This window comes from Manacus candei, unplaced genomic scaffold (assembly GCF_025592945.1).
Source record: "Manacus candei isolate 608988 ecotype Guabito, Panama unplaced genomic scaffold, ASM2559294v1 h1tg000017l, whole genome shotgun sequence".
Taxonomy (NCBI): Eukaryota; Metazoa; Chordata; class Aves; order Passeriformes; family Pipridae; genus Manacus; species Manacus candei.
Window position 1 is genome coordinate 31063756 of NW_026138065.1, and position 72089 is coordinate 31135844.

Genomic DNA, 72089 nt, shown 5'->3' on the forward strand with positions numbered 1-72089 from the left:
TTCAACTCCAGGGTATAACCCTGCCTGTGTCAGAGTTAACAGGAGTTTTTCTACTCCCATTTGTAGCAAAGGTAGGATTTCCCCCCCTGAAACTCTGCCTGTTTCTGTTTATGGCCCTTACAGGCCAAATACTGAGTTAGTAAATATACTTAGTGAAACACCTATTGATTTCCAAGCTGAATTTCAAAACCTCAGGATTCCATGCTATTCCTCTTAACTCTGTTAAAATTGGAAACGTATTAGCTATCAAATGTACTAATGACCCAGCAGATGACAAAATTAAATTGAAGAAGTGTAGCTTACTGAAAGCATATACATTTCTGGATCTTTTTTTCTGCATTTTTAATGAAGATGTTTTGGCTGCCTTGAAAAATTCTCATGCCCACTTCCCCAGCACTTGTTTTACCCTCTTTACACACAGCACATAGTATACCTCCTGATTTTACAAAAAAAAAGAAAGTAGTGTTCTGCTCTTCAACTTGCAACCTTCTGTACCACATAAATTGGAGCAAAAAACGTCTGTCTAATCGATCCTTATTTAATAAACAGTGTTATCAATGCCTTTGAGGCAGCTGTACACTGTATGACATGGGGACATCAGGACATTTGCTGGCTTGTGTTAATTGGCATGGCAACATTGTTTTTTGGCCTGGCACACCAGATCGAAAATTGAATTTACAAAATCAAACTGTAGTTATCTACATTCCTTGATGTCCTCCCAGGTGAGCTACTGGGCTTCATGCTAATAACTTCTAAAGCAAGCAAACTTTAGCTAATTATGTGCTAGTTTATTCTCCCTTGCTAAATTTTGGCAGGTTGCTTCTGTAAATTATGAAAAATAAATGTGAAATATGCAGATGTCTTTTGTTTGAAGCAGATGTTTGGTCCGCCTTGCCAGAATCTAATCAGCTGTTTCCCCAGAGTTGGTTTTTTTTTTCTCCCCCCTCCCCCAAAATTGTCCAAGAGCTTTATAAAAACATGAAGGGTTGGGGGAGTGTAAAACAATAGGACACTGCTTTATTTTCCGGCTACCAGACGTCAAGGTAACTCAAAGTAGATTTTTAGGCTCTTGCCTTCTCTGGCTAAAGCCACAGCAGATGCTGGCAGAGAGCCCATAAGGCACAATATTGTCTGAGGACAGGCAGAATTTGAATGCAACCTTGCCTGTCATGGGGGAGGTGGTGGCAAGTTGGGAAGGAGCCAGGGAAAGCTCTCTTTGAAGTCCTGATGGTGCTGTGTGGCCAAGGCCAGCAAACTTGAGTGCTTCCCCTACAGGGAGCCCCACAGATGGGGAAACTAAAGATCTCCAGGAGCACAGTGCAGCTGTGCTAAAGGCAAAGTGGGTGGCAGGAGCTGCTTCCTTCCTTGTTGCCCCAAATTACCCCTCTCTGTGCCCTGTTGCCTACAGCCTGGCCTCGAAGGAGGATGAATTGGCTGGTATTGCACCCTGGGCTGGATGGAGGCTGGCAGGGGTGTCACGGTACTCTGTTGGTATCTCATCCAGCACTGCCATGCAGCACAGGGGCTAAATCTACCCTTAAGGGTACTGACTGCTTGCTGTAGTCTCCTGGTTATCAGAGCTTCTGGAAGTGAAGCCCTCTCCAGAAGAGTCTGATCCACACTGTACCTCCCACTTTGCTCCTGGCTTGCTGTGCAGGATGAACTTCCAATGCATGGCTGTGCTGACGTAGCAGCTGTGCCTCCCCTGCTGTGGCACTGCACCCTCCCAAGAAGCATTTCTGTCTCGATAGCAGCATTTACTACAGTTAGACACCAACATAAAGTGCAGGTGAAGATCCCTCAAACCTCAAGGCTAACCCTGCTATTACAGCTCCAGCAGGCTCATCAGAAGTTCAGTGTAAGAATACTAATTATTTTTTTAGTGTGGTGCTGAACACCTGCTTTGCACTTTCTGTTCAAGGCTTTCACAGCATTTGGCTGTGCATGGATTTAAACTTCCAGTACTCCTAAAGGTTAAGTATCAATATCCACACTTTGCTTACAGGAAAACAGACACAGAAATAGGCAAAGTGGTTTTTTCCTCAAAAGGAGAAAAGATGAGTTTTAAAAGACTTTACTGGGAGATGGTCATGTTAGTCCATGCCACAGTTTCCTACTGGATGTATTTTTCCAGCTACTGTCAGGGCTCCTCTTGTGGGTCAGCAGAGAGGCTCTGTGTTCAGAGCACTTCATGTTTGTGTGGATCTGCTGATCACTTCCAAAACCTGTGCTTTTTCCTTAGGTGCTTGAAGCCGAATGGCTGCCTGAATTGATAACCACTGAGCATCTCTGGGAGCCAAGAGGTACAGAGCAGGAGGCAACTTCTGAGCGATAAGTACTTCAGTACTATGGTACTACTTATTTTTTATCATGGCTGAAGCACAAATCAAGAGTCTGTAGTGATAGGTGCTTTGGAAGCAATTAAAATGAATAGTCCTTTCCCCAGGGACAGAGGTCTTGAGATTGTGGCAAGATGCTCTTTACTTGTAAATAGATTGCTGGAGGGAAGGATAATTCAGCAGTCTAAGACTGCTAGGGAATTTTTTTTACAGTAAAACTGAAGCAGAGAAAAAAACATTGCCAATTTTTTTAGCTTCTTTAGATTTAGTATTGAAAGACTCTGGATTTGATCCTTACAAAAGCATTTGTTTAATCTAACTGTATCATCAAGGAGTATTTTTTTCTAAAAATGAATTCTCATAAGGCAGTATGAATACATAGACCTTTGATTATTCAAAAAACTTATACAAATCAAAATAAATTTGCCTGAGCTATTTAAAATAATTAACCTTTGACAAACCTCCCTCTCTGGTAATGGAATAGTAACTATATGAATAAAAGATAAGTCGTGACATTCAATGAATTACAATATTCATCCCATAAATTACAGGATAAGATAGCAGTATAATCTACATTTTTATAACTGTAAAAATGTCCTGAACAGTAGCCCCTGTACTCTTCAGGTTATTTTTTTCTGTTTCTTTGACGTACGCAATGCCTCTTGTATGGAAAGCTTCCCAAGTGATGTTAAGTTTCTGCAGTGCTCACAGAGGCTGTGACCCAGGCCTTCCTTCTCTGCTCTGAAAGGGAGTCTGAGCCTTAACAGGAAACCCATGCTACAAAGGGATTCTCCTGCACCGTAACAGTAAGTGCAAATTATGATCCTGGGAGTCTCCTGCTATATAACCAAGTACAATGCCAATAAACCAGGGGTGTAAACCACATGAGCATATGGACAAAATATGGTCTGAATGGCATGATTATGTTTCTCAGGCCATAATGAATTCATCCCAAGGTGCAACTGTACATCTGTTGTTATAGTGTTCACGATAGCAAACACTACAGTTAAGGTTGCAGTTTAACTCAAATTATAGCCACCTGTTTCCATTCACTAACAACTTTCTTAAAAATTATTCCTTCTGGACTGATTCACATCAGTTCTAAAATGGTCATTCATTTATATACTTATTTGGCGGAAAATATGTTTGATTTGTAGAGTAGGTAGGCTGAAAGGCACCCTCTTTCTTCCCCCTGCTCCTGCCTAATCCTGGTGATTCTTACCAATGCATTTCCTTAAAAATAAATCAAACCCTGGGGCTTTCAAGGGGCTGATCCAACTCACATTGATTTTTTTGGTGAATATTGTATTGGGTTTTCTGTGACTCACTTTGTGGCTGCTGGCATAGAGTTAATACTGTGTAGAAACAGATCCGGTTACTGTGTATGAAGCTTTAGGTGCTTAGAAGTCTTGTCAAGACTAGTTTTCTACTATTTCTTCTCATTGTGTAGTCAATAAGTGTTGTTTATATGTCATCCCATCTTTTTTTAGCTGGAATGAATCTAAACCACTGTCTTTATAGACTGGAGCAAACAGGTAGGATGCTTCATTTTTGACAATAGATACCAAGGAAGATGAATTTCTTTAAAGAAAGTTTGCCACCAAATGCCAGATACCAAAGAGACTAATAGCTGTTATCAAAACTTTAAAAATGGCAAAAGAGGAGAATCTCATTTTGTGTCCACACATTCTCTTTCAGTATGTGACTTAAAAATTCTTAATGCACAAGTCAACTTTGCAAATGTTTTCCGAGTAAAGGTATACAAATGTTAAAGAAGGGTCTGCAACTCATCCTGAAACAGAGACAAACATCAGTGGTGCATATAACATTTTGAAGTGCAAATGACCCTGAACGTAATAGATTCCCAACAAATTAATATTTGTGGAGCAGCATCATTTCTTAGCAAGCGTCCATAGTGCATGTCTTATTGAATGTTCTCCATTGTGCTGTCTTCTGAGGGGAGTAAACACGTGACCGTGATTTCAGGTTTAGTTTGATACAGCAGTACAGGGAGTTTTTGAGCTGTTTGGTGCACCGTTGTGTTGGGTTTCACTGCAAGCCCCCTCCTGACAGCTGTGCAAGTGCAGGAGGGAGATTACACGGTTCTTCTTGAAAAGCTAACTCGCCAAGTCATGGTCAGCTCTTTAGAGGGGCAAATGCTGATCCCAGCATGGAGCCTGAAAGGCCAAGTTAGATAATCCACAAGGGTTAGTAAGGAAAAAAAAAAATCCTTCCCTTGAGACTTCACAGCATTATTACTCCTTTTCTCTGCCTGTGTGTTGCTTGCTGCTACCCTGGAAATGAATGCAAAGTACATTAGGGTGCACAAAAGTCACAAAGGAGAGTTTCTCTGTCCCTTTCATTTCTGTTATATAAGTGGTCCCACTCACAGGGGATGGGGAAGTTCTCCAGTGCACATAGAGTGCCTCTTGCTTTAAGTAAGCTTTTATAGATATGAAATCCAAAACATAGCTTGCAAAGTGTACTCATGCCCTTATGCTTTTTCAGTAAAGGGGAAGCTGAGAAGAGATTTGTCTACGGCCCTGCAGCAAGGCAAGGGCACACTCAGAATTGGAACCGAGGTCCCAACCCTGTGCTAACCCCTGAGGCTCTCCTTCCTCTCCTTACTGGCCCTGCTGCCTTCAAGGCTCTCTGTGCCTGTGAAGGTGAGAGCATTAATGGGGTGTAGTGAGACAGCTCTGCAAAACCTCTGCCAAGTGCACAAAAAGGATTCCATTTGGCAAAGTGACTCCACTGTCATGCGTTCGTTGCTACAAGCAGGGACAGCAAGTTGTGGTAGAAATTGTTGGAAACAGTAGCAAGAGACTGTTTTGTTTGAGGTTTAAGAAAAAAAATTCTAAAGTTGATGCTTGAAATTGGGACTTGCACAGCCTTTTTGTTCATTTGCTCTGCTGTCAGCATATTTTCTACGAAACTCTTGTTCTCTTGGGTGGGACAGAGGAAGATGCTGGCAAGATGGGCAGATGGATGGCAAGCTGCCACTCAGCCTGGAGCTTGCAGTCCACATCTACTTAGACCCAGAGGGCTACACGTGGCATGATTTGAAGCCTAAAAGAGGAAATGAACTTTCACTGACTCATTTTGAATAACTCTTTTCCTTACCTTTTTTGAAAGGTGCCTTAGTGAAAGCTTGTGCTATCACAATTATAAAGGGGCGTTGATATAATTATGTAGTAATTGCAGTAAATTATCAAGATGAAATCATTAAGGCAGCTTTTTCTATTATTGCTGCTTAAGGTAGATATTGTATATATTTGGAAGAGAAGAAAAGAAGAATTCTCTTGCAGCTTTAGTATTACTAAAAATAAAGGAAGATTGTGCTCTTCTGCTGCTTCTTACTGACACTGTCAAGAATAATGTGAGTGACATGGAACCAAAGCAAAGTGTGTTCTTCCCTGAGCTCTGAGTAGCATTTTAGCTCATTTTATCAGGCTTTCAATCATGAAGTTGTCTTTTTTTCTTGAACTTACAGGCAGAGGAAACAACTTCACAGAATAAGGATATCTTTATGCTTATGAGTTAGCCATTTGCAGAGAAAATGTTATTTACATTGATGAATTCATAGCAAAGAACATTAAATCAACCATTCTCTTTTCTTTCCTTATGGAAACCTTGTGTGGATATTCTTGTTTTCTGTTAGGGTTGTAGGAGGAAAAAAGGGAGGAATATTGCTTCGGTCTGTTCCTCTTAATAGGCTTTTTAAATGGGCATAGAGTCCAGAAAATCTGCTGGTGGCAACAATATATCTGGTTTCCAAGATTTGATGTATAGCAAGATATTAACTATGATGCAACATTTGTATTACTTCATTCTTGTTTATTCCTTTGTGTATATATATCTGTGTTTTCAAGGCAAAACTTTAGTAGTGTTTCACTCAGGGGATTGGTAATTGGATATTCACCTCTAGGTCAGCAGTTCAGATTTGTTACAGGTCAGTTCTGCCTGGGAGTTGCTGCCATGTGACAGCTGCTCGGTGGCCCTTTATGAAATGAGTTGGTGGTCCCAGTTCACTGCTTTGAGAGCAGGTGTCTTCAAGATCAAACTTGAGGGCACCGGTGCAAAACCCATTGTTGGTAGCAAAGAGGAATTGCACTTGGGTATAGTGCTCATAGTTTGCATGAACTTAAAAAAAAAAAAAGAGTCAAGAGAGCAAATAGACATGTCCAGATCCTCAGCTGGTGTAGATTTGGCATAGATCCATTAAGTGTAGCTGCAGTGATTATCGCCAGCTTATTAAAATAGTTCACTGTGAATGGGCTGTTCCAGCAATCTAAAGGTTACTGACACTTCTGTAATATTTTAATTAAGTAAAGACTAAAATTTTCAATCCAAGTACCTTAGAATTGAAATCACATTTAAAAGAAGGCTTCCTGAAATTTGGAATAAAACTAATTCTTCCATCTAGCGATGCCCTGAGATAACCATAGAATTATGGATAATGGATTTTACTGTTTGTTGTCCCAAAGGAGATGAGATTGGATTTCAAAGACACATTAGTTTCCAACTTTTAATGACTCTCTGCTTTTAATGGCTTTGCCTGTGCTTCTGCCGAAATTTCCAGGGCAACAAACCCAGGTAAGCAATTCTGAACTGTTGAAGTGTAGTAATGGAAGTGGAGTCTTCCACCAAGGAAGCTCCTAACACTAGAGGAGCATAAATGTCTCACAGCACTTACTTTAAAAAAAAACTTTTAACAGTTGAGAAGTAGCTCAGTTATCTCTGATATCACTGAAGTCTTGTTTAAGAGGAGTCTCAGTTTTATCTGACAGTATGCAAGAGAAGGGTAAGAGAACAATTTGCTCTAGAAAAAAGTATTTCTGTTACGCTCAGATTTTGCTGCAGTATTTCAAATCTGAGTTACTCTAGTACAAATTTCAACTGGGACAATAAAAAGGCACAGGGTGTCTTAATTTTGTCATCAAAATGAGCTTGAAGTGAAATATTTATAAATTCGTACAAGTCATTCTGTACTTTAAAGAGCAAATACTCTGTTTGTAGAGGGTTCATCATGGAAAGAAGTTGAACTTCTTTGAAATGCAGACTTCAACCTTAATTACAGAACAGTGACTAGCACTTCCATTGCTTTAGGCTTAAAAATGATGGAGACAGATGAGTAGCCTCTTCTCAGTAATTGCTTTTCTTCATAATGTATAACTTATGTTCTCTTTCTTGAAATTCACTATTCCCATGGCTGGTATAATTTAGGGAGCAGGCTAGTGCACTGGTTGTTGCTTTTCCTTACCTTAGAGCTACCAGATGATGGGACAAAAAGGCAAGCAAGTAAAAAGGAGACAGGGTTGAAATTACAGAATGGGTGGTGAAATGGCATTTTAGTCTTATTTTCTGTGGACCCTTGGCTGGCTGATGATTATGGAGAAGAACTGGAAGACTTGCTAGGTATCTTAGAGAAAAAAATAAATTATCAACTTGTTCTAATCCTGTTTAGTGTCAGATTCCTTCATGAACTTGTGCGTTGTGTCATTCATAGCTCAGTAACTCTGTATATTATTTGTTTCTCTAAGTCTGACCTTACCTACTGTCTAGAAACAACATGATGATACAAATACAGTATCCAAGGATGTTTGCTTCAAAAGGATCAGTTTCAATATTTACAAAACTGAAGGTGGTGGGATTCAGCTACAGATTAGTCCAGCCATTAGAAAAGAAGGCAAACATTGCTTGTGCAAATACTTCTGCTACATCTAAATTGAATAAACTAAGGCTTTGGAAGAAGGAAGGGTAAGAATTCCAGCTGCCTCCTTTCTTTCTAGCTGAAACTTGGAGGTACAAGGGCATATTTAAGTGTACCTTATTCAGTCACCCAGAAAAAGACACCATTTGAATGCACTCTCTGAATAGAAGGCACAATGATAATAGCAACGTCACACAACAGAATGGCTACTGCCAAATCGCTTTAGCCTTTCTGCATGATCATCAGGGCCAGCAATCTGTTAACCAGCCCATTCTCTATTTTCTTGCTGTAGCACTATGCTTTAATTTGAGATTACTGTTCTGCCTAACAAGAAACAAACAGTTCTTGAGAGATGTTTTAAAAAGATTAAAAAGGAAAAAAAAAATCAACAAAAGAAATCTCGCAATCCTGAAGAGCCAAATATTGGAAGGTGAAGGGAAGATTAAGAAGAAATTACCTGTTACAGAACTTCATTAAAACCATTTATTAGCTTTGTAATGCCTAACAGTCCGCTGGCTCCAGAATTTTTTCATATAGGGGGGCGGATAAGGGAGCGTTTCACTTTCATTTGCATTCTTGATCCCTGCTGCTCTGTTTATGGCATTGATGCTATTCATACAGTCTTTGCAATATTAATTTTTAATTTATGATGCTCATTAGGAGACACTTAAAACAGAACAATTATCATTTATCTTGATATATTATTTACTAAGACTTGCTGTCATGGTTAGGGACCTGTGATTAGTGGGAGGGGAATAGAAAACAGCTCCGAAAGGTGCTTGGCTGAAGGGACTGAATCTGAGGAAACAGTTGTCACCACCAAAGGCCTGAAGTTCTGATGTCTAAGCAAAAGACTTGCAGCACCTAATCAAAACTCAGGAGGAACCTTCGAAGATGAGTCTGGGACAGTGGTTAATGAACCTGCAGGATAATATTAATGAAACTCTCTTGTAAACCACCAGCTCATCAATTATTCATCCTGCTATCATCCTGGTACTTTACTGTCTTCTTTTTTTGTCTCAACATGATTACCTTTTTTTTTTTTTTTTTTATTCTCTCTATCCTCATTTTCCTTTTGTGGATTTGCTGACATGTACCCCTGGTAGGGCTTTTTCCCTGGGAAATTGCGTTTCTCGAGGCAACTGTGCAGTATCCACAGGAACAAGATGGGTAAATTCTGCTCTTTGAGGCATTTGGATAAAAGTGCTGCATTTATTAGGACTTAATAAACCAGATCACTGATATGACAGCCCTGGAGAACCTGATTTGTTAAAGGCTACCGTATTAGAAACTCATCATCATCTATACATTTCTTAATTTGTAGTATTTAGCAAATTGTTGTGACACTATCTATGTAGAAGTCTATATGGCAAAACAGAATTTCAAATAGTAGTGACCTACTAGGAATACACAGACATGCTTTTCCCTTCTCCCCTCCACAACTGTCCCTCATACAGGACTTCTGGGAATCCCTGCCTTCAGTCTGAGTTCCCAGGTTGTTTATAATGTATGGTTGTGCAGGAGAGAAGGCAAATTGGATGTTTTGGAGCCTGATAATTGCAGCTCTGCATCTGAAACCAATTGTGGTATTTTTAACTCTGTTTTATTTAGTTATTTTTAGACTTCCTGAAAGGGGTTTTATTTCTGTTTGTTTTCTGTTTGACATCAAAGCAGGAACAACAAATTACTAATTTTGTAACCTATTCCCTGGACACTTGGCTTTCAATTTTTTGAACCATTGCACAGCAGCAGCAGAACTGCAGAAAACCTCAAGGACTGATACCATCAAACACCTTTGAGTCACACACACTGTTCCCTGCCTCTGTTCTGTTGAAAATCTTGACAGTAATCTCAAAGGCAACCACTGTATTGATAAACTATATTTTCTGGGGGAAAGGATAGAGAAGGAGTTATAAATTCTGTGGTTCAGCAATTCTGGCACTTCCCTACACCAACACCCCCCCCTCACCCCCCTGGATTTTGCAAGCTTGTATTTAAAATGTATTTATACCAGAAGGGGAAAACAAAAAAGTCCTCTACCTGGTGTTATGGGAAAGCTGATGCAATAGTCAATGATGACTCTTTCAAAGTAGCGTAATGAAGACAGCTCACGAAGCTACAGCCAGTATTTATGCTATGTAGCCCGTTTCATCTCCAAGCCAGTTTAAAACCTTAGCAGATTGATCTCTGCAGCACCCCTGTGAGCGAGGTATGTAGGCATTGTTAGCCTCTTTGTTATATTGTATCAGAACTTTGGTAGGCCCTGGGATGCAAATGCAAAAGGTATGGGAGGAAGTATTCAGCACACAAATCAATTGCTTACATTATTTTGCTCCCTGTTGTAGATTTAGATTGTTTTGTAAAGAAAACACTGCAGAATGGTGATTTCTGCCCCTTCCCCAGAAAGACCAGCTCTGACTACTGCTGTAAATAATTGCTGGTATTTAGAGCTACTCATATGCTAAACCCAAGCAAATTTATCTGACAATATTTTCTCCTCATTAACTGACAAAATATTCCCACAGAATTTCCCTAATTGTTACACCACACGATCTCATTTGGGTAGGATTTCAAAAACCACGAGCATGATTTGGAGGTGTAAATGCTGTGCTCTGATGTGACACGAGCACTCAGAGCTGCAGCCTGACCCACATCTGAGCGAGGTGACACATCCACATGTCAAAATGCAACCCCACACAGGAACTAGCTTGTCTCCTGGAAACCTTATAGCTGTGTTAGTGTGGCATGTTCCTGGTCTTACTGTGAAGGAGCGGGGAGATGAGGAGACATGCAGAGTTACACTCGTACAGTGATAAATAGAGGTTTCCTCGTGGCCCTGTGCTCCCTGTGTAAGCAGGCACCAGAATTTGGACAGACCTTCTTGAAAATGAGTGCTGGATTCAAACCATCAAGACGCTCCAGACTTTTCTACCCATTCCAGCTGGTTATAGGAGGTTTCATTCATCACCTCTAAAGAATGTTTTTTGGATTAGTCTTACATCTTTCCAACCAAATCCAACCTTTGCTGCTCTGGTAATTTAATGTTGGAATCGCAATTTACTATAAACCTTCTTAGCAGGCAGGTAATCAACTTAACAGAGTTTATTGCACAAGCAGCTGTTCAGCAATCTAATATTATTATTTTTTTTACCTGTTATTTGCAGCTGCAGAACAGGATAAATCCACATTAGTTCCAGTCTCTGCCTGACAAACAATCTCATCTCTGCCATGTTCTAATTTTCGATAACTTTCAAGATCTGGGTTCTGCAAACTATGAAGAACATAAATTGAACAAAATAACTTTGAATGAAGCAAGCCTGCTTAGTTTCTCTGTTGTGTTACATGCTGAAGGCTTAGCATTTATTTGGCATGTTCATGACTTCTTTTTGTTTGGTTGGTTCTGGCTTCTGCTTTTTTTGTTTGTTTGTTTTCAAAAAGGGTTCACCTCCTTTTGTTGCTGGTTAGCAGAGTTGCTAATGTTTCTAACATGATAAGAAGAATAATAACCCCAGGTGTTTATAGCATTTGAAACAAGGCATGGCAACAAGCTGAGATGAATAGGTGTGTTCTTTCTAAAGATGGTGTGTGTTGTATGCTCTTGCAGGAGCAATGTCAGGGCTTTTAAACAACAATCCTATTTCCCTAAAGCTTTCTTCGGCTTTCTCAGCTTTCATTGCAGCTGGCAAGGGGGGAAATCTGGTAGTGTGTGTGTTGCAGAGTAGCATGGTGTAGCTCTTTTAATGCTGGCTCTTTATAATCTTTGTAAGGTCATGTAACTTTTCTGATTATTGCCCAGGGATAACTTTTCCCTTATTTTAACATATTTCCTTTTGTCTGGTTTGGCCAGTAATTGACTTTGTCCTTTTTTCATTTATTTCTCTGCCTCCTGGTTGTAGCATCTTCTCCCTGGAGTCTCAGGTTAGAAGTTTTCCCTTTTGTGAAACCATGACAGGTGCCTAATTGAATGATGAATGTCCCTTTATTACTCTGTAATTGAACTGCCAGCTTTTTGATTGGTTTGTAGAGATGCTCCACTCCTCATCAAGCACTGCGGGGGGCTCCAGGGCTGGCAGGCTGGGCCTACCCTCCATCTGTCTAATCGCATCTCTCCCCTACTTGGGTTTTGGGTGGGGAGGGGGCTCGGGGGGAGGAAAGTCATAATAAATTATGCTAATTCGGCGTCGCTGTGACAATAAGAATATCGCATTGTTACGTGCGTGGTGGCGGCAAATGCGAGAAGACGTTTTGTCGTCGTGGCTGCCTGGCCTGACAGGCCCTCGATGAAGATTAATGGCCCTCACCTGAGTGACAGAGCGGGGGATTGTGGGGCAGAGAGGGTCATTCATCATACTCTGACAGGTGTCATTCACTCCGACAGCCGCACCACTGTCGCCTGGCTGGCGGTTCCATTTTTCTGCCAGTTAAGCAAGGAGTTTAATAACATCCCCAGAATTAAAACTCATTCTTTGTAGCAGGTCTGACAGCTGAAAATAAGAAAATCAATTCTTCACATGTTATAGCCCAGTTAACTGACTAGGGTTTTGACTTTAATTTAGTCTTTGGGCTGAATTTCAAGTAGGCTGCTTTTGTAAGACATCATCTATTAAAATATACCAATAGCATTAACTTCACTGTTATTATTGTGGCTGGATTAAAATGCAGCCTTTAATAGTGGATGTCATCTTCATTTGGTGCAAGCTCAAGTTCTTGCAGCTCTGGTGGGGGATATTCCACTTCATCCTCATTAGTGATGTTTATAGCTTCTCTCTTCATTAATATTGATTCCTTAAACTACAGAGAAAAACAAGACAGACACTAATTCGAACAATTTTGTATCATTAAACTCTTTGAATTTCTTGGTTTCAGTCATTCTGGCAAACTGAATAAAATATTTCAGAAATAAAAGAAGAAAAGAAGAGACAGCACAAACTTCTGTCAGTCTTTTGCTGCTCTTGGTGGGAAGAGCCAGGTGAGCCTTATAGCCCTGTGTTTCTGAGGTTCATCTGCTTCTGAATGGGACTGGCTAATCCTGGGGAAGGCTTGGAAGTAGCCCCTGAGAAAACAGACCTAAAATAACAACCTTAATATATGTTTAATATCTCAGCTAGTGAAACCAGGACAAAAATATTTGTTGCCTGTTTCATTTAAGTCATTAAGACTGTTGTGGCCCAGAGGCAGGCATGACTAGCTGGAAGCTCTGCTGTGGAAACACGCATGGAGAAGACAGATTGATGTCTGTTTGTCTAACTTAGGAGGTTTGTGAATCATCAGTGTGACACCACTATGAAAAACGCAACCACGATGCAAAGAAGTGTGAGACTGAGTATTTCCTGTGGACCTAGAAGTTTTATTGCTGCTGTATAAGAACAGAATCAGGCTGTATCTGCAGCAGTGTGTGCATTTTGGGTCAATGTAATCGTGAAGGATTAATTCAATTGGAATAAGTGCCAAGAAAAGGCTACTAGGATGATCAGAAAAATGCAGAGCTGTCTTACAAAGAGGGAACAAAGGACTCCGGCTTGTTTGGACTAGAAAAATGAGGGCTGAGAAGTACTGTGGCTGCTCTCTACAAATACTTCAGGGCAGGTAAACATAGGGAGTTGAAGAGAGCGGAGTCTTCATGGGATAGCCCAGGGCATTGCTTCCAGTCCTGTGTTCCTATAAAAGCAACAGTAATTTGTCTCCATGTAGATAATAAATCAAGAACTGTGAGAGAAATTGCATGTGTACCTCTCGCTCTCACAGAGGGGTTGTGGGGAAGGAAAGGTTTTGTTTAGGGGTGGTGGGGGAGGACATGAATTTATCGCACTTTAGGAAATTTATTTCTGTCTCTGTTGCAAGTTGAGAGGGAGTGTAGGACAGCCAGGCTCCTCCACAGACACCTCATTCGGGTGTCTGGAATTATATGGGAAAAGTTTGTACACCTCAGTTGAATATGAATAAGGAGTTCTGCCCTTATTTTGTTTTACAGAGAGGATGTTATAGCATACTTTAAATTCTTGTAAATTTTTCCCTCTTCTCAATGTAAAATGTTAAATTTTGTCCTGTGGATGTCACAATGCTTTGAAAGGAAAAATTTACTTCTCTCTTTGTTGTTAGAGATCTGTGTTATGCTAGTGTTATGAATGACCTGCATTTAAACAAACAGTGTAGAAGTAAACAGGGGCATAGTGTAGAACAGCAGTTTGACTATGCAAAGTAATAGATAAGAACATTTTACAAGTCTCTACTTGGTCTTAAGTGATTGTGTTAGTTCGATATTTGATATTAGGTTCTTCTTTCCAGTGCAAAGAAGAGTCAAGAAGTTATTCTCTCATTTTTATTTTTTTTTCTGAAATCATTAACAAATGAAGTTCTTTCTCGTTCCTTCAGGTTATTGCAGTTTTTTGCATGTGAGGCATTAAATAATAAAATAATACTGGGCAGACTCTGGAATATTGTATGGATGATGCCGTATGTGCATATCAGAGTGAAGGAATACCTCTGACCAAAAGTATAGTGGCATGTTAGAGACCTGTCTGACTCTTGAAAATTAAATGGCCCCTTGGGCTCTTTTTGGTTCCAGTTCAGAATGGATTGGAAGAGAAGGATCATCAATGTAGCTGAACTGATATAATAAATTGGTTGTAAGTTCGTTGTTATTATTTTTAACTGTAGTTCCAAACTCATGTTTATTCTGAATATTTTTAATGTGGAGCTACATGGTGTATGAGTGAAGCAAAAAATAGAGAAAAGGAAGGGTTTATGTGTTTTCTAGTAGAGCAGTTCTAGTCTTCAGTATTGCTCATGGAAATGAGAGCTGTTTTAACAGTATGTGAATCACTGGCTATTTGGAAAGCAAGTCTTTTCATTAAAGGCAGGTTCTTCATAAGGCAACTCTAAATAAAACAATACTTATGAACCTAAAGAAATATGCCCTATAATAATTTTTATTTCAGTTAATAAGAGAAACATAATTAAACCACTCCTGTTACCTGACTAATGCAAATGCCTCTCAGTTAAATTATTTTGATTTTTCCCTTCTCAATCTGGCTGGGTGGGTCTGCACTCCAGATAGAAAATTCAATGAGACTTACATATGCAAAAAATAGAAACTTCACAGTCAGAAATACCTGCTTATAGGAACAAATTAACACAAGTTTGTTGTTTTTTTTTTTTATAAGCTGCAACTATAGATTTATCACCTATCTGTCCTCATCATTGTCATTCCAATCTGTTGACAAACCGTTGCCCTAGAACTTCCATGTTTTTATACATTAGTGCAATTTATGTGTTCAGAGGCAGCCAGTGATCAGTCAGGAAGATACTGTAGAATGTTTTAGAAGTTTCTCCTCAGTATGAAAGGGACCATTTTGGTGCTTTCTGAGGTACTTTTCCGCAGAAGAAATTCTAAAAATGCATATTATGCTTGATAGTCTTAGTCAATCACAAGGAAGATATTTTTCTATTATCATTTATATGTAATATATGTGTATTACATATTTACAGTAATATTACCTTTGTAATATATGTATATTACATATATATGTAATATATGTCTATATGCTATTCAGTTGCTCCAAAAATTGTATCAACTAAAGAGCACTGGAAAGTTGTGGATATTTTATACTTGTAGCTGCCAAAGACAGGATGTGATATTAACAAGGGCAGGGTGGGAAAAGTGATACTGAAGGCCACAAAGTGAGTGGGTGACTATTAGTCTAACAGGTTTCTTTAAAATCTGACTGTTCTGCCTTAATTTAACAGCAAAAAGTAACCATGTATAGAACTTGCTATGCGACATCATCAATTAGGACAGGATGCGTAATTCCAGTTTAGGAAGTGCTGACACTGGTGAATTGTGAGGCAGAGATGAAATTAGCACCCTGTTCTGCGTTCCCTCAGACAAGCTGGCCTAGTTATTTTAAGATATAGGAAGGTATTAACCAGTGCAAATAAAAATAGCAAAAGGAGTGCTAAAGTAGCTTCTACTGAGCTGACTGTATTTCCTGTTCTAATTATTTTCACCAAGCCACTTCTTAAAGTACTGCTGATAGTTCACTCTCTCTCTTTTTTTTTTTTTCTTATTTTCCCCTTCACTGTGATTTCTGGCACCTGTATGTACATCATGGCTTTGTTCTGGGGAACAACATCTGTATGGAAATCTTCAACGATGTTTTAGGTTTTTGAGTGGATTCTTATTACGTTACTTAATGAAATGTGTTTCTAGGGCATGGACAGGTGCCTGGCTGAGGATGGAGGTTTCAATGACTATAGAGAGCCTTGTTGACTAGAGTAAATTAACTGTCTTGGGCATTTGGGGTGAATTTCCCAGCCATCCAGAAGGAATCTCTTAACTACCCATGCCTAGAAGCCACAATGGAAAATCTTGAAAACTACAGACCCTTTGGCTATATATTGTACTGTGTCCACTCACTGCTCTGCCACACAAGAAGAATCCCCTGACCCAACTGAAGTCAACAAAGTCACCTAACTTAGCTGAATGGACTGCTTTTTAATTTTGCCATTAGGTATTGACCTACTGTGTCAGCTGTCTTGTGGTTGTAAAAAGTCATTCGATTCAATTTTTATGTAAGAGATGTTTTTATCCAAGATGGTTTCAGATGCATAGTCACTGATGAAAGCGTAAAGTATTGAAAGTTTGACATTAAGTCATGTTCTCATTGCTGTACACTTAAAGAGGAGGTTATGCAGGCAATACAATTCTAGCAGGCTCAATTAGAGTAGGATTTAATTTGATAGGGATCATAGACCTACACTGTAGCCAATTAGTAGGATGAAACTGGAGTACACACAACAAAAGGGCCTGATAATAAGCAAAGTGCTTAGGAATAGAAGCCAAACGAAAATGAAATAAAAGGCTGTGATCCAAAAATCTCTGGTCTTGAGAACATGAGACAGCCTCCAAATGGATGATTATGGCATTTATCACAAGGTACATTGGGTCAAAATACTCATTAAGGTTGGTACAGAAATTTCGTAAACAGGAAACTGCATAAAGAAAAAGGTGATTCGGAAAAGGAGAAACACGTTAATCTAATTTGCTATCAGTTCTCTTGGATCTAAAAAGATAGTATACATGCTTAGGTTCATTCTGCCTAACTTTCAGACCATAATTCCTCATCTGAGTAGGATCCTGTTTGCTTTAGCTTTGATGGCGGTACCGTGGCAGAGAGAGGTATTTCCAGAGGCTGGCCCGACCTGGGGTGGTGACTACACTTTAGAGGTGACCATTTTCTCTGACAGGCAGGGAGTTCAAGGTGCATCAGATCGGAACTTAAATTGTGGCACCTGCAGTATTACAGGGATCTGTCTGGCTGTAAGAGAACTAATGGAGGGGTGGACACAACCCCAAACACAGGCACTGCACGGTGACACCACAGGTAGATGCAGTTTCAAGGTGTTATGCCACAAAATAAGGTGTATGATTTTAGGTATAATGCTACAGCGTGACTTCAGCAAGCTGCAAATGTTACCAGAATCTAGAAGAGTTAGAATAATAGGGAAAGAGTTACAATAAGTAACATAAACTAGGTCGGTAATATGGACCAGATCCTTGTGGAAACTGGCCTAATGGCACAGGGGCACAGTGAGGTGATATACCATGGAAGCCTCTAGGAAAGCTGATACACCACTAAAGAGTAACCCTCCAGAAGTTTTGCTGCAGAAGGAATGAAAATGACACCGCAAGTAGAAATAGCAAGAGACAGACCCCACCACATCGGGATTAACAATTCTGAGGGTGTCCGAGGGAGCTTCATCAAAGGAAGAGCGCTTGAGATCATGCTGGGGTTCCATGTGCTGCACATTGGAACCACGCTAATAGTTTCATTTTAGGGCCTGAAAAGGCCGTTATGATTATCGCTTTTGTAACACAAACCAGAGCGCCTTATCTTTTAATTTTGCATTAAACTGCTAATGTTTATTATGTAAGCGCACCAGATGCTTACACCAAGAAGGCTGCTTTCTAGAAGGTTTCAAATTGTGAAGAATATACCATGTTTTCCTCCCTTAAAACGTTCCTTTTGTTAGTTATTAATTTTGTCTTTGTGGCTACCAACTATTTCATCGTGTTGCACATATTTCCTGCTGATTTAGAGATCAATGCATGGATATCTTTCTTTCATATTCAGAAATGGAAAGCTTTTCATCATGTGATATAATAATCAAATTTCTAACCTTCTTTTGGGCAACTCAGATACCTTACAGAAGTGTGTCAGTTAATGTTATTGCCTTTAACCAAAAAGTAATTTTATTACTGATTGTTTAGTTGATAAAACCTGTCTTTTTTCCCCATCATAAACTAATGAAGTAATTAGTATTAATTAGCATTAATTATAATCTTTCTTATTTTTAGACATATCTCATCCAATATCAGCCTTTTCATGACTTTTCATAAGGCCGATGTCAGGCTGTTCATCTTAGCGTTATCTTAATCATCGTATTTATGCTTTTTAAAATACTTTCCAGTCATTAGCTTTCTTCCAGACAGTGGAGGAAGCAAATCAAAGACATGGATGGAAAAATCTGTGGCATGCATGACACAATTATTGGTATATTTAAGAAATTTAGCTAAAGAACTCCTCTGCCATGTCTGGGAAATTATTCTGAATGTCTCTCCCATTACACAGGTCAACAGTGACCTGTTCCTCACAGCAAGAATGGAGAATCTCTGAATCTGCCATAAAAAGTTGAAAATATAGTCACTGTGTTATAGTGTGGCTGTGGATGTGCAGAGCCCTGTGGTTTCCATTTAGTTTTCACAGGGATTGTCTTTGGGCTTTAAAAGCTCTTTAAAAAATGAAGGTGCCTAACCTAGAAAGAAATTCTTGCAAGTAAAATTCATCTTAGTCTGAATTTTTGGGTTTGCTAATCAAGCACATATTGCTTAGAAAATTTTCCAGATTTTGCTGTGTTGAAAGCCTCCTGGGGACTGAGTTTGAGCTCGTGCCTATTGTGGGAAGGGATCTCCCAGTAAGGCTACAGTGGTCAGGCCGGTTGAAATCAGGCAGCAGTCTTCTAGCACGTGCTCCTCTTCCTCCTTAAACAAAGTCAGTAGTGGGAAGGTGCAGGGTCTGTTGATGCTGTTTTATGGCAGTACATCAAGTGATTGACACAAATCAGTTCAGAAAAATTTGCCTGGTATTTCTCAAGGTAAAAACTCTTATAACCCTTATTACTGGCTGGGCACAAGTTCAGTTTATAGCCCCCTGTTATATTTCCCAGAAAGAGGGCAGATGTTGCAATGCAGATACCTTCATTCATTGCAAAGAGGGAAAATGGTTTACCAATTTTTTTAGATTCATTTTGAGAATCTGCTTCAAAGGAAATGGTAGCGACAATATTTTTCCCAGTTTGTGTGGGTAACAGCGGATTTCAGATTATTTTGTTATTCTCCCCTGAAATTTCAACTGCAAGTTCATCTCTTGAAGGATTTGACACCTAAAAAATAATCAGCTTCAGATATAAAATATCAGTTTATCAGGTTGCAGTTTTCCGCAAGGATATATAAGAAAATACTGTACTGTTTAAAATATTCCTCTGAGTTTATGGATATCAGATAACAATCTGGAAATGTACGAACTCAGTCTGCAATACTACAGGAACCACTTCAAACATCACTGTCACTCTAATTCTAGAGGCATTAATGTTGATGATGAACACAAAAAAGAATGGTTTCAGTATGTCTAAAGAAGTATAATGTAGTGGCAGAAATGCAGAAAGTGCTAGTAATTCTTCATTATAGTAACTCTTCATGGTGAGCTACTGGATTATAAGTCCATCCCAACTGCTTTAAGCACTCAGCTGACTTATATGATTTCTATCCTTTCCTTCTTATTGATAGATCTGGGGTGTACATGAATCATGGTCTTTTTATACTGGGAATGACGTGTAGAACTGGATTCTTAAATTAGCCATCTCAGTTAAATGTCTGAAGCTCAGTGAGATGAGTCTCCAGGCTTAAAACTTCCTGACCTGGCGCCCCTGTTGGCAAAACAAAGGTGGCTGAGAGAAGAATTCCCTGATTCAACAAAGCTCAGGTGAGATTTTTCATCAGGTTAATAGAAATGTAGAATAATTTAGTTCAGAAAGCAACTGTAGAGGTCATCTGGAGCATCCTTACAGGCAACAGCTGATCATGGCTCCTAGTGCACAGCCTGGCTTTTAGTTACTATCTTGCTAAAGGTTAGGTCCTTGTACAGGCTGGGGGCAGGAGAAAGAAAAAAAAAGTCAAAATCCCATTAAATTGGTTGTAACTATGGTGGCTTATTCATAGAACTTGATAAAATAGCATCACGGTGTGATTAACAAATAAAACCAAGTGGGTTTACTTAAAGTTTTCCACATTCAGATAATTTATATAAGAAAAACAGCTGAGTTGATGTAATAGCTGATGTACTTCTGGAGGTGAGCAGTGTGGGACATAGTTAAAACTAATTAAAGAGATCAAAATTAGCACAGAGACAAAGTGTAAAAATAAATGTAGTCACAAGGGAAAAGTAATTCTAATTAAATTGTCAGAAAAATGTCAATTAAAAAACTTTGTATTTAAAACTGAGAAAAATATCTATGTAAAAGGCCTTGGGGAGGGTCATTAAAAAGTAACTAAATAAGCTAGGAAAGAACTTATCCACCTTTGCTGTCTGTCTGCAGTCCCAATTGCAGTGGGATCTGGTTAATCTGAAGTCTTTGGGATTCTACTGCTATGCAAATGAGTAAAAATTTGTGCAAACACAATGTATCAGTTCCTTCCATGCACATGCATTCCTCAGATGAACTTTTGTTTGCTTTCTCTGAATATGAGTGTTGTAGTATAGGAAAATAACCAAATAAGTGATTTTTAAACTAGTGCTTTAAAATATCGGAACTAGACCTGAACAGTCTCCAGTGTCTAATGCAGATTATTAGCAAAGCTGTCCAGTTGTATGTTGAAAATAATAATAAAACTGTACAATGCATGTGGTTGAAGTGCTGTAAATGGTGCTGCTTCCAGACTATGGTATGCCATCAGTAAATCCAGTGCTGTCATAACCCGTCAGAAACAGCAAACACGAGGCTACTGAGAGGTTGAAGGAATCAGGGGACTTTACACCCAAAACTTAAAAACACACGTCACCTGATGACACCGTTATTCTCTGGTCTTAGGACATTGTCTTCCACGTCTCAGACTTTTCCATTTGTGACACAGTGCATATTGGGTGTTACATTAACTGTTGTCTGGTGAAGCTGCACTTCATTGTCTGACGTGTCTGTCCCTTTTCTTATAATAATCCTTATGAGCTACTTGTTGCATTTCCTTTTTATAATATAACATAGGAGAGAATTTCTTGGCTCCCTTCCTGGACTGAGTCCAAGGTGTTTTAGGTAAAAGCTGACGTGCTTTTAAATGTTCTGTGCATGCCCAGTGCTAGAAAGTCGGCCTAAACCCTGAAAATATTAACTACCTGTTTAAGGCTTTAGATGAGCAGATCAACTGGCAAAAGCTTTTTTTAAAAAAGTTCCTATCATTCTTTTTCTTATTATTTTTAAAACCTGTCAGGCCTGGAGTTGTGGAGCCCCATCACTAGAGAGTGGCCCCAAGGGCAGCTGCAAGTGCTCCCCTGTGCCAGCTGGTGCATACAGCTGCAGAGATGTGGTAGCCCTCTCAGGGATTAGGTGCTTCTGCCACCCCAACCAATAACTATAAAAATTGGGAAAAGAATACAACAACCTGGGGCCCAGGTATTTTGCTTATCTAAAAGTGTTTTGCATTTTGCAGAGCACCTCTTGAAAATGAGGCTGGGACACTCCAGTTTCTCCAGCTGCTGGCATTGCATCAGTATTTAGAGCTGTTTCTTGTTCTCACTTTTATTAATTTGCCATAAGAAGTCACCTCTCTCTGATTTCCTTCCTTCCCACACTGCAATGTCCATGTCTGCTACAGATGTGGGAAGCAGTGGTTAAACCCTTCCCTCCCCCCCACTCCCCTTTTTGGTCTGTTTTCAAATAATGATGCCATTATCTTCTGACAGCAGGATTGGATAGCATTAGGTATCTCCATTCATTCGGTGCATCAGTCAAACCAGCCAAAGAATATATTAGATAGAATCACAACTTTATCTGCCCAATACATAATATACCAATGTAGCACAAGAAGGGCTGCTCAAATTGATTGAATTGGGTTTTCCTACAGTGCTGCTTTGTGTATAGTGGGAAATATACTGTATCAAACAATCTACAGGAACAGCAGCCATGGTGTGACTAATCTCAGCAATACTAATACTGAATAATCTCAGGAAACTTGAACAGGAGGATCAATGTTCCACTCACTTCATATAAATGGCCTATATTACAAGAGCCAGCAGATAAAGGTTAGATACTGCTACATTTAGAACCTAGCATATATGACATAGGTGGGGTGTATCAAATACAAACCCTGATCTCACAAGTGCTTGCAAGTGACCTTAGATCTAAATGACTAGAACCATCAATATAGGAGGCCAGCCACCTTAAAATAAATAAATTTTAAAAAACCTTCCTTCTGTTTCACAGTATTTCTGAAACAGTGATCTCCACATAAATTTTTCCATGCTGAACTTCTTGTGTTCAACCCTTCAAAGCAGTAAGTCAGTCACCTGGGCCAGCTGCAGAGGACAAAGTGTTTGAAGACTCCAGGGTGATGGGAGGTTGTCAACATTAGTCTGCAGAGGAAAAAAACCCCTAAAAATCCTAGAAATAATGCCCAGGGGAGTATGAAACAAGAACTTCTGCTAGGAAAAGCTTTCAGCTGAAGAAAGCTTATTTGAACTCCTCTTATGGTGTGGAATAAAGGGTTTGAACAATTTCCTTTTCCAGGTCCTACAAGGACAGAGCTGGTGGCTTTGATGCACCTTAGTTTAGGCAGGAGGGAAGATAAGCTCCAGGGATTTGCTTCCCTAAGGGAGATGTTGTTTGGCACAGTGAGAGAAGAGAACGAGGAGCAGTGACCTGAAGAACAGTAGTTCAGCTCCCAGCCAACACTGCATTTTTGGTGTGCTGTTCTTACTTGTGCTTCCTCTACAGTTTGAGCAGCTAGTGACAGGTCATTTCTATTCAGTGAGATCAGCTGTTTAGAAGGTTGTTTCTTTGGGGGGATTGATTGTTAGGTTTTGTTGTGTTGTTTGTTTTCTTTTTTTCTTTTACCCTTTAAGCTCTAAAAGCTAACTGCCAAATAATGCTAATTCCTCTTCTGTTCTAATTCTGAGCTGTTTCAGCCTTTTTGTGCTGGCTTCTCCCAACAGCTGTGCCAAGGCAGTGCTGCAGTGGAGTCTGTCTTTTACTGCTTTTTCCTCTTTTCCATCATGCTAAAAATCACACTGATAGAACTTTTTGATTTAGACCTTTGTTGTCTCAAAGAAAGAGGGAATTATTTATAATCAGAGGGGAACAGGTTTTCATCACTATAGATTGATGCATGTTTTAGAGCATTCACCTTTAAGGTATCCAGAATCCAATCTGCTTGATCCTCTGTGGATTGTAAATTTCTAGAGTTGGGCTTCTTTTTTTCTTTTTGTCTGCTGAGAAAAAGCTTTATGATCGCTATTACATTATCTTGTCTGTAGTACTGTGGAACTGGGACCCTTCTTCCTATCAGGAAGTCTTTTCTTTACTTTCATACCAATAACGTGATTCTTAGACCAGGGTTCAGCCCTAATAAGCAACTCGAGAATTGCACCTGAACTAAGAAATATTTTTCCCCTCTGTGTGCCCTGGGCTTCAGAATATCAAGGAGCCTACATGCTTTGAATCTAAGACAGAGCTTACAGTCTAACAGCTTTTTTATCACCTTCCATCAAGCAAAAAAGCCTCCAGGTGGATTAAGCTGTGTGTGTAAGAAGCTTACAAGGTAGCAGGTGTCAAGTCCCAGTAAAGGTCATTCCATTAGGGCTATTCTCTTCTCAGACACAGCTTTCCTTGTGGACTTCTGTAAAACTGCCACCGAGACATTGGTGCACTGCTTTACAGAGCAGGGATGTTCAACAAAATGCTGAAGCGTGCACAGCATATTTGCCCAGGGATTTTAGGCTGAAGTCTAGCTTTAGGAGTGTGGCCCAGATAAAACACAGAGGCACTGCTAGAGACTGGTAGCAGGGTAGGAAAAATGCTTTCCCATGTTTCCAGTCCAACCATCCGAAAAGGTCCAGACTAGATGGACAGGGTGTTGACAATATACCACAGAAGAAGTAGTAAGTTGTTAAAAAGAATTAAAAATCAAAATCCTTGTTGCATTATGATCGAGGGCCCGCAATGAACTTGAAACACACTTGATGCATCCCAGTGTCTATTGTTACTAGATCAAAGGAGAAAGACTTGCTGTAAAAATGAGTAAAAATCATGTGACAGCTCATTCTGCCAGACATTTCAAGGCATGAGCAGACAGCATTCAGTCAGCACTCTTGGATCATATTTCTGATTGTATCTTCACAAAAACAAGGATCAGAAACAGAATTTCCTTTTCTTCTTTTTTTTTTTTTTCCCCTCAATAGGAATGATGTAACATGAGAAGCTCTGGCCATACACATAAGCCTTTTTTGCCCAGACTGTGCCTGTAGGTTTGCCCCCAGCTCTAGGCTTATGGGGGTGAGCAGGAGGTGAAGGGTGGAAGAGGCCAGCAAGGCATGATGATACTTTCAATATTTGATAAAGCTGCTCTAAGTGACAACTTGGGAAGGAAAAGTTTGGAAAGCTTAGTCAAACTCGAGCTATTTCAAAGCATGCTGTATGAAATCTTGCATGCCTGCTTAAAAATTAAAGCTGAAGAAGTGACTTGCAGCAAACAATCACCCTTCAGGAAATGGAACTGGTCCTATAGAAACCAGACTATACTGGAGGAAAGAAATGGTGAGAAATCTGATCAAAGGAACACAAACAGAAATGATTTCAAGTGTATCTGTGAAGTAAAAAACCTACCAGAAAAGTATGTTAAGGACATTGCAGAGAAGTCAAATGATTTTGCTGCTTCTGTCTTCACTTCAAGTATCTTGAGCAAATACTGCCTTTCAGCTAGTAAAGATGAGCCATTCATTGATTGACATACCAATAAAAGAAATGTTATAACCAGATAATAAATCATGATGATAAATCATCTGAAAATATATACGTAAGAGTTGTGAGGGATCTTAAAATACAGAGGCTGAACCCACTGGGGAGAAAGTGCAGTCTTTGCTAAAGTAATCTATTATACCAGGAGACAAAGAATAGCACAGGTTTATCTATCATTTAAATAAACTTCAGTGGAGATTCAGGGATTTTCCTGATAGTAAGCATTGTTTTCGTACCTAAGAAATTGGTTAAACTAACATTAAAGACTGTGTTACAAAAAATATAGGTGGTCACAATGTTAGCTCTAGCTGGCATAGTTTCTGCAGATTTGATATGGTTCGAAAAGATCCACTTGCAAAGTTATTTGGATTTCAGAAAAATCTTTGATGAGTAAGAAGGTTTACTGCAAGTTTTGTAATGGGCTTCTCTGAAAGTGAGAAGCTCAGTGGTGTGAGTGTTAACAAGTTATTGAACATCAGCTGATCCAACAGCAATTGCCTGTGTACATGCCCTTAGCCTGCAGCAACAGTGAGGAACTTTGAATTGCCTATATCCTCTTTCACAGAAACAGTGAGGCTGTGCTTGTTTTTGTAGAATGGTATAAAAAAAGATGAGTTAAGCATTCCTGTTTACTGTTCTGCAAAAACATGAACCAAGAGTTATTTCAGAAAGGTAAAGGAGAGACAGCGAAAATGGGTTGAGAGAGAGATTTTGTAGGCAACAGATAAGTAACCTGGTGGAAATTGGTTGTATGAATCCTCATAGGCTTCATTTCTAGGTCAGGTTTAGACATCTCTGTGTAAAATGAAGGCTTGCACATTCACATTAGATGGAGATAAAAACAGCCCTGAGGGTAAACAGACCTTCAGGCTTGGGAACATAAACTGTGCTCTGAATAATAGGGTAAGGAGGAAACTTCTCAAAGATGGTGGGCTAGGCCCTACCTGCTTGCTGAAGGACTGCCTTAGCTTAACTGCTGTAGATTTTTGTATTGGCTTCCTGATAGAGAAGACTGATCCAATATGACAATTTCTGTGTTTTCTCCTAGTGTGATATATAATGACTATCAGTTGAATCATACATGATCATGGCACCATGGTGGACTTCTACTTTCAGTTACTGAACTTGGCATTTCAGCAGCTCCACTGGCTCCCAGACTTGCCTAATTTTGAAGTCCCTGTTGATTTCGTGGTGCAATTGTTCACGTTTCCTATAAGCACACTCTTCATGTTGATCCTGCTTGGCAAATGGTAGTAAGCTTGTGAGCTTTGAAGGCTGGCTTGAAAACTGCGAACTCTGAAGATCTTTTGCCTTTTTTTCGCTTTAAATATTTTATCTCCCAGCCTGGAATTATTCATTGGATTAACGTGTGAGCTGCTCCCATTGGAAAGAGACTGGCTGTGAGGACTTTCCCTGTGTTTCTTCTTGAAAGGAGACCGTTTATGTTCAGAGCCACTGTTCTTACAGCATGGCTGGCTTTGAGTGTTTTCTCCAGAGAGAGACTCTTTGGTTGGGAGCAGCTGCCGTTGGCAAGCCTGAGTGGAAAAGATCTTATCCCTGGTGGTTTGGGCTGAGTGGAGACCCTGTTGCAGGGAAGTGCTGCTGCTGGAGCAGGGCCAGAGCAGAGTGAGTGAGCACGGGAGACTCTCTAAGCAGGAATGGCTTCTCTCAGATCCTGTGACAGGCCGACAAAGAGCCCGCCCGTCTCCGATGTCCTTAACCAAGTAGGGCTCCATGGCTGGGAGTTGTGGGATACCAGTGCCGGTAGTGCATCCCTGGGGATGGATCTGATTGCTGGGCTTGCAAGAAAGGCTTTGTGCAGCTTTGTGCATGTTGAGTGTTTGTTTGCATTGCCTAACAATGATTTGTATCACGCTCAGAATATGTTTGATTTAGTTTCGCCGCTGTTACGGTGTTTAATATTTTAGTGTGTGTTTAATAAACACAACGAAACCTGCACAACTCTCCACCTCCATTAGGCATCCCCTGTCTTAGGGAACCACTTTAAGAGATCCCTTAGGTTTCTCCTGCAGTTTTATCTGACCTTTAGTAAAAGAGCCCTCAGTCAGGCTACTGATCTTTGCTGCTCCCTTGGGTGGGCTGCCTAAGACAGGTTTCAGTCTGCTTCACTAACAGTAATTTGTTTTTCCTATGTGTGAACGCGTGTCTGGCTGGTTTCTTCTTTTTCACTTCTGTTCTGGAGTTGACTTTTACTCAGGTGGTCCTGTTCTGTTCTGCGTTGGGTTACTCATCAGTAACAATATCTTTCAATTATTTCTTTTCGCTGATTTCTTTTGGGAGAAAGGGTATATCCTATGAACAATATGGCGTTAACTTATACACATACAAAAATATACACACGTGCACATTTTCTTTAGCACTTTTTGTGCCATTGCTAATTATTTCACCTCCTCTCTCCATTTCTTTCTGTTTTAGCTTTCAGTGAATGTTTCTTATTATTGTGGATTCTACATGTCTGGGACTTTAAAATCATTTTACTTCTAGCACAACCAACTCCTTTTGCGTTTGTAAGTACAAAAGCAGTACCTAGAAATTCAAACTTAGATTTTATGCTGCTAGCCACTCTATGTATGAATAGTAAAAGAATTCCTGGTACAGGCTACAAGTTATCTACACAGAAAGCAGTTAATATTCTCCTAATTAGACAGAAGAGAAAACCAAGGAACATGAAGTTACCTATTCAAAGCTAATTTTAGGCTTTCCTTTAGCAGTGCTGACATAGAGACACTGATGTACCTGTAAAGGGTCCTGGAGGGTGCATCAGCTTAAATAAGATGTTGCACCCTGTGTCAGAGAGCTCTAGGCCACAGCTGGAGTTCAGACTTCCAGTCACCTTCTTGAAAGACTGCTGAGATTCTGGAATTGGAGCAGAGTATTTCAGGCTACCACACCAAAGATCTGACTCTTAACTGTAAGTCTGTGCTCACTTTTTCTTTTTTTTTTTTTTCCTTCAGTAGAGTTGACCTGGATCCCTATTTTGTTTAATTTAGTTTTTAATTTACCCTTGATACCTGTTCTAGCCAGCTCAGCCTTTGTTGCTTGGAAGGCATCGGTCTTGTTTTCTCAGTGCAAACTAAGCAGAATTATTTTTTTTTCCTTTTTTTCCCCATGCATGGGTTTATTTGGTGGTATTGAAAAAGGTACAGCAGGAAACAAATTGTCAGCTATTTCACAATCTCTCTTTCAGTGGGGTTTAGTTAAGGGATTATTCAAGAGGCAGGAAAAATGTATCTTTAGCATGGTGATGGTATGAATTCTAAATAATCTATGATCACAGAATCCTAGAATGGTTTGGGTTGGAAAGAACCTTAAAGATTGTTCAGTTCCAACACCCCTGCCATGAGCAGGGACACCTTCCACTAGACCAGGTTTCTCAAAGCCCCCTCCAACCTGGCCTTGAACACTGCTGGGGATGGGGCAGCCACAACATCTCTGGGCAACCTGTGTCAGTTCTCAACACCGTGAGAATAAAGAATTTATCCTGAATATCTAATCTAAATCTACTCTTTCCATTTAAAGCCATTCCCCCTTGTCCTGTCACTACATGCCCTTGTCAAAAGTCCCTCTCTGGGGGCGAGGCTCTCTTGGAACCCCTTTAGGTACTGGCAGCCCACAATGACGTCTCTTTAGAGTCTTCTCTTCTCCAGGCTAAACAACCCCAGCGCTCTCAGCCTGTCTTCTTAGCAGAGGTACTCCAGGCCCCTGATCATCTCTGTGACCCTCTTCTGGACTCCTTCTAGCAGGTCCATGTCCTTCTTATTTTTGAGGCCCTGGAGCTGGATGTAGCGCTACAAGCGGGGTCCAAAGAGAATGGAACAGAGGGACAGAATCACCTCCCTGGACCTGCTGCCCACCCTGCTTTTGATACAGCCCAGGATACAGTTGGCTATTAACCAGAAACTGGGCTTTTGGGTAACTCCAGAAGTATAGGCATTGATGCAACAGGCTACAAGTATTCTTGAGCATCTGATGCTTGCTATGCTTTTTTTTTTTTTTTTAAAGAAAGGACAAAAAATCTTTAGCAATAACTTCTGTGAGTCACATTATAGCTGCAAAAGTGTTTTGTGCCAGCAAAGAAGGAAGCCAGGAGAGAATCTGAGCAGTGAACCAGCCTTGCTGGTTCTGCTTTGTCTGCAGAGGCTCTGCATAAGCACTTACCTGGTCCTCCCAATGGCAGGAGAAAAATGGGGCACAGGAAGGGGGAATTGGTTGTGATGTGCATATCTACATAAGAAGATGCAGGTATTTCCACATGAATGAAGCCATGGTGTTTCCTAGAGCTGTATGCACTGTCCCAGGCTAGATTAACAATGAGTTTGCATATATTTTCTGTCAGGATCATTTCATTTGGAAAAATAGGGCTTGAACATAGGAACAGTACACAAAATAATCCAATCCCTAAGGTTCATTCTCTCCTTTTTTTCTCCCATTGAAACCCTGTGAATCTCACCTGTAAATTTATAATCAAGGGCAGGTCTTTTTAGCTCACTGGAACTAGAGGTATAGAACCACTGTATCATTATTATTATTATTTGACTTCAATGTGTCATCTTGTGGTACCCAAATAAAAGGATGAGCTTGAAGTGCATCTTTGAAGGCCTCGATGTTCACTACATAAAGTGATAAAATTTACTCAGTTTTCATCCACTAAAAAAACCCCCAGAAACAGGCAAAAGGTATTTCTGTTTAATGACCAGCCACTGACCAGACTTGAGAGTAGGACTGACCTTGAGTAAATTCATGGTTCAGGTTATACCTTCTGCACATCTGTGATCCCAGGGCACAGCACACTGCATAAATTATTTCTGTTTAGCAAGAATGGGATGTTTAAAGAGGCTGTGTCTTGGGTAGGACATATGTGCATCATTTTGCATTCTTTACTACTTCCTCAGTGCCAGCTGAGATTATTTGGATATTATTTAAATCTAAATTCTTATATATTTTTGTTTTTATGCACAAACACATGGGTGCACATAAGGCACTTGGCTCGAGATTTTCAAAAGCCAGTCATGAATTTGGAGCCTAACTCAGTAAACTTTTGAAAGGCCTGATTTTTCAGGGCATGCTGTACATCTCATGATCCTCATTCTAAATGGCCGAAGTTCATCTCCTCAATGCTATTGTTTTCTTTTGACAGGACTCTAAATCCCACAAAAAAACCTGTGTTTTCCTCATAGAAATGAGGACCCAACTAAGTGTTTTGTCATGGTTGGCGACACCGATAAGAAAAAAAACCTGAAAAGCGTAATACACTATCAGAAATTACCTTATTTTTTCCCCCTCTAACACATGTTAAATTAGCCAATAAACCTTGAAGCTGTGCATACCTGATGATTAATTTATGTTATTTTGTGGGTTCATTTTTTTTTTAAAGGTTCTATCATGCTAGATTTACAGCATTGCAGAGTTTCACAATGTTGCAATGCTGTCTTCAATTCAGCCGCTTCATATTGAAATTTCACACACAATAATTGGCTGACCTTCACAGCTATGGCAGAAACTAATTAAAGCTGTAAGGCTTTGCTAGCTATGCTTTTGTGTGAAATGTGAAGTTTGGTGATAATGAAATATGGGGTGCAGATGTTATTGTCTCAGATAGTCTGTGTCCTTGGTTCACACTAATGAAGAACAGCAATTATTAAACAAAACGTATTGTCAACCATTAATTATTTGTGTTTTGATAGACTAAATGTCCCAGCAGCAGCTCCTTCTTCTTCTTCTTCACTTCTTCAAAAAGTCATTTAATGTAATTTTACAAGCTAATGGGAGAGTTCTCAGGATGCTGCATGAGACATTTACTGCATTTGGAGGGTTGGGTTTAGGCTCATTCTGTGGTGCATTGCATAAGACACTGCACTACAAATAAAGAATTTTTTTAAATGGGATGATGTTAAAAATTGGGGATTTCATTCCTCTAGACAGAATCTGAATAACACAATCATTATTCCTGTTAGATTCATAAAGCAGGCAGAAGGGGTACATGCAGTGGGCTTTTATTGGGTGGATGGAAAGGGGTTATATCCTGCATTCCATCTTTTTTTGTGCCTTTAAATGAGTCCTCTGTGATCTGACTTACTTAAGCAAAAGTCCATTTTTAGTTATGGTTGATTGCCAGAGCTGTTTGAGTGTCCCCTAAATCCTTAGAATGACTGTTGGGAGAATGGTGGGAAAAACAATTTTGGTTTTCCCCACTGAGTTGAAATGTGGACTGTGTGTACATATCTTCACCTTTCTCTGTGATGCTCGTGTGTTAGTACTATAGTTCCATGAATTTGGAACAGCACTAACTGTAATGGTTAAGGATCACTGTGATTTGCGTCTTCCATTGCTTTGTTTTTTGTTTTCTTCCCCTATACCTGTTGTCAGTCCTTCTCTGTGTCATTCTCCCCAGAGCTGTGTGAATTTCATGAATAGCCAGTTCTCCTTTTACCTGCTAAGCTGATCTGTTTATGTCAACATGGTGTGACACTGTTCCACTTGAAGGCTGCAGGGATAATTCCTATGGGATTTCTCAGAAACTGGATGACTCCTGTGAAAATCCAGCCTGGTCATTGAGCAGCAGAGGTCTTATATTAGAGTGGTGTTTTTCAAGGACAAATTACATGAATATGTGCTTGTTTGCTTCAATACTGTTGCTGTTCCCGTGTTCTTTGCATCTGAAACATCAACTCTTAAGTGATGAAATATATACAGTGATAATAAAAGATGAAACTGTTGTTAGGGACATATTGTTACATTTTTGTCCATGCTTGGAAATATGTGAATACTGTCCTGCCTGACAGCCATGATCATACAGAAGAATAATTCCTTACAGAAACAATTATTTCAGAGGACTCTTTTGTCCAAACATTGCATTGTGGGTTTGTGGACAATGACATAAGAAGACAGATATCTAAATGCTACATTCCTATGCATCTTGAATAGATACTGTCACCTGTACCTCAAAAAGAGAGAGAGAAAACTGAGACAGCATCAAAGACTTGACTATTTCCAGGAGTTGCTTCATTTGGTGTTTTCTGAGTAAGGTTTTCTGAAAGTCTTAGCACTTTAATACCTAAATATCTTCAGATTGATAACACAGTTCCTCAACTGGGAATTTTGTTTTCTCCAAACAAGCCAAACAGCAACTTGTTAAGGATTGTCTGTAATGGTGTTGACAAGATTTCCCTGCCCCTGAAGTCCTCTTCTTGGTATTAGTGCCAGAGAGAGTCCAGTAATGGTGTCATGTCAGTTCAGATCCAGGTAGATGTGGCAAGCTTGACTCCCAAAGATAAATTCTAGTCTTGAATGTGGGTGTGGGCTGTCTTCTTAATCAGACAGGGCTTTCTGCATCCAGGCATTGGTGAAAGGCTGCCTGCAGAGCAGCCCTGGATGCAGGGGGGGGGGTGTCCCTCCAGCCCAGTCTTGACCACAGCAGCTCCTGTCCTGCCCTCCCAGTGTCACTGTTGACTGCAGAGGGCTTCATATGGGGGACCTGACTTGTGTATATTCATGTAGTATATTCCTATATATACCTTTCATATATTATATAGAACTTGGCATACATACATGAAAAACAGAGGTACTGTCAGCAGCTCAGGGTTAAGACTGCAAGGTAAAGAAACAACATGTACTGATATTAAAACACTATTAATAAAAACCTGAAGTTTTCCAGGCTTTTCCACTCATGTCTGCTCCAGATTTTGATGGCATCTTGGCTGTAGTTAGTTGCTCTTCGAATGTGTAGCACATACATGGAGAAGTTCAAAGCTAAAAATGGGGAGGTGTGCATGTGTGTGTTTGTGCACACATGCATGCAAATTACACAACAGGGCAGTTTTCTATTACTTTCACTTTACAGCTTCTGATGTTTACTGTGACAAATTTCAGTAAGAGGGGATTTTGTATGCTGATTTATTTGTGAGGCCAACTTTATTTGTGTGACATTAATATATTGCGTATTTTTGAGTGACCTGCTTTTTGTGGCTTTTGAAAGAGAACCTGGCCTAGAAGGGTGAAATTAAATGAGTGAGTCATCTCTTGCACTTAAAATATATTTTAAATTGCCCAAAACTTTAGTTTTCTCTGAATGATATTAAAACTGTAGCAGGAAGATGAAATTCAGTGCTACTGATACAATCTGACTAACACATGGAACACAGTTGCTTGTAGTAGTGGTGTTTACAAGGTGCAAAGATGTCAGTGTACAGGGTAGAGAGGTGAGGGTTTACAGCTCAGTGAAAAGGATATTCCCTGTGATGTAAATATTTTAGCAAGCAGGACTGTAATAAAGTAAAACTAATGAAAGACTGACAAACCACTAATCTTCTAATCCTGGTGAAGAAATAACTGAGCTTTTAAAAAAAGCCAAAACCCAAACCCCAGAACTATAAAGAAATTATTTCCAATAGTTTGGCAACTTTACCCTGTTACTGTTGTCTTTCTGTCAATATATATAAATTTATGTGTGCAAAGATGTTATGTACATGCTTTATCTTTCTCATTCACAGAGAGAAATGAGAAGCAGCATATAAATAGGTGCTTCTGATGATGCAAATTTCAGCTCCTTAAAATAATTCCCTGGATTCCTTCTCCAACTGATGATGTGTCAGCTCATATCACAACTATGGAAGAGTCCGAAGATGAGGCTGAAATCTACTGGTTGCCTCTGTTAGTTGAACTTTTTTGAGTACTTGATCTCTAAGACTCACAGCTTCTCTTGCTTTGAGGGTTTTGACAGTTCCAGGGTTAAGGGGTAGTATCTTCAGAAAGCTCTATTGTGAAGTTTGGTAATTGACACCAATAACATAACAACACTAAATCATCCACTTTTTTTTTTTTTTAATAGTGGATAAGCTAGTCTGCTTGTAAATATGTTAAAGGATAGCGTGTAGGTGGCAGAAGAATTATGCTACAATTTTAACAGCTAATAAATCTTTATTTAAGCAAGGGACCGCTAAAATTTAATTAGGCATATAAAAGCAGAGATCATTCTAAGGGTAAAAATATGCCAATTCTCACAAGAAAAGACATCTGCTTCGTGGAAAAAGAGCAAGCTGAAGTGTTCTCCTCTGTTACTATGTCAATAGAAAAGCTTTCATTAGGGGTTGCAAGGGTCTAAGTTTAAAGGAGGAGGAAAAAAAACAGAAAAGAAAATATTTTTTTCAGGCTGTGTGCATGGGTATAAAAAGCACGTTATCCAGTTAGTAATCCTGACTGCTCTGCTTGCTGGTGTTATTTGCCAACACAACATCTCTCTGCTTCCTGAAGGACAGCCCTTTGGAAATACCATCTCATCACACTGTTGCTCGTGCTCCGCAGCCAGGCCTCTGTACTTGGGTGAGCTGGAGCCTTTTTTTAGTATGAGCTGCAATGCCTTAGAGAGGGGTGCTGCTCATGGAAACCTTTGTGCACATTGTGAAATAAATTGTGAGTGGCATGAAAAGTCGGACTAAGTCATTTTGGAAGACGAAAATTACATTGGACAACACATTGCTCATGGCGGGTTTGCTCATGTGCCAGCCAGAGTGCTAGTAGGAAAAAAGAGGAATTCCTGGTTTTTTACATGTGACTTAAGTTGTTCCTCTGGTAAGCATGGTGTCACCATGGCAGTAAAAATAAAGCACCTCTTTCTGGCTCAGCATTACCAACATCTCTGAAAAAAAATCCTTGACGTTTTATATCTTCTCAATCTGTTGTTTCTTGAAAAAAAGAAAAGGTAAAACTACATGGCCTATTAAAAGATCTCTTAAATTTACGAGTCTGTATGAAGTTAAAAACAAAAGTTTCTTTAGATTACATCTTACAGTGAGTTCTGTCATTCTTGCAGAAGTTGCTCTGAGTTTTATTGCTGTCCAAGCCAAAAAGCCAGGCAGCACAGGCTGCTGCTCTGCTCTGATATGACTGTGGTGTGCAGCAAGCTCAGGTCCCTGGTCACTGAACCGCAGATGTAGGTTATTATTATAGAGATTGTTCATACACTTTGCTGTGAGTGTTGAAGAGTCTGTGGAGCGACGATAGAGGCTGCTTTTGTATCACCTTAGATAAACGTCTCTTCACTTGGATGTGCTGATTACCTGGAATGCTGTCACTGGGCAGAGCTTTGTACAATGGAGTGTGGAGCTCACCCCAGAGGCTTTGCTTGCTTTCATAACATAATTATTAAATAACGAATACTCTTTCATTTTGCCCAACTAGGACACAGTCTTTGTTTGACCTTTCCTGCTCTTCCTGTTATACTATCCCCTAAGCCTTTTGGAATCCTTTTGTAGCCAACATGAGGTGCTCCGTGGAGTGCAGGCACATCTACACGGTGCAGAAATTCTTTGCAAATTGCTGAATCTATACTGAAGGTTTTGAAGAGCAGCTTATACAAATATCTGTCAGAAACAACATGGTGCAGCTCATCCTGCTTTAAGGGCAGGAGGTAAAATGTAAATGACCTTTTAATTAAGGTCACCCTGTTTTCTGTGTTTATTTGATTTATGGTAAAACTGAGGACAAACTCTTATCTTAACATAATATGTTTTAAGCTGGTGTTTTGCCAAGTGAGGTGTACCAGAATGTCATAGTTCATGTTATCTAAAATGCCTTCTTCTCAGCAAGGGTTATGTTTGTGTTGCTGCCCATTCATCTTTTTGTTTTCTCCGGGAACATGACACAACTCAGCAAAGCTGATTCCGTGGGGCAGACCCTTTTAAATGCCACATACTGAGTGCTCTAGGCAAGGGTAGTCACAACTTGGCTAAGGAAGGTGTCTCTCATGTCTCAGCTTTCAACATTAATTTGTTCTGGCAAGAGTGCCATATGTACACTGAGTTACTCACATTCATGTAAGGAACTGAACTTGTGATAGGATCTAAGTGCTTTTGATTTCACTTGAACATACATATTCTTGGATTTGCCTTCTCTGGGGCTAAAAGAAACATAGCAATTTCATATATCCAGTGCCTCCAGTTTCTTTGAAAAATGAAGGAATGTTGTTGGTAACACTTGTGCATGCAGCATGCAGGTTTAAACAAAATACTAATTCTTGTATTCAGCTGTCTTGATTTTCTTTGTTTTGTAAGGTAGACAGTGCTTCTGTAGCTAGGCTGTTTTGCTTACAATTTTGACAGTTAAGATATGGATGTAAATCATTTGGCAAGGAGAAAAACTTTGGTCTCTAGTGAACTTACAATGTAATGTGAATAGACTCCTGTTTTTGATGATGCAAGACCACAGCAGATATTTTGACCTAAACATACCGGACTAAATGGGCCACCTTCTGCCTTCTGTTCCATCCGCATGATCCCGTAGTGGCCTGCTGGACAGATGGTTTGGTTATGACATGGTGAATTGCAAAGATTTTTGTTTCTCTAAAGTAATTGTTTGTACAAATCACAGGCTTTGTATGCGTAAAATTCCAGCCAGATGTTAGGGCCAGAAATGAATCATGTCACCACAAGTCCTTGATCCTGCTGGGAACCGTGGTGGTACCTATCGCGATTCACAGTGGGACATGTTAGTGGGAGCAGAGGAATAGCAGTGCCTTCCCTTGCAGCGTATTTCTTATGCAGAACAGATCTGTTCTGCAATTCTTAAATTTACTGATACAGCAGCCTGAATCATTCACAACGTTTGAACTGAAATCTTTTGGATCTAAAATAATTGAGACAGCTGATTTATCCAAAGTAGATGATTTTTGTGTTAGCTGCTCTCCCTCTGTCCTCACATCCCATGTGTTCCACACATCTTTCATATTCCTCCTCTGCTCATATCTATAGCTGATGCAGGAGGAATACCTGGAATTCTCCTGTTTCTCCTGAGTTGCCTAGCCATTGCATTCTTCACTTATCACAAGGAGGGCTGCAAGAAAAGGCATCTCGCATGTTTTCACACAGGCATACACTGTACAAAGCAGTGCTGAGATTTCAGAGAATCTGGGTAGCCATGGATGTGAGTGGGGTGGATAGGCAATGCCTGACAGATCGGAGAAGATTTTAGCACCTTCCAGAAAAAGATGTCTGCAAGAGAGCTGGGACAGAAGCTGAGGAGAAACTAGCAGACTAGCAGAAGGGTAGCTAAGGTTAGAGATGACGTCAGTTAGAGTTTGTGTGGCTCCAGGAATGATCTGTGCAATTTGAACCCATAGGAAAATGATAGTTAGCCATGTGTGGAGTCTTGGAAACACAGGAGTGGGCCATTAAAAGTCAGGACAGAAAGCTGGGAAGAGCCATCAGTGAAGAAGGCTGGTGCAGGAAAGGTGGCATTTGGGAGGACTGGAAGAGGAATGCAGCTGTGAAGATGAGCTGTTGTGAAGAAGACCAGGGCATATGTTGAAACCTAAGGCTGGAATACATAAGACAAACTGTGGGAACTGCGAGTGTTACTTAGCTTTGAGCTCTGGATGTGCATCCCAGTCTACTCCTCGCTTTCTGCTGGGATGAGACGCAGGAACTCTCATAAAAAGCCCAGGGGTGAGATGTTGTGGCATCCCTGGGGACACAGGAAGTTTCCTTCAGGTCTGCCCACTTGGAAGCCAGGACTGCAGGATGGCATGGAGTGGGGGGGGGATGCTCATTGTTTCCTTCCCTGTTTCTCAGCCTGAGGGAAACATACGTATCCTTCCATCTACTTTCACACTAGACACCTTGCTGAATGATTCCCAGGCCTTGTTTGTTTTTCAGCACTGTATGGCCAGTGCTAAAAAACAGAGAGAAAGTTTGGGCTGGAGCTGTGTGGAAAACTTGTCAGATTAGTGATAGATTCTGGCTCTGTTTTTAAATAAGTGCCTCCTGCTTTCAAATAAATTGTGAGCAGATCTACAGCAGAGACAAAGCCATTTTGAGTAAAGCAAAGGCCTTCTGTCAATAGTGGCAGTTGAAGGATCGGATCCCTCTATTCCTTATTGGCCTGTAGCTTTGAAATGCTATTTTTTCGCACTTCAGTCCTTTCAGGAGCGAAACTTTGAAAAGGTTATGCATCCTGAGAGCAAATCAGAATCTAAATATAGGAGAAAAAAAATAGATTAGTTGTCTAGGTTTTGAGAACCACGGATTATAACCCATCCCCTTTAGCTGACGGCTCCTGCTGACTAACAGACAGGCGCGGTATCCTGTCTTCCCCCTCCCTCCCCAAAGTCTGCTGCTGCCATTTCTCTTCTTGCAGAGGACAGCCAGCATAAAGGACAAAAGTTGAGAGGAGAGATGTGACTCTAGTTCAGTAACACGATCCCTTTACAACTCTATTTCATGAAAATTTCTTCCCTTTTCCTGTGGTAACACAAGGGAAATATTTGTTTGCTACACATGCTTTATTTAGATAAAGGAATAAGGGACACCAGCATTTAGAAATCAAAGAGGTTAGAGACTAATTCAGCCTTTTATTAACCTGTAGTTAAATAGAATTTTGCTATTTATGTGACACTAATAAATGTTTGAAGGAATATTTGACTTTTTTTTTACCCTTTTGCTACAGTAACTTTGCCAGCAGTAACTGGCTAAGCAAGAGCCCTAAGCCAGCACATGGAGCCTCTGTTTATATGGTTCAAATAGCAATTTCTTTTCTGCCTTGTCCACAAAAATAAACAGAATGAAAAAAATAAAAAAGTGTCAGTAACAACATTTTGCGACTCGGAAAAAAGGATTTGAATTACTAGTAAACTTAACCCCATTGCACACTATGCCCCCCCTGCCCCAAAATCCAATTTAATTTCACATGTTTCTGGCTTTAGTTGCATACAGCTGTGTTATAGCTTAAAACAACTAATCTTTTTCTTTTCACTTTTTTTTAATATAGTTTTGGTTTACAGGAACTATTAGTTGTTTGAACACATCTTGCAGCACATTTTCCTGGTTTAATTTATCCACAGAATACATAAATAAGGGTTTCATACTGGGAATTTCTGTTCTGAATTGTATTCGAGGAATGCTTTTAAAGCAAGCTGAGGAAAGTGTTTAAGATGTGCTCATCCAATTTATATAGAATTAGAAAGGAAATTTGCTGCCTCAGAGTTTTATACTTACTGGGAAAACATTTCGTTTTCTGGATGTTCATGTGTCGGGGTTATTTGCTTCTTGAGTGTCTCTATTGGCATCTCAGTGCATCACTGTTTCCTCAAATTTGCGCTGAATTAGAATTTGGGGGAAATCTATGAGAAATCCACACGTAATATAAAAAACAGAGACTTGTGGTACGATAACCGCCCCCCCCCCCCCTTTAATCTCAGCTGACCAGGCTTTGTCGTTTTTTCAATGATGAGCAGGAGCAAAGGCTCGGAGCCTAGTTTAGTGTAGGAAGCTTATCCCAGTGATGAACTTGCTGCGTTTGGGGCGCTTTGCCGCGCCGCTGCCGCGGTGCAGGAGGGTCTGAGCCGTGGGAGCCCAGCAGGGGGTAGCCAAGCACTGGTAACGAAGGAGGAGGCCTCCAACTCTGGAGTATCCTTCATTCGAAGGGCAGCGATAGTGAGCACGCACTCTCTAAACAGATTTTGTTTCCTGAAGGCTTGGGTTATTTACCCTGCTGGAGAGCGATGGTGCTCTGTTTGCTGGGAGAAGCCACGGCGCGGGAATTCACGGTGCAGAATAATGTGCTCGCTTTCTTTCCCCCTCCCCTTCCCTTTGGAATGCTGAGATTTTAGATTGCTCAGGTGAACATTCCCCAGCTAAATCCTTGGAAGGCTAACAGGAGAGGAAACTGTTTTCTTCTGATAAACTACTGTATTTTTGGAAGTATTCACATTTCTTGGCATAGAATACATCTTTTTTTTTTTTTCTTTATCCAAAGCTGCTTGCCAAACGTGTACATAATTTGCTATGCCTATGGAGTTGCATCTCTAAGTGAGGAAGCTATGCTTTCCAAACAGAGACTGGCAGCTGGCAAACATAAAATATCTCGATGTTGGCAAAGTCACACAAAAAAATTAGACACCTGGTTTTGAAAAATGCAAAGGCTGGGTATTTATTTAATGTAAAGCAACTGATCTCGAGCCTGTGCTCACTTGTCACAACTGAGAACCTGGTCACACTGCTCCATTCCATAGCTGAATCTGCCTGAGGATGGAAACTGAAAGTGTGTATTCTGCTATCAGCCTGAAAAAAACGCTGGAGAATATTTCTCCCTTTCTCTCCCACCTCCAACAAAATAATGGGACTTGGCTGCTGAGCTGACATACTGCAGATTGCCGGGATGTAGCTGCTTATATTTAAAAAAATGACTGTCCTTCCCTTGCATTGCACCCAGGCACGCCGGCTTAGATCAAGAACCTGCCTTGGTAGGCACTGTGTCAACCAGGCTTCACACAGGCGGCGTGGAGGCAGACAGTAGTCCCAGAAAAGGATTATTAGGGATCACTTAGATGCTTGTCTCAGGCTCTGCTCTGCGTGACTTTGGTGGCCCAGCCTTCGTTTCTGGCCTCTGTTCCTCGTCTCCCTCCTCACCACTGGTGAAGTGCTGCCTGGGTGACTTGTGTGCTCCAGCAAGGGCCAGAGTTACAGAGGCTCTGGAGATTGCGTCGGTTTGAGTTTTGACTTGACAGATGGAAGGAGGGGAGAAGAGTTTCAGCCTTCAGAGAAGGTGGAGGAAGCATCAGCAGAGCTGGTGGGAGCTGCAAGGTCTGCTGGGAGCGTGAGGCCCCCAGGGAGAGGACTCTGTCTCCTGCCATGTGTCCATTTATTCAGGGGAGAAGTAGTAGGGAAAGGTAGTAGGGAAACCCCCACTCTCCAGAGCTACCATGCCCTGAAATCTCATTGATTCCTTGTGCAAAAGCTTCATGCTGTGTCCATACTTGGTGGCACTATGGCATATTCTTTTGCCAATATTACTGAGGAAGATGAAAATGCTTATTGTCAATCCTCTCCTAAGATCAAGATGTTACTGCATGCACAGTTTAGGAAATAACATCCCTACCCTTTTATATATGTATATAATATAAAATATATATATATATATATTTTTTATGAAGCCACTTTTGAAGAGAAGGAATGCATCTTGATACCTGTTTTAAGTGAACGTAATATAAAAAAAAGCCCCTTGGTTTCCTGTAGTCCATACTTACCTTGTTGCTACCTATGCCAGGCTGCTCCTGTGTTGTTTCCTTTGTTCTGTTTTTCTCAGTGCAATGAACCCTTACGTTATGAGTTTCTGCTGTAGTTTTAACCTCTAATATGCAACCATTACAGCTTATCTCGTCTCCTAAATTACTCTAAAATCCAATTATAAAATCCTCTTTCCCTCAATAGCACACAACTTGCCACATTACTGAAATGCTGGGTAGCTCTTTTGTTTTTTCTAAATTAATAATAACTACCATTTTCCGTCTGCTCTTAGTATGGAAGTCTTTTATATCACTATGCTGCTTTCCCATAATACATATTATGGTTCTTTTAATATGCTAGTTATGTTTGGAAAAAAAGAGAAAGATTTTGAAAAGATGTACCAGTCAATTTTTGTGTATCAAAATATAACAATGAAAATCCTCATTGGAAACGTAGGCAGAAAATTCCTAATAGTAATGTACCCTACCAGAGGAAAATGGCAATTCATCGTTTGGTGGAACCTTTATTTTGGGCAAAACCAGTTGTTGTTTCAAACCAGTTTCTGATGATTTCAAAATAAGGGTCCTGAGGCAATGTCTCAAAAGAATGCAACAGGGCAAGTGAAAAGCTCTATATTCAAAGTATTCAAAACTATTTGTGTCTTACCAGTATGGTTTCCAAATTTTTCATAGGTTTTGCTTTTTAAAAAAAAAATTATAGAAATAGACATTATTTACTTTGGAAGTTTATTGAATATATGTCCTGAATTCTCAGGTTTTCCTTTTTCAAAATGCCACAGTCTTCATAATAATAGCCCCCACATTAGTTGTGTCCTGACACTAAATCTTTTGCTCTTAGAATATTAACTGTGTTGATAAAACCACTAGGCTGTTTTTAATAAACTCTCCAGTACTGGAAGCATTTTCTGTACCCCAATATGAAGATCTAGTGTTAAAAAGGATGCAGTGGAAATAAAGATGCACCACGTGAGCTTGAGTGAGATTTTCCAGAAGGGCATATTCATGGTAAATAACATCATCACTTGGTCACATACAAACACAGATATATATGTTCCTTTACACACACAACCCAATGTTATCTAGTAATTAGTCAAGTGCAATAAATTAATCAAGGAAGGAGTGCACAGCAATGTAAGAAGGCTTGCCAAGGGAAGAGTTGTTTTTACTTACAATGGCCATCAAAATGATGATAATCAATCCTCCACTCTATGACAAATTGAAGTGTCTGGTAAGTCTTCTGTCTGTCTTACAACTGAGCGAGACTGTCCTAAAGAGCACACTGGGACTGTCGGGCTCTATGAGATCCCATGTTGGAAGTAATGCCCCCTGGAACTGAGTGGATTTTTGCAAGTTTACAATGCAAACTGTAAGACCCCAGCCAACCATAACTGTGTGTGCTTTGGGATCCCAGTCCACCACCCTGAGGTGAACCACCAGTGAAATGAATGGCACAACTCCAATTAGATCCAACAGTGGCTGACTGGACCCCAGGCCAGCTCCCTTTGGTTGAGTGTTACACACAGCCCCCTCCTCTTTCCCAAGAGTTGCATGAAGCACATTAAAACATTTTGGTGTTCAGCTTTCTGGACTAGTAAATTCCAGTTTGGCATGCTACAGTTCTCATATATTTGTTGCTTTGAGGTTATGCTATTTTTTTTTTTTAATGGTACCTGCTTCTTAAGTAATTGCTTCTTTGAGCTTGGGAAATATTTCACTTAATTTACTTTAGGTCATGATAAATAAACCCATCTCAGCACAGAGGTAGAAGACATTGAAAATATATTTATATTTTAAATTGAATTTCAAGGTAACATTTAGGTGAATAATTATTTACTGTTTTGTTAAATGCTGACATGTATGACAGAAATCATACATTAGTACAAATGCTTTTCTGTTTTGAATGTCTCATTAGTTGCTTTGCAGGGCTGTACTGTTTTTTTAAGATTCAGATTCAAAATCTCTTCTGATTTCTGCTGTTTGGTTTTTGGCAGTGGGCCAGCTGCAGATATGCATAATATTTCACTGTTAGACCTTGCAAACAGAATATCCTGCTGTGCTAAAGAAAACATTGTGTTTCTTACCACATGAAAATAATCCATCACTTTTCAATCAGCACACATGCATATGCTGGTGCACACACACACACACACACACAAACCCTCTACCTGCTTTTCCCATCAGACTCCAGAAAAAATTAATGACTATGATGTGAAGGGTGGACTCTTTGTACTTGATCCATTAAAGTACAAACTAATCAAAATATATCTAGCATCTGATTTGCAAAGCAATGTGGAGCCAGAGGCACGCTGAGGAAATAGACCATCTGAAGACCTCTCTGACCTTGTTCAAGTAGCAGTATCTTTTTGTTTGTTTTAAATGTTACATGGAAAGTGGGAGCACAAGTTTAAGACAACCTAGAACATCCCTTTGCACAGGTCACCACTGGTACGTAGAATGCGTCATATATAAAAAAGGAAAAAAAAAAGCAGGTATATTGTACAACCTGCAAAATGCACTTCATCTGGTTTAATGTGTGCAGCTGATCAGGAGTGAAGATTTCCACCTTGGGAAAACATATATTGCACAGGAGGAAGTTTATTCATGGTAGAGAACAGAGAATCTGTTGGTGCATGTGCACAGCCTGTGGGAATAATAGTGTGAGTTCTTTTTTTTTGTTACATTGGGCCAGACATTATTGTGTATTTTTGACTCTTCTGAAATCTGGGTGTTTACCAAGGGCAATGGTATCTCAAAAGTTTCCCATTCCAAGAACAGGGGTTAAACAAAGGAATAATTCTGCTACCAGACTAGTCTATAGTGGGTATCCCATGTTGTTTTCTGTAATTCATACTTTGTTTACAGGCAGACAACATATTCAATACCAATACACAAGTGCTGAAACAGTAATCAATGAAACTACAGATATTTAGTGGAATAGGTGTAGGAGAGTAAATGTATTGTCGTCCAAGTAAGTATTTAAGCACCTAACTCTTACTTTACAGTGAAGTTAAAACTCCAAGCAGGAGTTAAGTCCTGTTTAAATGTTGCCCTTTTCTTCTAAATGTAATCACTGTAGGATGTCTCTACAGCATCACCTATCATGAGTAAACTATGAACCTGGAGTTGGGTAGGAAGAATCATGATGTATGACCAAGATTACTTTGTGGAAACTATCCTTCCTTCCTCTGCAATCCTCAATATTTTTCTGAATGGGAGTGGGTTAGAAAATGTAGCACACAGTTTTTATGCCTGTTGGTAATACACCAACCAAATGCATGTGGACCATTCAGGTAGGTAAGATCATGGGAGCTTAGGAGGATTTTTTTCCCCCCTGTCTTTGCAAGGTCTAAATATTTTTATCCACTTGTGCCTTAGACCTAAATTCAAGGCAACAGGATGTAACAGCTGAAAGAAGCATGCAGTGGGCAAGTTTAAGCAGAGACAATGAGAACTGGGGAATCATCAAGGCTGGAGGAACCTGGCTTTTAATTTCCAAACATCCTTTGCTGCTGCTCTTTAAGCATTTTTAGTCATGCATTTTTAGACCATTGAATTTTGAACTTCTCGTCACCCCTTTCTTCCAGATGTGAAAACAAGAGCTTGTCAGTGGAAAAAGGAGTTCTCAACAAAACTGTCAGAATGCAATTTGTGACATGAGTCAAAAATCAGAGGTCTACTTTGTTGCCATGATAACACTTGATTAAGATGACTTACCAGGCTGTCAGCTCAGCAGTTTTGTTGCCAACCACTTATTTTTTACTTTCTCAATTATTTTTTTTGTTCTTTATCTAGGTTTAGGAGATTGAAAATGAATGCAACCCATTCTGATATCTATGAGAACATTTGGCCAGCCTTTTTAGGATTGTTTTTTAAAACAAATTACTCCTTTGGAGTCTCTCATCTTTCAGCTCCCTTTCCCCTTGTCCTTTTAAACACGGAGTTGCAAGCAAGAGAACATTGAAAGGGTAAATAATGAGAAAAGGCTAGTCTAGTGGTTGGAGCAAGAGATATATATTTTCAGGCAAGCTAACTCATGTCTGACCTTAACAAGACAGTTACCCGCTTTGTAGTATCAGTTTACTCATCTATGAGATATATAAAAATAATTTATGATAGACCGATTTTGGTTGAAAGAAACAGAAAATATGTATTTGCCAACATTTTTAAATGTGGAGAAACAAATGTTTTCCACTAAACCAAGACTGACTTTTCAGGAGTCCTTACAAACCCAAGTGCAGTCAACTGAAGCTGTGGTCACTTCGAAAGCTAGGGAATACCCTTTGTGGTGGTTTTCTGATCTTATATGTGAATGAAGTTTTGTGCAGTCATCTAGAGATTCAGCTCACTTTCCATGAGTGAAGAGAACCTCACATACACTATACTTACTTTCCTCGTATACACTGTACTTACACAGTGAAAACAGAATTGCTCACTGATATAGGTGCATTTCAGTAGATCACTTTTCAGAAAGTTATCTCTTTATGTGCCAGTCTCCTCAATGTCTCCTCATCCCAATTACAGAAGCATCTGAGCAATCGTAACACACATGAAATGCCAGAAAATTTGAGTGAACTCTTTTTGCATGTGGCATTATTTGCACTATTATTTTTCACAGCTGAATGTTTTCATTCAGCAGGAGCTGAAGAATGATGTCAGACAATCACTTGAAGTCCTCTTTCAGAATGGCTTGCCTATTTCACCTCATAATTTTCAGCAGTACAATTTTTTATCCTGTTAATTCAAAGGCTCCATAAATACAAGTGTAAGGGAGGATAATGCATCTAGCATGTAAAATACTGGTCAGCCATGTCATTTGTGTTAATTCCATGTACTACAGGGTAGAAAGTCCTGTCTAAACCACTTTACTGTTAATCCCTGGTTGCTGGGAGAAAAGCTAGTTTCATCCTTAGGAATGAACATGGACCCTTTCTTTGACTTACAGTCACTTCACCAAGTCAGCATCTAGAGGAGGTCTCCAAGTTTTTTCCTTGTCCAGAAAGCCTGCTGGTGTGACAGGAGGGACTCTGAGGGCAATGGGATGGAAAATGAAGAATGAGAGGAAAGGGGGAGGAGGATCTCTCATTATTTACCTGGGGAGGGATGGGAGAAATAATCTGAATGTCCTGGCAGAAAGAGACTGGGGTCTGTGGTGGCAAACAGGTGAAGAAGAAGCTGCCCATAAAACATGATGAAGTAAAGAAAAGAGCAGTACATATGGAACCTGGTGATACCACTTTGGATCACCAAGAAGCCGCTGATGCAAAAAGTGAAATACCAACAGTTCCCTAGTGACAGGCAGATAAACGAGTCAAAAATAACCAACATTAAAGCAAAATTCAGAATTGACAAAGCACTACCAAAAGTAAGAGAGGCAAGTGCTGTTCCAAACATCTAGAAGTGCCAGATGGCATCTTGTGGAGGAAGCATCCATCAGCAAAATGATGGGGATTTTTGTTCTTTATTGACCATAGCAGTGTTTGTCCAGGTATTTCCTGTATCTTATATGAGTATTAGTGCAGAAGAGGAAAGCAGTCCTCAATGGCCCTGTAAAAAAAAACACTTAGAGCAGCAGCAGCTCTCTTTCCTTTTTCATAAGGAGACATTGTGACCAGAGAAGGATTTCCAGTTGGAAGAGGTATTGTTAACAAAGAAGCTCTAGATAACGAGTAAGGAGATGAGAAGGAAGAGTAATTGAAAGGGATGCCTCCAGCACAGTTCAAGATTAATGTTCCTCCTAGTTTATCTCATATTTCTTCCACGGATGATGTTCCAGCTTATTTGTATGGTTAACACTGGGAGTAAAGAGCTTATGAGGCATAGAAGAGCTCCACAGATTCTGCTAAATTCTTGCCATCACCATTTCAGCAGAGGGGGAAAAAACACCTACCTGATTCTCCACACATTTGCACCAGGGTAAATGGGGGATTAGATGGATTGTCTGGAAGGAGGTGCTACTGCTGCTGATCAGCATTGGCCAAGCCAGGCCACAGTTGTGCATCGTGTGATGGAATTGTGGGTGTGCAGCCATAAACTGGGGAGCTGCTTGTGGAAGAGTAGATTCTGAGTGAGCTGGAAGGAAGAGTTGGTGCTGGGGAATGGAAGGATGACCTTTTGCTGCAATGATTTCTACACTGAAGGGAGTCCACTGTGATGAAGGTCTGATAAATCAGAAACGCTGTAAACTATGTGCTCAACTTCTTGGTGTACCTACAGATATAAAAAATTTCCTATTGTGCTGGTAATTGCTAAAAACTTCCTATATTTCAGATGTTTGTGTTGGCAGTGTTATTTTGCAGCCTTCAGTCCTTCAAGAAAAGTGATTATAATTAAAAAATGACAACATGCAACTGTTGATACTTTGTTTTCAAAAATTTTGCACCGAATGTAGAGAATTTGCACAAAGTGTTGGCTTCAGTCAGAGGACCCACTAGAGGTGAACGCTTGGCAGGAGACTGATGTCCAAAGAATGACAGTAAATTATTAACTTTTAAGCTACTTTTAGATTTATTTCTTTGTCCCTTACTGTGTAAGAGAAGCTGTATTTGGAAACAAGCTCATACAAATATGTTTTAAAATATCATAATGTTCGGTACATGGAATATTAGGTGCTGAGCACTATATTCCTCTGAAAAGAGAATCAATGTAACAGGTGACCACAAGACTGGATATCTCTTTTCATTATGTGATTCGCCTGAATTCAGACAGATATTCTGAAACTCTGTAATAGCAGAATAGGTCCTCCTGTCTGTCCCTTCTGGTATCTTTCACAGTACTTTTTCCAGTTGTAAATGAAGCAGTCAAAGAGAATATCATCATCTGTCTTGCTAAGAAATATCCTGTTCTAATATATTTCCCTAATATATTAGGATTCTTCTTCACCCTCTACTTTCCTTGTTTAATTTCATTCCATTACACCCGTTTGCATTTTAATTGAGCATAGCAGACACCTGCTCACATTTTTTTTCCTCCATCCATCTTCACATCTTGCTCTGACATCAGCCGTTGTTTCTGGAGGAATCAAACTACAGCTACATGGAATAGATAGTGAAATTCAGGGTTTGATCATTCCTCAGCCCCACAGCTGAAGGGAACATACCTTGTTGTTTAGATCTAAAAAAAAATATGTTAAAATATTAAGAGATTATATTGCACTTGCTAGAGTTTCACCCAGAAAGATCTTATAGACATTTCTTTTTCAGTACTGGAGGTCCTAGGCTTCCCATCTTTTCCTGATGTCTCCTCAGGTATAATTTGATACAAGTTTATACCAATGCTGACATTTTTTTTTATTTTTCAACTAAGTTTGAATTTTTTCACTTCTGAATTTGTGCATGAAAGTGTTAAAACCTTGCCCATTTAAAACAAAGAATAACTAAAATCACAGGTTCTTTGAATGTGAAATTTATTTATGTGTAGCAGATTGACACAAGGCTGAACATTCACCAGAAATCTTATGTTATGTTCTCTGATTTACTGTGAATCACTTCACATTTACAGTGGAAGTACAGATAAAATCAGATCCATAACACTCTGATGACTGTAAGTGGTCTGTTTAGCTACTTTTTAACAGACAGTTGAATCAAATAATTTTAGAAATCCCATACCAAAAACTGTTACGCATTTTCCTTTCTCTCTTCCACTCTCTCTCCACTACTGTGCATTTCTTGCTGGTTAGAGCAAACTGAGTGTGCTCAATTTAGCCTGTTATTGTGTCACTGACATTGATGTTTTATTTACTGAATTACATTTATGTTTGAGGCCTCCTTTATTTCCAAAATGTTTTCTTAAAGTCTTGCCTACATTAAGCATTCTCCATTCTTTTTCTATAAAGCATTTCATGATGTGCTGATCCAGTAGGAAATTTTCTTATAAAGTCTGGCAGGAGCTGCCAATACTCTGGGCTTTTGGAGCAGCAGTGCAAACTTTATTGTCTGAGTTATCACATCCCCTTTCTATTCACCTGCTGTGTTTTTATGACTTAGAAATCACAACACCTTGTTTATGATGACAGTTTATTATAGAGTAAGAATATACAAAAAATATTTTTTCAATTATGGCAATAAAATATTAAAGATTCTGCCTAGGATAGAGGTTAAGGAGAAATGGAGGGAATGTAATTCCCCTTGAGGAACCAATGCAATTAGTTTAATAAATACAGGGAGTGCATTAATTATATTAATAAATTAAGAGAGCTGCTATTTGTCAGTGGTTGATTATAGCCAGCTTTTTGTTTGAGTATTATTTGGTTGAGAAGGGCAGGTGTTTCTGCAATAGGAATTACTGTTATTCCTGATTTAAAAAAAAAAATATGTCACAGTTCAGTGTCTTTCCACTTTGAACACATTCAAACAATCATTTACAAATTTTGACTGAATTCTTCCTTGGGTTCCCCAACCCCAATAACTGAATATTATATACAATGATACTGCAAAAATATCCACACTGATTGTATTACTTTCTCTTATTAGATGTAATAGCCCACCTTTAACAAGTAAAAAACCCTACAATCACTTTGTCTAATACATTATGCACAGGAGGGCAAATTCAGTACCATTCAGTACTTCCAACTGGCCAAAATTTGGTGGGCTTGATGTATGTGGAGAAACCAGTAAAACAACCATTTTGGTACTTTTGTTTCAGGTCAGTGAGTGTTGGTGCAGCCCCATAGACAGGCTGCAGGTGTACAGTGCTCAGGTGAGCAGGTGAACAAGTGACAGTTTTGACTTAATTAACATTGAGCTGAACCTCTCAGCTACTCTTCTAACGAAGCAAATTACCAGGGAAGCACCCTTACAATATAAGGTCAGTTAATTCACATACCTGCTTAGATGTACGTTTGAGCACACATTAAATTAAATACTCTTATATAACTACTGGAGAATCCATTTGTTTTAGCACCGGTGAAATCTGAGTGAATACAAACCTTGATATTTAAAATAATTTTTTTTAATAGGTGGCAAAAAAAAGAGATTGTTTTCAGGAGTGTTTCTTTTCGTGTGTGTGTTGTGCAACTGAAACACATCTTATATATACGCAGTTTTCCTAAGGTGTTTATTTCTCAAATTCTTGAGCTCTCTTCTGTGGTCAAAATATCAGCTGCCTGTAGAGCACTTGGTGGGGGCCTGTGGAAATCAGTGAGCCTTTCTGAGCTTGGCCCAGGAAGGCTCCATCCTAAAGAGATGGAGACAAGAAAGAAAGAGGTGTCATACAGTTTGAGTGTAAATCACATCAGTGTGATCTGCACATCACCTGGGGCAAAAAAGCCCCCCAAAAATTTAAGTGAAAAAGACAGAGACCCACCAAGTCATAGCATATGACTTTGTTGCTTTATTAATCTGGGGAGCATCAGCTCACAGCTGTGATTTGCTTATAGTCCCCGGGAATTTTGCATTTAATGGTATGAATTATCATTCCTGCAGTTGATGTTGTCTTTTTATTAAACATACTGCCCACCATCAGTTGCTGGCATTACTAGTCTTGTCTTATGACTTCATTGTCACTTGGGCACTAGGAATTTAAAAGCCCTTGGAATACCCCATTTTCCTGTCCAGTTTGGCACCTGTAGTAAACTGGGAGTTGGGGTCCTGATTCAGGGATGGGCTTGGTGCTTCATTTTAGCCAAGACAATGCAAAAATAGAAAGAAAATCTTATTTAATGAAGTAAAAGTAACACTTAATTTGGACAGCATAGGCACATAAAGATGTGTTAGCTGTAAAAACCATTATCTTTTAGCAAACAACAGTGGCTTATCAGATAAGACAACAATTTTAATGAAGAATCATAGATAAGGATACAGCAGCACATTGATTAATGCACACAGCAACTTCTTCTGAAACACGACTGCATTAGGTCTTCACTCTTTTGCGATGATATGCAAGCTGTAATAAAGCTTTTACAGTTATTCAATATCATGAATAGCATTAGCAGAATGATCAGAGTTTCTGGTAGAAATGGATGACGATACCTGATGGACTTAAAGTTCCCACTTTTTTATATATACCTGCTTTGTTATTAGACAGAGATAAACAAAGGAAAGAAATGTTCAAGAAAAAAAAATCCAAGGGGGAAAAAGTGAACAACCTATTATTTTTTTGTTATGGTGCAATGTAACTTGGATATATTGTAAAGTAATTAGGAATATCCTAATTTAATCCACAGCAATGTACAGAAACACACTGCCATGTCTTTTGGCTGTGTTTGGCTTTTGTAAATGTGCTTTAAGAGAAGGGTGTTTGTCACCAGTAAAAAATCAACTACTCTTTATAGCTGGACTGATTTATTTTTGAATGCAGGGCTATTGTTAAATATAAAATAATTTTTTTTTTCTTTCCTTCTTTCTTTCTTTGAATCTAGTCCATACATCACACTCTTGTCATGAAAAAAAGACTATACATAATTCCTGGGGCAACATGTCCCCATTTCCCCTGTAGATTTTTCTGATCATTGAACCCTGCAATAAAACGGTCCCGTGAACACCTGTTTGACACCTGGACGGCGCATGGGCTGTGGTTTGAAGTACTGAGGTAGAGTTGCTGTGATCTTGCCCGAATTTGGTAGAGCAAAACTTGTTTGAAAGGGAAGTCGTTAAGACCTAGGTGGGATTCTGGAGCTGGAGAATGGTCTTAATTTACAGTCACCTTCCTGAAATCAATTATTCTTTAAAACGACTCCTTGCAAGTTTCCAAGCTCACTGGCTGTTTTATCGTATTGCACGTGCAGTTACATTTAAGAAAGTTTGTATCTGCTTGCATGAGTAAAAATGTGCAGTATGAGGCTTCTTGTTTTGATTATCTTTTGACCTGCTGGCTTACCTGAGATGAGAGAGAGAGAGAGAAAAATAATGCAAATGGCTGTGAGCTTGACCGTGCTGTGTGATGTGTGAAGGAAGCACAGGGCACATGTGCTTTGTTAATGTGAGTTTCTTAGTTAGTAAGCCATTGCATATTAGTAATATCATCATTCAGGAATAATTAATGCATCGTTATGGTGTTCTAAAAGGCTTTTGCCAGTGTGATGCTAAGTGCATGGGTTAGTATTTGTTCTGGAAATGTTTTATTATTATTGCTTTATTGTAATGTGAAAGCTGATTCGGTGTCTTGAATTGCACTCACACCCCCAGAAGCATTGTTTTAATTGGAGATATTTGCAACTAAAAATACCAGACATAAAACATAGATGAATTATGTGTAGTGGACCATTTTCTAATTCTGTAAAAGGACAGTTTTATCGATGGTAAAGAGATCCAGATATAGTAGTTTTGTTGTCCTGATCACAGAATGAGTTTGAGATCAGGAGTTTGTCCCTAATTTTCGAGGGCTGATCTACCCATTCTCCTTTCTCAAGCCTGTTTAGGGCATTATGGGGCATGCACAACTTTTGAGTATCAGATCTGAAACTCTTCCCAGGGAACATGCTTTTGGAGAACATCTGTTTTGAAAACATCAGGCATGTGCAAAACAGAGTAAGACCAAGGTCATCTGAAGTTTAGCTTTCCTCTACCCAAGAGCTGCCTGTAGTCATTTTGCTAGCTTTATTTTCATCTGGTCCCTGCACAGTAAAAGTTCTGCTCATAAAGCAATCACAAAAATTGTTATGGCCCTAAAGAATGCTGCTTAAAGCAAATAAGTGCTGTAGTTTCCAGATTCCATCCCTAATTAGAAAGAGGGGTCAAGTGTCAGGTCCATCAGTGAGCTGTAGTATTTCAGTTTTCCATCAGGGAGGGTCATTCATTTAACAAGACAAAGAGGCTGAGAATTTTCTTTGTGACATTGTTCTGGGTGCCTTTCCTTCTCACATTGCTCCTAGCTTTTTCCTGATGGTTTTGCTTGGTTTTTTTTGAAACTAGTCTCTGGATAATACTTTAGTGGACTCTTAAATCACCCTTTTTTTTTCTGCTCCTTGGCAATATAGTGGCTTCCTTTCCATTAACCTACTGCCTGATTACACCAACTGTCTGAAATGCAGTTAGAATGACTCTTTGCATACGATCTTATCTGACACTAACATCTCCTTCCATTTTTTAATCTCATTTTAAGGACATGGAACTATTTGAAGTTCCTTTTGCCTCTTTTATCTAGATTCCATTTTCTTAAATGAAATCATCCAGCTTTTCCGAGGGGAATAGTTTAATTGTTCAAGGTGCATGATTTGTAGTGACCTTACAATTGTGCAGGACCACAGTCCGTGGTGTTCCATGCAAGTGATCAGAGGGGGCCATGCTCGCCTTTGAAGTGGGGTAGCTTATTAGAAAAGTAGTAAGTTGTATCAAACTTTCTTTCTAATTAACTGTGTCCTTTCCACCTAAGAGTGGTTTTTTGTGTTGTGGGTTTGGGTTTCTTTTTTTTTGAGTGAAATTTACTACCAAATCTACGTTTTAACCAACTAGCATAAAGTATTTTCATTCTAACCACCTATTGATTCATCTAAGTTCATAGTTGAATAGTCATAACTTGGAAGATTTATAGAGTTCTGGGTGTCCAATTTATATAGCTTGTTTGTTTTCCAGTAAGACCACTTTTCTGCCTCTCTTGTTCTCTCTGTTCAGCTTTACTTGCTAAAACTGTGGCTTATATTCACTACTGCTTCCGTGGGACCCATCGTATGATTTGGCTTTGTATGGTTTTGATTTAATCAAGAGGAAGATGAAAGTATGTGTGTGTTACTTTCAACTCCTTAGTCATTTTGCCATCCATCTTAGTCAATGTGTGGTTGCCCAGGACACAGCATTAATGATAGCTGTCAAAATAATAGTCAGAAGGTTAAAGGTCAAGAAAAATATGTAAAAGACTTCAGGGTGAACCAGATGATAAAGTAACTCATTTAGGCCATTAAATGCTAGCATAGTATGGACTTGATGGGTTCATGGGTTCCTAGAAGCAAGAAGAGTAAATGGGGACATCTTCAAGTAGTTTACTCTTGTTAAAAGATGAAAAAAGATGATAATAGCATTACCAAACAACCGCACTAAAGGCAATTTTCTTAATTACCGTGCTGACCCAGCAGTGCACAGAGAGAGGTCTTGTTATTAGAATGAGAGCTTTTACTTTCAAACATTATTAACCCTTCTCGGTACCCTGTGTCTTAATTAAGAGTATTCCTGGAAGTTCTGCAGCTGTCAACATTTTTACATTTCTCTTTGGGTTTGCAAACCAGAGAGCGAGAAACAAACAGCTGCATCTGTCTGCATTGTTTCAGTGGTCTCTATTTCCTTTTAGGTCTTTATCCAGTGAAGCAATGAGTCTTACATTTATGAAAGGAACAAGGCTGAGCAGCTAACTTGCCTCTGACTGTGTATCCATGCACTGCATTTATATTTAAGCAGTCTTAATTGTAAATTGATTGTACAAGACCTTATGTGATCTTAAATTACCCAAAGAATGTTGTGAAAACAGCAGTGTGAAGTTGTCTCTCTTTCCCTATTTTTTTTCAGCAATGCAGTTTTTTTTACAGTTGTTTAGTATAGGCTTATTTTCCAAAATAATCTAGGTAGATAAGAAGATAAAGTTCTGGACATTATTATACTTTTCTGTAACATTGAAATGTCATAGAAAACTGGAAAGTCTTATAAATAAAAGGGTTTCAATTTCAGTATCAGTACCGGGGGCATGAATTAATAATTTCCTCAAACCCTTAGTAAAAAAAATTCTAGCAAGATTAATGTATTTTGTAGATATTGACTGTCTTCTGTTACCTAGCTGGTCATGGTTAGTGAAGGCTTCATCCAGGCTCTAAGAGTTTCCAGGATGTTGAGTGTCTGTCATGCCAGAGAGACTGCTGCTTTGGCTGGTTTCTTAATGGGTCTTCTCAGCAGTATTACTTTAGTTTGAACTGGTTATGAGTCAAGCTCAGATATGTTCTTCTTGCAATCACTTTGTTGTAGTTACATTTGGTGCAGAGGAAATACGAATCTTGGCATCAGCAAAATGTTATAAGCAGAGCAGTTCTCTGCTCTTACAACATAAAAATAAAGATATGCATGTTCAGAAGACTTTAATGAGAAGAATGGGATATTACTGGGAAGATCGTTAAAGGAAAAAGAAGTAACAATTTGCAATTGTCTGAAGTTATGACATTGTACTACCATGATGAAATCACAGTGCAATGTAGTAAAATCAGCTGGACTGAAAGCTTTGAGAAAGTCAATACTGATGCTGTGACTATCATCTTTTGCTTTGAGAAGACTCTTCATTAGTATGGATAATTCAGGAGTGGGGAAACCAATAAATCCAGAGGCAGAGATTAAAACATCTAGATTGTCTTGCCCTAGAAGGTCTTACTCATTATGTCTTACTTTTTGCCTTCCCAGTGGCCATCAGAAGACTTTCCAGTGACTGTGACTCAAAGTAGAATGTCAAGCAACCTGTTCCCAGTCTTTGGAGATGGGAGAATTATTGGTAACATGATAACAAGGACACAAAGAGCTACCAAAAGATCAGATTGATGTCCCTGTACTTTCCCATCTGAAGCTGTCTTTGAAATGGAGTTTTAGTCCAGAGCAGAAGCAAATGATCCGATTTTCTCTGCTTATGTCACATTGATACAGTTCATGGTGATCTTGATGTGGGGATAAACTAGATTCCTTCTAAAGGACAATGAACCAGCAGCTGAGCTTCAGGTACTCACCAACCACATACCAGCCCCCTGTAGGGGAGGAAGGGTCCAAAATAATGACTGCTATTCAGTCTTAAAACTACGTATGCAGTAGGGATATTTTCTCCAACGAGTCAGATGAAATCTGGTTTAAGTAACCCCTGAAAAGTGCATATTCTATAGATGTAGAGCCTTCATCACCTACTGCAGTAATCCTCTGATCTATTCTTTTCACACCAAACTTCTTGCTATTATAGAGTCAAGGCACCTAATCTAAAATGATTGTCCAGACTGGCGTATTTTCTGTGGCACTTGGTAATTATTTTAATTATATTATTGTGAATCAGCAGTATATCATACTACTATATCAAATCCTATTTCTTTTAATACTGTAATATCCCTAGCAATCCCTACTAATGTCATGAAACTGCTGGGCTTGGCACTGTAAAGACATGTAGCAATTTTGGCAAGAGCTACTTGAAAGAGCTTACAATCTACCTCAGTGCAATAAAGTGAATAGCACGAAGGGAGGTTTTTTTAGCCTTGCTTCCTGGAAGACAGCTAAAGTGATTTGTTCAAAATGAAACAGAAAGTATAAGGTAGAACTAACATTTGAACTTAGGTACTTTAAAAATCATTCCAGTGCCTGGACCAAGAGACACTCTAGCTTATTTTCTATCCCATTTTCAAAGCAAATTTTCTATCACATTTACACTATTTGTGGGTGTATAGCAGAGCATTGTATCCCAGCATTATAGTGAGTTTAAAATCATATATCTTCTGATATCTGGTTTGCAAAAATTGTTAGCTGACCAGGCAAAGAACATCTGAATGGCTAATGGAAACTTTCTCTTCCCCCTAAATGGGGCAGTTGGCTAATTTGTTTAGCTAAACTACATTAGCCATTCTGAAAGTTTTATTATCACAGTCAAAAGCAGGAAGCAGGGAATGGACATACTGTATTTTTAAAATTAAAGTAATTTTGAAAAACAAACTCAGTTTCTTATTGATTATTTCAGTTGTTAGATTAGAGGCTCATTACTTTTAATAATAGGATAATAGCAGCTAGAAATGGACAAGATCTATTAGATCATTGAGTCCATCCCCATTACAAGGGCAGGATATAGTCAGGTATATGTGGATGGATGTATCAAATATTAAATTCATATGACACAGTAAATCCTCTCTTTCCTTCACAGAGTGCTGATGCTAAGAGCTTTGACAGTGAGTTGTTTACTCTTAAAAGCAGCTTCCGAGCTACCTTCTGGCCAGCTCTTAGGCAGATGTTTAGTTGGGAGAGAAAGATCCCAGGAGCCCAATGAGAAATAAGGTCATGGTATGGCCTTCTTTTCCTTCCCAAAGCTGGATGCCTGCAGCCACTGGGAAGCGTGTTTCAACATGCACTGAGGCACAGCCAAGAGATGCCTTTGCAAGGCTGGAGTCCTGCTCCTGACACTGAATTGTTTTTTCAAAGTTACAGTGAGAGAAAAGGAGAGACTGAGGGGCAGCTTCTCTGCACTCCATAGTGGCAGTGGGGTAATGGGGCAACACCAAGACAGCAAATCCAGTGGTTGTTTTTGTGTACAGTGCAGCAGCTGCCATGGAGACAGTGAGAGTCAGGTGAGATGTGCACGATGAAAGTGCATTCCAGATGCATCATTTTCCCATCTGCTCAGCACCTGGTTTCAGGTAACTGATCTTAAGCCTCTCCATCTCTCTGTAAATAAGTCTTGTAGCAAACAGGCCTATTTGGAAATGCACTCCCCTTACCCATAGAGCTGATCCTCTTTCCTGCAAAGTTAGGTTCCATTTTATGCTCCATGAAATTTATGAGGAATGTTTGAAGGCCTGGGGTTTTTTTTGTGAACATTATGGGAAAGGTAGCAGAGGTGGAAGTCGTATTTCACATGTCCCTGATTTAGCTTCTGTGAAGCTTTGTAGATGAGGAATCCTGAAGGTTTTCCCAGATGTATAAGAATACCCAGTCTTTAGAGACTGCCTCCACCGCAGTCAAATAAATTTACTTGGTATAAAAACATTTGGGTTTTTTTATCATTTATTCCTGACTCTACAATTATGATGGTGGAGAATGGGAAGACCTTTAGCTCAAAGGGTTACTTCAAGCGTTATATCTCCAAAAAGCTGAGACTGAGGGCATCAAACAGGTATATCAGAACAGACTGTTGAGAAGCAGCAGTGTGGTTAGTTCTTTCAAGCATCTGGCACTGTTAATACTTATGTCTGTGAGCAGTCCTTTTATCTTCTCTAGGACTCCAGTAAATCTACTCATGTGAGTAAGGGAGTAGCATTCATTTACTGAGCCTACTCTAACAGGTAAGGAGGCACATTAAGTTCAGTAAGACTACTCTTGTGCATAAAGATTAATCACGTCACTAGGCATTCAAAAGATTTAAGGAGAAAGTCAGCCCTTTTTGTTTCTGTCCTCATATTGATTTTGGGAAAACTGCTAAATTTAGAGCAATTAGATACATTGAAAGTAATTAAATGCAAAAGCGCTATAGCAATTAAAATGGGAGCCCATGCTGCATATAGAACAGTTCAAGCATTTTATGGTGTTTCTTGGTTTCCTTAAAAACTGCAAAAGTTTTTCCAGATTGATGCCTTCTGGAATGATGCACACCCCATTTTGTCTTTTAAAATTGGTCCATGGTACTCCTCAGTGGTTTCTTCTACTTAGTGAAAACTGAGGGTTTTTTTAAAAAAAAGTAAGTATGGACATAATAATTTTAAGTCACAGTGTACTCCAGATGCCCAGAAGAACCTCGATCATTTCCAAATTCAAGGACTAATAAAAATTGGAAGCACTCCAGTAATTTTAAATTACTTTGCACGTTGAAGAGTGATTTAAAATCATTGAACTGATTCAATTTTTTTTTATATATGCACTTCAATTTGGAAGTGAGTCAGACGGACAGCAGCGGGCTGAGGAGGTTCAAGACATATTGAACTAATTTAAACATTTTTAATTCAAGAAAGAGAGAAAGGAGGAGTAATGAGGTTCCTAATAGGAACCCAGAGAACACCCCCCATTTACTGCCACTGCATGGGTAGGAGTAGGATGATAAAGCACTGAAGGAGTTACCAACATGATCAAGGAGTCAGCTTTTTTAGTATTAGTGTGGTAGTGAGATAAAGGATCACCAGAGCTGGTAGGATCTGGACAAAGCCCTGTGATGGTGCTTAATTTATTACCACTATTGTTTTCAAAGAGATTTGCACAACTGTGCATTTTGATTTTCTCCCTGCAGATACAGATGACAAGCATGGAGGACTGACTAGCTTGGGGAAAAATACACAGACACACACATGTGCATACATGTATGCAAATGTAGGCAATGTGCAATTTGGCTTCACAACATTTGTTACCTGAGACTGGTATATATGCAGAAAGAAAAAAAGCTGGCATATGGAACTGCCTGGCAGCATGTGAATATTACTTCAGCATTCATGCACATATGCATAAAATTAAAATAAGAAAATACTTCTGTTTTTCAAGACAGTGACTTGGTGACCATTCCGAGGTCAGTGGAATTTCCCCATTAATGAGTTGCTCCAGTCCTGCATAACATATCCAGTGGGAATGTGTGATATTAGTGTCATAGTTGGTTTTTTTTTCAAATTGACTTAAGAGTCATTGTAGACCTTTTAACTTCATGGCAGTAAGCTGGGATAAGTTTCTTCTAACCATATATTTAACAATGGCCAGCTGGCAAGATGTGAACGATGGTTTTACTTTGCAAAGCTGTGTTTTGCTTCAGTTACCTTACTCAGCTCCTTTAAGGTGTGAACTAAAGTGACCATACTTTTAGCGATAATCCTCTTGACCTCTGAGTGTTTGTAACTACAGAAAGAGAAGGCCTTCTTCGTATAAAATATTCCCATTAGGAAGACATTTTGCATTCTTACCATGGAAAGAGGTCCAAGCCTTTATCACGTTAACTGTCTCCATGCTTTTCCATCACTCTGCAGAGGTAGTAACCCTTTTACTTCCAACTACATAAAGATCTTTCAGAAAGGAGTGACACCTCCCCTAGTTTTCCAGAGCACCAGAAATCTCAGATTTCTGACCATCTTTCTTTTTGTTCCTTACTTTGTAAATTTCCATTTACCTCTGTGCTTTCCCTGGTTGATCATATCCTAATGGTGTCCACCGACCTTTAACTCTGTTCAGTATCCATCAGTAGCTCCTGGTTAGGAGAGAGGTTGTTCCTCACAGTACTTGTAAGAAGGCAGAATCTAAGGCTTTAAGTAAGAGGAGGGGGTTTGTAGGTTGAAGACCTGTCTATGTCTGCTAGGCTGAGCTCATACATGCCCACTGAGGAAGAGATATCTGATGTTCAGGTAGTATCTTTTCTCGTTCTGCTTGGGTTTGGATGCAAGCAGGAAACCTGGTACAGAGAGCTGGCACATGGAGACTCCAGATTCCTTGGTAAAACCCAGGTGCTCCTAGGTGATGAGTGAGAACTGAAGATTAGCTTTAGGCAGCCATGCCCTTTCTGGTCTGTGTTGCAACAACTTATGTTTGGCAAACAACAGCTTAAGAAGGCCATGCTGCTGTTCATTGCTCTGTTTTCATTCGTCATATGCAGGTTTTGATCCTGAGTATGTCTTTCATAGGGAGGTTTCTAATTCTCTTACCATCTTCTGTTGAGCTCCCAGGGTTTTCAGGGTGTGCTTTTTCATTTATATCAAATTAGATAACATCTCAGACACTACTATAATTATTGACTTAGAGTGACCACTTTACTTGAAGTCACTAGGGAATTTTCCAGTCCAACAAAATACAAAGGAATGACCCACTGACAGGCTTCAAATGCTGAACATTTAGTGAGGGAAATCCACAATCCTCATGAATCTCATCCTAACACACACAGCAGCTGGATACTTTCCTGGCTTATGCATGAATTCTTGGTTTTACACTTCTTTCAGAAAGGTTATTCATGTTTTCACTTCAACAAACCAAAACCCCACTCTAAAAATCTATCCTAACCGTTCACAAACCCCACTCCTGTCCTCGATGGCATTTGTTCAAAAATAATACAAATATCTGACCCTCAGAGTGGATATTTCACATTTAAAGATAGCGAAGATAGCATTGTCAACTCACCTTTTAAAACTACTTAGGATTTCTTTAAGAAGGTGCTCCATCTTGCAGAGGCAGCAAAACAATGCAGTAGATATGGTGGCTATTCATTTTCATTTAGCAGATAAATCAATACTCACATAAAGCCTGAGTAACTTGTTGGCACTAAACTATGCATCCCCATTTTCACTGAAATTTGTCAGGTTTCTAGCGTGTGGGCTTTTTTATTTCTTTAAAAGGAGATACATGTTTTCATGTTGCATTACACGAAATTGATACCAATAATAAGCAGTAATTATCAAGTTATTCATCTTCTCCATATATTCCAAGGGAAGGGGGTTTTCTCAACATAAATAGAGTAAGTAGAATTCAAAGAAAAAAAGCTCCACTAAACCTTTGTGTGTGATTGAGAGAGGGATGTTTCATACTCTGTAGTTCACAGGCGTATCTTGTGCTGTGCACACCGTCTGCAAGCACTTTAGAAAATCCTGGATGCTTAGCATAGTCTTAAATCAGGCATGTTGCCAATTGTGGATTAAGTAGAGGATAGCTGGGTCATTTTCCTAGGAGTTCCTTTACAGTTCAGCCTTTTTTCTTGGTGTTAATGCTTTTACCGCCGTTGGGTGAAGGGAGGAGAGGCTTGGAATACCCTGCCCTAGGGCCTCCTAAACTGTACATCTGTCATGGATCATGTCATGGAACAGAAATGTTTGTTTTTGCTCCCATTCATTTCAACTGGCAGCCAGTTATTATTAGAATGAAAAATTAAGCTATTATGCAGTGGAAGCCTTGCTGGCTCTATCAAATTTATGGAGTTAATACAGCAAAATTATCCTTTATAGCGGGTATAAGCAGCTGTATGTATAATGCAGGCCTCTTCTTGATCAGTCCAAATACAAAATGGCAGTCTTGTTTTCATTATCATCGTTAAAGCTCGATATGATATGTCACATTATTTCAAAAATTCCAAGGGAGCCGTTGCTGAGTTAAGGGTATTGTAGGTGACTTGGTTAGACGTGTAAGTCCATCCTCTGATCTTCAGGGTCTGCAGGCATGCTGAGTTGTTCTCAGAAAGGGAGAAATCCTAGAATTTCTTAGGCCTTTCCAAAACATTTATTTTAAAGTGTCCCTGAGTTTTTGCTTGTAGGGGGTGCTTTTTAAGTGGATTTATTTATTTTTTTTTTAGCAATGAGGGAATTTGCTGTATCTTTTATTACCAAAAGAGAGGTGTGAATATTTTTATCAAGCTTCATATCCCTTGAGAATCTGAGGTCTCAAAGTCTAATGATGATATACACTCAGACATAAGGTATTCACTAGGAACAAGGTACCTGGTGAGAATAGATAGGGATGAATTAAGCAAAAGACACAAAGATAAATGAATAAACAGATGATACATCCAAGAGGAAAAGAATTTTAATAGTACTTGAAGCTGTAACTCCCTCACAAGGTGTACATGGAGGGCAATCTGTTGTTCTGAATTCACTTCTTCCTCTAGCTAAAGAAATTCCAGATCCACTTTACTAGAGTGTGCCAATGCAGTAGAAGAGATATTTATGACACCAAAATTTTGCCCCCACTTTCTCCTCTCACTCTGAAAGTAGCTGTAGTGAAGTTGTCAAGATGGGGTTAAATGGAGGATCTACTCAGATACGGGATCATCTTTGCAACACATCCTCCCAGTGCACTGTGTCTGTCCCTTCTGTGTCTTATTGGCACATTTGGGATGGACTTGAAAAGAAATAGAAACAAGTTTCTAGCATTTTTTACAGTGAGCAAACCCATCTTTGGCACTAAGCAGTTATTTTACAGAAATTGTATCACAGGCAAAGAGAATAGGGAAAGAAACAGCATCTGAGTGAAAGAGAAGAAATGCATTTTTCAAAAGTAAAAGTTCTTTGTGAGAAAATGTAAAGAGATGTTAAGTACTTAAAATTCTGAGCCATTCACTCATTCCTGCTGAAATTATCCTTGTGGAGTTTATCAATCTGTGTGTACCAGTATCATAGGGGACCAATTAATTGCACTCATAGTTGCCTTTGAGCTATTTTGAAAGTAGGAAGAACTAATTTTGTAAATGGTTTTAACAGCACTACAGTCATTACGTACAGTTTCTGGCAGATATTGTCTTCATAGGAGATGGAAGAACAGAAATACTGTTATACTTCATGACTGCTAATGAATTTTGATGAGAAACCTAATAAAAAGGAATTACAATCTGGTAATTAAATACAATATATAGTTATTAAAAATAAAAATAAAATTTGCTGCACCCCAGCTCTTGTCCAGAACATGATCCTTCCCAGTATTTAAAAAATTTGCTTTGAGGAGCAATCCCGAGGAAAAAAAGTAAAAAACCCTTAGCTGTAACAAACAAAAGTTGCTTGAAAAAGAAGCAGTAACCTATGAAACATGGAGCAGGCACTCAGAATTCACCAGGAGGCAGGTGTGGTTCCTCTTCTGATGGACTCGCAGATTAGCTCAACCCTGGAGAGGCTAATAAAAGGCAGCTGTGTATTTACCACAGTTCTCTGCCCCCACCTCTTTTTCCCTGGACTGAAGCCCCTCTCTGACCAGTTTCCTCAGAAACCAGATATGCCTAAACTTTGCTTGTCTCTTCCCTGGTCCCTCTCTATGTTACAGGGAAGGTGCTTTTCCCTTGGCATCCTTCTGGGAGGCTGCTGTCCTAGTCTTTGGTATGTGGAGCTTTTCTGGGCAGGACAGATTTATTTCTACCTTGGGAGGGCTTTATTTGTTTTGTTGCTGGGTAGCACCAAGCATGGGACAAGACTCTCCTACTCCTTGTGAGCAGCAAGGAGAAGACAGTGAACATTTCCTGGGCCCTGGAAAGAAATTTGGAAGAACAGTGCCTAAATCTGGCAAACCCTTTCAACAGAAATTTCTGACTATCAACTTAAATATTTGGAGAGCAACTGCCTTGTATTTATATATGATAGGATCTGTGTGAAAGGAATATGGAGATACTGATTCTGGCTTATATTTAAAAAGGCCCTTTTGCACAGATGTGGTGCAAGGTATGCACAGATTTTGCCTCCTTACAGATCCTGCTACCCTATTGGAATTGTATGCACAGGCTGAAGTGCAAAAGACAATCAAGCACCCAGTAGTGAAAAAGGGAAATAACTGGATACACAGAGAGTTTATTAATTGGGGATGGGCAACAGCTATGTAACTGTGTTTGGTGATGCTGCCAATCACAAAACACAGAATCTCTTATTTTCCTTCAAAAGCAGTAGGAACATGGGGAGACATTTGCAAGTTTTGTCACAGGAGCTAATTTCTGCTAATACCTTGATAATTTAAAATGGTATGATGAAACCTTTAAGGAGGTTTTAGGTCAATTTGGAAAGATTCACCTACTGACCTACTACTACTGGTCTCTTCTGAAATTATCTGGAGATTTTGCATTTAAACAATGACACAGCCAATTCTTGCAGAGGTCTCAAGTGCCAAGGAAAGCAAACAGCACATTGATTTTTGTTAATTTCCCATAATCCAGAATTTGCAATGAAGTGGAAGTCAAAGTATTGTTCATCTTTAGATAAATCTTAAGATCAGAAACTGATGAAATGCTTAGAAGAATGACAGCCTTGTGAGTTTTGGAAGCGCATAAATCCTGGGCACTGTGTTACTTCTGGCTAAACATTTCTCTGTTCATCTTGAAGGGATATGTTTTCATTTTAGCCTATTAATCTCAGTTTATCTTTTTTTTGACACAGATCTATTAGGAATTTTAAAGACTACAATATAGACTCCAGATGCTAGGTGTTCCTTCATCTTTTTGGTACACACTTTAATCCATAACAACCAACACATTTATTTTATGAGCCTTCGCAATCAAGAGAGTCTTAATATCCTTTCTGGCAGGTTTTCACTCTTTGATTTCACATTATATAGGGGACTGGATACTTTGAACACATTTTAGAAAAGTAACTCCTTTATGGTGAGTTCTTTACATCTCCATAGTAAATCCTGCTTTGCTTTTAAAATATGCTCGCAGGCACATGTATGGAAGTGTAGCTGCATTATAAACTGAATGATAACACATGAGATTGTGCACTGGCAGCGTGCTGTAGGTTGACAAGGTTGACTGTTTTACACAAGAGTGACCGAGCCTCATTAGAGATGTCCATTATCCAGGGGGAGCCTCCCTCTCCTGGTTCTGTGACAATCCTAGTACTCAGCAGTGAAATAAAACACATACTGATCAAACTGCATTATGAGTTGGTGCTTGCAATGTGTCTCTTCTCCATCACTGAGATCTGTTACAGTGAATGTAACCATAGGTTTTCCTCTGCTGCTGGAATTTCAGGCTATAGATTCTTTTTATTTGTTTTATTTATTTCTCCGAATGAAATTGAATTCTGTGTTTGTTTTCACTAGCATGCCCCAATTGATGATGTTGGGGTTACTGCAGACTTACATGAGTGCAACTCTGATTTTGGCTCCTGGCAAATAAAAAAGTTTTCTCCCTTTTTCTTCTCGCTGTGTCTGTGTGTGCCTCTGTACCTCCTTCAGAAATGCAACTGTTAGAATTTGTAAATCCTACCAGCGAAAAAATGACACGCAGGGAAAAGCAAAAATGTTTACCCATCACTGAGCTAGACAAACATCTTCATTTCAGTGATTCAGACAACAAATCAAATAAAGAAAGAAACCCTCTGATGAACTCCTCCCTTGCTTCCCTTCATCCAGCTCATCTGATGCTGAAGTGAAATACATTTCTGCAAGTACAGTCAAGCCATAAATTGAACAATGAATATCTTGTCCAGTAAAGCTCATATCCCAGCTGGGGTTTTCAGCAGCAGCTTGAGCAACATTTCTGAGGGGAAGACCTTTATGAAGGAGATTAAGGAGTGCCCGCGTTCAGCAGTCAGTGCTCTTTTCCCATATGACCGGAGCAGTAATGGCTGTGTGTGAGATCCTGGCAGCTCTCCTGCATGCAGAGGAAAAGAGACAGTTAGATTCCCACTATTTGTGCTTGGGAACATTTGGAAGTGAGTTGGGCTGTACATTTACCTCCCTCTTCAGCAACTGGCCTCGGTTGATCAAAAGGTTCTTCAAGTTTTTGAAGGCATTTTTGTACCTTGCTCTCTTGGTGCTTCTGTTCTTAAAAATCTGGTCCCTTCTGCTGGACAGTACCTGTGTAGTTGGCTGTCAGTTGTGGCCCCTGTAAGTGTCATCTCAAGAGGGATTTTGTGCTAAGTTCTGGTCCAGGCTGTAGCTTCATTCTCTTGTGCAGTCTCTCAGAGTACCACGGGTACAGAAGTACCTCTGCAGATCCGCTTTTGAAATCCCTTTCCAAATGGTGTGATTTGTAGGTGCATTGATGTGAGTCTTTGAATCTGGTATGCAGTGGAAATGACATACTAGGCAGTTGTAATATGCCACTCAAGCTGTCATCTAACTATTTTTTTTTTACCTGTTCATCCCTCTTTGTTGCCAAATAACTGGCATCTGCATCCACATTGGTGGTCCTGAAAGGGCCCCAGGAAGAGAGCTAAATCCTGCTGAATGTTGCATACTAGAAAGAGCCCCACATATTACTGACCACTTCTTTTTTCTTTTTTTTTTTTTTAAATCCTCTTGGATTTTTTCCAGTGGCTTGGAAGGAGGCTGGATTTGGACTACTGTGTTTCCTTTCTCAGACAAGAGACTGTGTCTGAAATTTATTAGGGTTTTTTAACAATGTTGAAAATTACAAAAGGAAGGGCACACGTCAGTGCTAGTTTGAAGCTGTGCTGGTTTAAACATATTTTTCCTTTTCAAGTAGTTGTCATATTCCATTTGGTAGTTGCAAATCCATAAAAGCAAACACCTTGTAATCTTTGTGGCTTAAGGCTTGGCATGTTATGTGTCGTGTCCTGATGATACAGGAGGTGGGGTCTGCTGTATCTGTTTGAGAAGGGCCCAAACACCCAATTTTAACATACATTGTAAGTCTGCTGATGTTGGAGTTGCCTTTAGTGCTTAAGAAAGAGGCTCAGGACCCAGAGGACCATGCAGTCTTAAAAGCCTGACGTTAAAGCTGGTTAGAGAGGAGAAAAAAGCAGCAAGAGAACCAAGAGTCAGGGGGTCTACATCAGACTTTCCCCTTTGCTAAAATAAATGAAGGTAATTCATTGTTAACACTATTGTCCTACAAATTTGGATGAGGATTGCTCTTGGGATAATTCTTTTTTTTCATTCTGGGAACAGGTTTTTTTTAGATTTGGGGACTGGAAAAACCCTGTTTCCCTGCCATTATCCCAATATTTTAGCAGGGGAGGGAGGCTTGCATTCACATTTAAACCATGTATTCTCTACACAGACACCGAGAAGCACAGACGTGCAGATAATGTCACCCACATCTTGCCCTGGCTTCGGGACCATGAGCTAATTTTATAACAATTGACGGTGACTTAAACTAATGTTGCTAGGGTGCTGTCAGTGATGCTGAATAAATAGGGAAGGACTTCAGGAGAACAGCAAACAGCAGCTGTGACGACTTTTGTTCTGAAGCTACCTCTGCATGCCAGATTTTACCCTCCAGGCACAGCAGCAGAGCACAACTCCCACCTGTTATCTCTCACCATTGAGGCTTGCTTCTTTCTGTTTAAGTTAGGTTAAATATTTCCCCTTTTCCCAGGATTCAGAGCTCATCAGCCCAGCTGTGGTGCACAGTCTTGAAACACAAAACAGCTGGAGACATAATGTGAACAAAGTTCACCTTTTCTTGTTTACATTTGAAAGCTGCTGCACTGTTTATGGGATGATGCATTTGTTTAAATGAATGTCCAGCTATTATTGATTTTTCCTCTCCTTTTTTTTTTTCTTTATGATTGTGTCACTGGTGTCGTGCAGCAGAAATCTCTCGCTTTAGCACACCTGCTCACATATTGACTGTGGAAAGAATTAGGCCATGTTCTCCCTACGTTTGCTGTGGGGAAACTCAGGCATGGATTTACCCAAGAGACCCCGTGGAGTCTCTCTCCTTCCTTTCATCACTCCCACAGTTCTCTGTGAGTTTGCATCTACCCATTTCACAGCATAACAAAAAGTCAGCTGGGTCTTACCCTCTGTCTCCTCTCCCTTTTGCCCTATCCTCTGGTCATACTTATATCCTTCTAGGCTGAAGTAATGTAAGATGGAGCAAGAAGCAGGGATAGCATTTGAGAATTTCAACCTCCTCAAGGATTTGGAGAACTGGTAGCTTAGAGACTGTATCGCAGCGTATAAGTCTCAGTCAGTGATTTATTTAACACCCCCAAAAACTTGCACTGAGCTGAGCTTTAAGAACACTACTAGCAATGGGAGTGCCACACCTTTCAGGAGCTTTTATTTATCCTGCTCATTTACAATTAATACCTTGTTTTGTTTTGAATTTGTCCAGATTCAACTTCAAACTAAGAGGGTAACTTTTATATGTTTGCAATATTAACACTATTGTGATTATTTATTTTTACTACTGTCTAAAAAGAGCTATTTGAAACCCTGAAGTTGCATTGGCCTGGTTGAGGGAAGAAGAAATTTCCCTATTGTGCAAGTACCATGGTTGAGGCATCAGTGTCAAACACCACATGATCACAGTCGGTTGGGTGAGGCCCTTCTCTGTGGTTAGAGATGATGCTTCTCCCCGGCACCACTGCAGAACAACCTACTTGGAAGAGAATTTTCTTCCCAGCTTTTCAGAGAAAAGTTGGCTTATGCCTTAAAACCTGGAGATTTACTTTCTTTAAAATGTGTGTTGTTTTTTTCACTCTGTCCAATATAGCTGCAGATAGTCTCCATAACCATATAAATCCCACGTTATTCTTTGATTCCAGCCAAGACCTTGGCCTCAGTGATACCTGGTCATAATGACTTCCACTGAGTTACAGTGAAGTTAAATATATTAATAAGGCTCCAGTACTTAATACAGGGAATAAACTTGCTTAAGTCCAGCCAAAGGACTTAAGTAGTATATTGTGTGGATCTTCTCAATAAGCCAACATTCGTAGCAAGCTAAATGTAAGCATGACCTCTCTCACAGTCTGTTTCTTATTGCAAGGATAGATCCTGCACTCCCAAATGGCAAACAAGGCAACTGAAGGTTGAAAATTCTATTGGTTAAGACACAGGCTGAAACCTCTCCAAGTGTTGAATTTAATCCATAGGGAAAATTCTTGAGAAACTTTCTTCTAAAAGACTCTGTGTGTGAGTGGTTTTGTTTTTGCTTTGTCACTTTTGCACATCCCTTCTTGCCTGGGTTTGTCTACCAGAGGCATAATTTTGGGAGATATTGCTCTTGGGGAAAACTGTTCTCGTTCCTCTTCCTTTAAAGAGTCACAGAGGTTAGACTTGTAGTCTGTGACACTAAATCACTTGATCTGTCCCTGAGACTTTTAGAAATCTGCTTTCCAGTGGATGTTAAAAGCTGAAATTTATTCATCTTGGAGAAAATTGAAGTGTTCTTTAAGGAGAAAATGAGACCACTTTTATCAGCCTTGATATTTTGCAATCTAATAAAAATTGTGGGTTTCACATCTTGAGTCTTGTAGGTGTCACATCTTGGAGAATTTTATGGTTTTTTTCAAGGCATATTTGGACTTTTTGCCCTTCTCCTGCTGGCCTAGAACTTGAATATCTTGAGTATAATGAGACTTGCATTGGTTTTTTCTGCGTGTAGTATAAGGTTAAGGCTTAAAAAAAAAGACAACTCTATATGTTATTTGAAGTGTAAATATGACTGTGATATACCTAAATATACCTTTTATTCCTATTTTTTAGCTATGTAAACATCAGATTCCTGTAAACATGGCAAATCCACATTCCAATGAAGCCTGTAAAAGTCATTGAAAGTCCATCTTCTCTTTTTAGTAATAGTAACTTAAATCTGGAATAACTCAATTCACTTAATTTGAATTGCATGAATTGACATAGGTGTGGCTGACAGTGGAAGCTGGCTGGCTGTTCCCAACACCAGGAAATCATGAGGTCACACTTGCTTCTTGGTCCAAAGATATCTTTGTCTTTATTCCAGATGAAGCCACACCAAAAAAATGTGATTCATAATTTTTTTTTTGCACCCGAACTTTTCACAATTAGCATGTGGGGTACAGAGGCATCAAAATACTTTGAGCAAATACAGAAGGTTTAATCATTATTGCCTAATAAGGTATTACTAGGAAAAATAGATATAAAGCAAAATCCCCTTTCCCTTTTCTTTGAGTAAGATTAATATCTAAATATATGAAAAGTTACACTGAAACTGTGATGAAAATTGCTGAGAATATTTTTTCAAGTCTTTTTGACAATTTTCTGTATTAGTTCTTAAATATTTTCACTTCAGATCTTCTCTCCTCTCTGTTCCCAGAGACAACACTCTGAACAAAGAACTTGAGGAACTTCCATAGAAATAAATAGCATGAATGGTCTAACCTTCACAGAAGTGTAATAAAATAAATCACACTCAAAAAACCTAACCCCAGCCTTCCAACACATCCTCTCCTTGTAGGTTTAAAAGAATCCCAAATCATCAGGAATAGTCAGTCCTTCTCACATTTTCAGTGTGGCTCAAAAAGATCAGGGAACACACAGGGGAAGGAATGGGGGCAACGGGTTTTACACACTGAAGTGGCTTTCCAGTAAGACTAAACCTGCAGGTGACTGCACACGTAGGTAAGTCATGGTGCAGTATTCTAAAAATAGTAAGTAAAACAACCCAACACTTATTCTAATTATTCTTTGAAATATTTCCTTTATACAAAAAGGGAGAAAAGAGCCTCACCATTTAAAGAAAGGACAGAGACTGAGAACAGAGAGAGTCGTATAACTGGGGAACTGGGTTGCTCTCTTTCATTTTTATGAAGGCCATTCATGAAATTCTTTCCCAAAATACTTACTAATACCTCCAAATACTGTTTCTGTAAAAGGACTTGGAATCATTAGATGAGATTTTTCCTGAAATGTGGTGAACTCATTGACAAGATTTATTCGGTTAGTTAGTTTAATAAAGATTTGGTTGGTTTTTTTTTCTTTTCTTTTTTTTTCTTTCAGAAGAACTAGACTTGTCTCAAGTTTTTAAGAGCATGAATAAGCCTACAGGCATTTATACCTTAACATTTTCTGTTCTGTGTTAATTCATACAACTATTGCTAGATTGTGTTGTATCTATTAAGAAAAATTCTTGTCTGTACAGTTTCTCAGATATTGATAGATATAAACTGGAGATGTATGGCCTAACTAGTCTATCACTAGACTTCTTAGAGTGTATTACTATATTAATAATGAAATATAATAAAATGAAATATAATGAATGAATATATAATATAAATGAAAAATATAGTGAAATACAATAAAATGTTAATCTAGTATGTAATATTAAATTTATTTTAAATATTTTATTTTAATTTAAATAATTTAATGAATATCAAAATTATTTTAAAAAAATCAAGAACCTGGGCATTCAGAAATATTTGTAGTACCAGATTTTTATAGATTTTTTTAAAATTAGCACAGTGATTCATGAAGCACTAAGTTGGGCTGAGCATCCCCTTGTTTACTTCGGGCAAACTGAGTGACAAAAATAGGCTGTTTAATAGCATTTTCCTGTACCAGGAAGTTTTCATTATGCCACAATATATTTATGGTATGGCAATATAAGTTGAAGTAGATTGTATTGGCACTGCCAGTGTTAATAGAATATTCTATTTGTAATATATCTAGCACTGCAATCCTTTATTGTATTGCCAGTGGGATTTTCAGAATATGCATGATTGACTTAAGTCCCCTCTCCCCAAAGTCAGTGTGGAAATGTTAGATGCTGAAATAAGAGCAGAATTTAGCTACTGAGAACTTTTGAAATGGACAGTTGAAAACAAGGCAATGATTTCTTTTTTGGGGAAAAAAAAGAGAAAAAAGGGTTGTGCGTTCTAACAAAGTTTAAAGAATATTCTTAAAAACGTGCAATTGCACAGTTACATGGCCATTTTACATTTCAGACAGTATTTCTATGGCTACATTCCAAAAATTATATCAAATATAGTACCTTTGTCAATGTGGTGAAGTTAATTTAGCCTTTCTAGCATGTTTGCTCTGTGATCCTCTCTTAGAGTCATAATATTTCTTCCATACTAGCTGGATTCAGGGTACAACATAGACTGGGAATAAATCAGGATTATGTAGAGAAAGTGACTGTTATTTATGGGGCTCTTGTTCAGTGGTGAAGAAGTTGAAGTGTATGTAGCTGGTACTATGGGAATGGT